This window comes from Apium graveolens, chromosome 8 (genome assembly GCF_009905375.1).
Source record: "Apium graveolens cultivar Ventura chromosome 8, ASM990537v1, whole genome shotgun sequence".
In the NCBI taxonomy this organism is placed as follows: Eukaryota; Viridiplantae; Streptophyta; class Magnoliopsida; order Apiales; family Apiaceae; genus Apium; species Apium graveolens.
The window spans coordinates 11,415,738-11,487,826 of NC_133654.1; the positions used below are offsets into that span (position 1 = coordinate 11,415,738).

At 35.6% G+C, this 72,089-nt stretch overlaps 3 protein-coding genes across 3 annotated transcripts; 1 reads left to right on the top strand and 2 right to left on the bottom strand.

The window, feature by feature from the left end:
• Nucleotides 1-18,041: 18,041 nt before the first annotated feature.
• On the top strand, nucleotides 18,042-20,387 carry LOC141679280 (uncharacterized). The gene is made up of 5 exons (XM_074485783.1): nucleotides 18,042-18,417; nucleotides 18,517-18,637; nucleotides 18,737-18,975; nucleotides 19,067-19,319; nucleotides 19,436-20,387. The coding sequence occupies exons 1-5, from the start codon at nucleotides 18,042-18,044 to the stop codon at nucleotides 20,385-20,387; spliced, it is 1,941 nt and encodes a 646-aa protein (XP_074341884.1).
• A 9,797-nt stretch (nucleotides 20,388-30,184) lies between these two features.
• On the bottom strand, nucleotides 30,185-31,290 carry LOC141677123 (B3 domain-containing protein Os08g0324300-like). Its single transcript, XM_074482884.1, has 5 exons — nucleotides 31,212-31,290; nucleotides 30,845-31,130; nucleotides 30,702-30,772; nucleotides 30,375-30,615; nucleotides 30,185-30,271 (listed from the first exon to the last, which is right to left on the bottom strand). Exons 1-3 carry the CDS (start codon nucleotides 31,272-31,274, stop codon nucleotides 30,750-30,752), a joined length of 372 nt encoding a protein of 123 aa, XP_074338985.1. The 5' UTR covers nucleotides 31,275-31,290; the 3' UTR covers nucleotides 30,185-30,271; nucleotides 30,375-30,615; nucleotides 30,702-30,749.
• A 2,864-nt stretch (nucleotides 31,291-34,154) lies between these two features.
• LOC141677843 (sugar transport protein 14) lies at nucleotides 34,155-37,537 on the bottom strand. Its single transcript, XM_074483917.1, has 4 exons — nucleotides 37,138-37,537; nucleotides 35,681-36,003; nucleotides 34,967-35,593; nucleotides 34,155-34,847 (listed from the first exon to the last, which is right to left on the bottom strand). Exons 1-4 carry the CDS (start codon nucleotides 37,277-37,279, stop codon nucleotides 34,410-34,412), a joined length of 1,530 nt encoding a protein of 509 aa, XP_074340018.1. The 5' UTR covers nucleotides 37,280-37,537; the 3' UTR covers nucleotides 34,155-34,409.
• Between the last annotated feature and the right edge of the window lie 34,552 nt (nucleotides 37,538-72,089).

A 72,089-nucleotide genomic window follows, 5' to 3' on the forward strand; every position in this document is an offset into this window, starting at 1 on the left:
GAATGGGCTTAATACTTGGGTCCTTTCAATTTCTGGGCCCTTTACTGGGCTTTCAAACATTTGGGCCCTTAACCGGGCTTGCTTTTAACGGGCCCTTAACTGGGTTTGATTTTAACGGGCCTTTTTTGGGCTCTTCCTTTTTTTGCATGTATAATATTTTATATATATTTTTTGTTCTGGAATCCTCCAGTATTTGGGCTTTTTGTTCGGCCATTTTTATGGACTTCAAAATCCAAAATCCAGAATATTCTGGAATTCTACAGCATCCTTTATATATATATATATATATATATTGTTTTTTTCAGAATTTTCTAGATTCTTCAGAACTATCGTGTTTTGGGCCCAAATGGGCTTTTGACCGGATATAGCCGGTTAATCTCCTATTTCACCGGCCCATTTAACGGATAGTTGTTACTATATAAGGGGGAGGGGGAAATGAGAAATCACACTTCTCATTTCTCATTTCTCACTTCTCAAACACTCCTCTTCCCTCTTCTCCTCTAGAAGTTTTCCGGTGATCATATAGCCTTCTCCGACCTTCTTCTCCTCCTTCCAAGGTTTCAAGTTATCTTCTATTTTCATCAATGGCAGATAAAAGTTTCGAGAGAGCGGCTAAGATCGCTTCTGCTTCAAAACGAGGTAACGATATCGAAATCCGCCCTCCTAATATGTCCTTATTAGACATGATAAACACTAGGGGGGATGAATACCCATCTAATGCACATCTAGATTCATTTGACTATTGTAACAAATGGTACAATATAGATTTTGATAAGCTTAACATAATTTATAACGTTCGTCCCCCTCTTAGGCTAGTTCCCGCTGAAGGTGGTGACCGCACATGCCATTGGAAGCCCGATACTCTATTCATTTATGCAGATGCCCTTAACGTTGGGCTTAGATTTCCTTTTCATGATTTCATTCTTGTCTTACTAGAAGACTTACAAATTAGTCCTTGTCAGCTTCCCCCTAATGCTTGGAGAAACACTTTATGTTTCATGGTCTTGTGTCTTAGGAGCGGTTTCCCTTTGTCAATAGCTGTTTTTAGGAAAATCTTTCAATGTTATAATAGTTCTCAAAATACCTGTGGTTGGGTCTATATTAGACAAAGGCCCAAATGCAAACACATCTTTAACAGTGCTCCAATCCCTGACAATAACCTACATTGGAGGTGTAGTTTTGTCGGGCTTAGGTGGGAGAATGGAGACTGGGGCACCCTCTTCAGATCCTCCTTCGGGAAGGTCAGCGATGGTAGCCTTAAATCCATTAACCTAACCCCCGAGGAGACTATTATCTATAATGAGCTCACCCAGGATGAAGGTGCCACCCCCAACTGGACTTTATTAGAGGAGTTTTCCCTGATCCATATGGGGCTTTCCTCAGTTACTGCACAGGGTATTTTTCTTCCCTTTTTTTATTTTAACCTTCTTTCATGCATTATTGACACCACTTATTTTTGTTTCTCTTTTATTTTTGCAGCTGCTAAGGAAATCAATGAGAATAACCTGCCTGTTATTGAGGAAACAGCGAGGATGAAAAAGGCTCGGCTCGCAGGGTTGGACACCCGGGGAAAGGCTTTGGAGCCTAGCTTCTTGAGGAAGCATAAGGAGCCTATGGTGGAGGCTTCCTCAGGGGGAACTGAAGTCCCCAGTGCTCCTGTTACTCCCATTTCTGTGGCTACCGGCGCTTTCCAACCTCTTTGGGGATTTCACCGAGGGGACACCGTGGTTGGATCCACGAAGCATGCCTGGGACTGGTCCTACCACGGTGTGACCCCTAAAGACTTCACTGATATCGTGGAGGGTCAAGATTTGGAGAGGATAAAGCTCATGGGTGCTCTGTCTTTGGCCTCAGTATGATTTTTTCTCAAACTCATTTTTCTCATATACTTGTAGCATTCTCTTGCCTTACATTTTTTTATTGTTTTGTTTCAGTCTAATGCTTATTTCCAAGCGATTGTGAGGCAAGCCGAATCGTGGAAGAAGGCCTCAGATAACGCTAATGATGCCCATAGGAGGCAGCAAAGGAAGTACGCTTCGTTAGAGAGGAGGATGAAGCGTAAGGAGGAGGAGCTAGGGGAGGCAAATGCCGAGCTGGTTATACTGAGGGCCGAGAAGGACAGGGCAATTGATTCTTATCTGGACTCGGAGGAGTTTACTCAGTCTATGAGGGTCAGGGATGACACGGTGTTTCCTAGGTTTTTTAGGACTGGCTGGGACACGACCCTTGGGACCGTCAACGAGGCTTGTCCTGACATTAACCCGGCGGACTAAGTGTGTCCCGATGATAAGACTCTACTGCAGAGGTTTTGTACCCGCGTAGTTGTCTCGGATCGTATCCCTCAGGACCCACTTTTTCCTCCTCCTGAGTCATCTTCTAGGGCTTCAGCAGCTGATCACAGCTCTTGTTCCTCCGAGACCGGGACTGCTGAGACATCCAGCGAGAGCGGAGGGGATGATGACATGGATGTCGAGGGCACCTCCGCTCCTTAGAGTTTTACCAGCCCTGCGTGACTTATTTATCTTTATTTTATCCTTGAGACTATCTAGTTTATCGAACTTTGTATCTCTTATTTGAAATTGATTTATTTATCAAACTTTATGCTTTTATTGGAATTCATGCATTTAGTTCATTTGTCATGCCATAGGGATTTTAACCATATTTCGGAAACTTTATAAATTTCATAAACTTTTGGGACTTATCCCTTACACAAGTCTTAATAAACCTCAAACTTGAAAGAGTAAAACTAAAATATGAAATCTTAAACAAGCAAAGCTTCAAGGTGCTTTTCAACCTACTTGTCATTTTGACAAGTGAGAATCGTGCTCATCCAACTTACACATAGTAAATTTTCAGTTCTGTGTGTGCCAGGTTCTGGGGAATTCAAAACCATCCATAGTCTCCAGCTTGTAGGATCCTCTTCCTTGAACACTTTTGATCTTGTACGGCCCTTCCCAATTTGGGACGAGTTTTCCCTTCTGCCCAACATCGGAAGCTTCCACCTTCCTCAGAACCAAGTCTCCTTGCTTGAAAAACCTTTCTTTTACCCTTAAGTTGTAGTAAAAAGAAGCATTTTTTTGATATTCCACTATCTTGGCATGTGCCTCATCCCGTACCTCATCAATTAGATCCAGGGCTAGCCTTTACCCTTCCTCATTTTCTTCAGCGTTGTATGCTTGGATCCTGGGAGACGAGTGTGATATTTCCACAGGAACAACCGCTTCTGCCCCATATGCTAACATGAAAGGAGTTGCTCCAGTAGTGACTCCACAAGTAGTCCGATAAGCCCAAAGTATTGGGAGTATTTCATCCACCCAATTATTCCTGGATTTTTTGATCTTCTTCTTCAGACCATCTAGAATTATACGATTCGCCACTTCCGCTTGCCCATTGGCTTGCGGATGAGCTACGGAGATAAACCGCAACTCAATCTCATTCTCCTCGCAATAGTTCCTAAACTCCTCATTATTGAACTGTGTTCCATTATCGGTAACAAAGATACGGGGAATTCCATACCTGCACATGATATTTTCCCACAGGAATTGTGCAACCTGCTTAGTTGTGATCTTGGCCAAAGGTTTGGCTTCAATCCACTTAGTGAAATAATCTATGGCTACAATCAGGAACTTCCTTTAAGTAGTGGCCATGGGAAAAGGCCCAAGTATATCCTCCCCAAATAGCAAAAGGGATGGGAGAATTGATGGAAGTCAGCATCTCAGGTGGTTGTCGAACAACTGGTGCGTGCTTCTGACAACGTTCACACTTCTTCACATAGTCCTTGGCATCGGCCATCATTTCTGGACAATAAAAGCCTAAACGGGTTATCTTATGAGCCAGTGCTCTGCCCCCCAAGTGTTGCTCATAGATACCTTCGTGTACTTCTTCAAGAGCCAAACGTGCCTCATCAGGCCTGAGACATCTTAAGTAAGGGATCACATAAGATCTTTTATACAAAATCCCATCGATCAAGGAATATCTCAGTGCTCGGACAGCCAATTTTCGTGCTTCAGACACATCGTTTGGTAGCCAACCAGTTTGAACATGGGCCTTAATGGGATCTATCCATGATGTCCCCAGCCCTATAGGAGCTACAAGCTTAACATCGATGCTCCGTATTTTCAAAACGTGGAAATACACACTTCCTGAACTCTTCTCTATCTCTGATGAAGTGAACTTAGACAACGCATCCGTCTTAGCATTTTCCTCCCTTGGAATGTTCTCAACATGGAATTCATCGAACTGAGTTATCACAGCCCTTACTAAGCGGACATATTTAGCCATTGTATCATCTCTTGCCTCAAACTCTCCCTTGACCTGGGATATGACCAACTTCGAGTCCCCACAGACTTTCAAGTTCTTGACCCTCAATGTTCCTGCTAGGCCGAGGCCAGCTATCAGAGCTTCAAATTCAGCTTCATTATTTGTAGTTGGGAAGTCTAGCTTCATAGCGTATTCAATCAAGAACCCATCTGAGCATTGTAAAACTAGCCCTGCTCCGCTTGAATTTCTTTTTAATGCTCCATCAAAATAGAGAACCCAATATTCCTTCTCCTTAACGCCCTTTTCTTTGTCTCATTTATCATCTTCTGTTTCTTGAGGTATAGTATTTTCCTGCCCCCCCCCCCCGACTTCTTGGTTGGGTATGGTACATTCCACCACGAAGTCAGCCAATGCCTGGGCTTTTATTATCGTTCGTGGCTTGTACTTGATGTCGAATTCTCCCAATTTTATTGCCCATTTAATCAGCCTCCCATTAGCTTTGGGACTATTAATGATGTTTCTCAATGGCTGATTTGTTAGCACTTCAATTTTATGAGCCTGAAAGTAAGGACGCAACTTCCTTGAAGCCATCACCAAGGCTAAAGCAAACTTCTCAATAGTTGAATAATTCAACTCAGCTCCATGCAGAATTTTACTAACATAGTATACGGGTTTCTGGACTTTAAGTTCCTCCTTAACCAATATAGCACTCAAGGCATTTTCTGAAACGGCCAAGTATAAGTACAAAGTTTCATTCAGAGCTGGCTTGGCCAACAACGGGGCCTGAACCATATATTTATTTAATCCTTCAAATGCCTCCTGGATTTCCTCAATCCATACAAAATCTTTAACCTTCTTCAGGGATTTAAAGAATGGCAAGCACTTGTCTCCGGATTTGGAGATGAAACATCCTAGAGCTGCAACTCTTCCAGTGAGTTTCTGAACGTCCTTTATGGAACATAGTGGTTCCATATCTAGGATAACCTTTATTTTATCAGGATTGGCCTCGATTCCCCTCTTGGAGACCATCAGACCTAAAAACTTTCCAGACCCCACTCCGAAAGCACACTTTGTAGGATTTAGCATCATTTTATGGTATCTCAGCACTTCAAACGCTTCCCTCAAATGGGTTATGTGATCAGTCCTTATCAAACTCTTGACTAACATGTCGTCAAGATAAACTTCCATAGTTTTGCCAATAAGATCCTTGAAAATTTTATTTACCAACCTTTGATAGGTAGCTCCTGCATTCTTGAGACCAAATGTCATAACAAGATAACAAAATACACCAAAGTCAGTGATGAATGATACCTTAGGGATGTCATCCTTATGCATCTTGATCTGATTGTATCCACTGAATCCATCCATGAAACTCAACATCTTATGAAACTCAACATCTCATGACCAGTGGTTGCATCTATCAATGTATCTATCCTCGGCAACGAGAAACAATCCTTTGGGCATGCATCATTTAGATCAGTGAAGTCCACGTACATTCATCACTTTCCATTAGCTTTCTTTACCATTACGGGATTTTTTAACCATTCTATAAACTGTATTTCTTCAATGAAACCAGCCTCTAAGAGTTTCTCTACTTCTTGCTTAATAGCTTCCTGCCTTTCCGGAGCAAAACTTCTTTTCTTTTATTTCACAGTCTTCCGATTTGGATCTACGTTCAGCTTGTGAGTGATCAATTCTGGGTCTATGCCAGGCATATCAGCTGCTGACCATGCAAATACATCACTATTTTCTTGTAAAAACTTTACCATCTTCCCTCTAAGGGGCTCCTCTAGTGACGCTCCAATGAAAGTTACTTTCTCAGGATCCTTGGGAGCCAAAGGAATTGGAACCAAGTCTTTTGTTGGCTTCCCTCTTTTCTCATCATTCTCACGGATGTCCAGATCTTCAATAGGAAGAACCTGCCCCCCAACTCCATCAGCCCTAAGAGAGGCCACATAACAACTCCTTGCCATCTTTTGATCTCCTCTCTCTTCTCCAATCCCATTCCGGGTGGGAAACTTCACCACTGAATGGTAGGAAGAAGGGACTTCCTTGAAAGCATGTATTCCCGTTCTTCCCATGATTGCATTGTAAGTTGATCCAGCCTTTACCATTACAAAGTCCAACATCTGTGTTGCTTGTCTTGGTTCCTGACCTAGGGTCATTGACAACTTTATTATCCCTTCCACGGGGCACTCCACTCCAGCGAATCCATATATCGGCATATCGGTCGGGGTTAATTGAGAATCATTGTAACCCATCCTTAAAAAGGTATCATGGAGCAAAATGTCCACCGAGGCACCATTATCTACAAGGACCCTCTTCACCGGGATGTTCCCTATTATCGGTGTTATGACCAGCGGATCATCATGAGGAAATTTCACACCATCCAAGTCAGAATCATCAAATGCCATTGTCATTCATGTCCTAGCCCTCTTCGGGGCTTCCCCAACGATATGCATAACTTTTCTAGTATATGCTTTACTTGAGTTTTTGGATGAACCAGCAACAGTTGGTCCTATGAAGTTTCTATTTATCACAGGCCCTCGGGGTCGTGGTCCTCCAAAGATTGCATTTATCACCGACCCCCTAGGCTAGGGATTTCGCCCCTGATCGTCTTGGTCCCTCCTACGATCATCAAAATTCTTTCTTCCGTTGTTATTCCTATCTCCTCCATCTCCAGTGTACTTGCTCAACCTTCCTTTTCGAATGAGGAACTCTATTTCATCCTTCAATTGTCTACACTCATCGGTGTCATGGCCAGCATCCTTGTGAAATCTGTAATATTTGCTCTTATCCAGCTTGGTAGGATCAGCCTTCAGAGGCTTAGGCCAACGAACATCTCTGTCCTTCTCAATTTCCATCAAGATCTGACTTCTAGGAGCATTCAACTTAGCATATTCAGTGAACTTTTATCCTGGTCCTCCCTTCTTCGGGGTTGAATCATTGTTTTGCTCAGTTCTAGGATACTTGTCCTTAACAATATATTCCAGATCAGTTTTTCGCTTCTTGCCACCAGCGGGCTCGTTATTCACTACCGTCTTTCTCATGCTCTCCTCCACTTTGATGTACTTCCCAGCCCTGTCATGGAGCTGTAACTTGCTTTCAGGGGGGCGCTTGGCTAATGACATCTTGAAGAACTTGCCCCTAGTTCCCTGTTACAGTTCTATCATAGCTACCTTGTCATCAAGGTCTGAGACCTTCAAAGCTTCCTTGGTGAAACGATTCAGATAGTCTCTCAAGGACTCTTTTGCTCCCTACACAATGCTCATGAGGGATGCTGAACTTTTCTCATGCACTCTCCTACTGATAAATTGCTTAATAAAATCTTAACTTAGCTCTCTGAAGGACCCAAGGCAAACGGCAATACCATCTTTGAGCCATTCCCGACATGGTTTGAGGAAAGGCCCGACACTTAATAGTGTCATTCACGGGCTGCAACAACAGTGCATTAGAGAATGTCCTGATATGATTAGTGGGGTCTTCAGTGCCATCATAAGCTTTGATGGTGGGCATCTTAAACTTCCTTGAGATATGAGCATTCATTATCTCTTCAGTAAATGGTGGAGTGAGATTGTCAGGAACTCCTAGGGGCAGAAGATCACTTGGATCAACCCTTCTCTGCTGTGGACCATCCAGGTCTATGATTGGAGGAGGATTTCTCCTTCTCGGTGGTAGTGGGGCTCTGGGGGTCAGATGCGCCTCCAGGTCGCGCTTCAGCCTTTGAATCTCAGCCTCGTGAGCCCTGATTCTCTCCTGCACTTCTTGGGGATTCGTCCCTCGGGTGCTCCTAGGACGCTGGTTACCATTATGCATCGGCTCTTTGCCAGCACGCCTCCTTCTTGGGGCCACATCATCATCCGAAGATTCAGAGTCTCTCTCAGTGTAAGGGCCAGAGAATTCTTGATCCTCTGGGATATGAGCCAAACCACGTATATATTGGGGCGTCTGCCCTTGTGCTTCACTTCGGTTAGCATGTCCACTTCCTCCAATCTCGGGGTAAAGGGGCATCCCATAAGGGGGGTTAGTGGTCACAACAATTGAATACTCATACCCAACGGGTCGAGAATTCACAAGTGTATGTAGCTGCTGAAGTTTGGAATTCATCCCTTGAGGAGGAGCCGGGGGAATCGTCCCTTGTGGCTGAGGTTCAGTTACCCCTACCTGGGCTCCTCCTTGGGTGGTGGCATAGGTCGAATGCGGAGGTATCTCCACCGTTGACGAAATGGTTTGGCTCGTCCCAGCTGGTGTTCCTTCAGGGGCGTTGTTTCCTATCCGTGTTCTCGCCATGGTTGTTGTTATGCTTTCCCACAAACGACGCCAAATGTTGTTGATTGAAAACTAGGGTATATTAACTGTTGTACTTATTACTAGGGTTCGTGAGCTTCGAGACTCGATTTGACTGCTCTTGTGTCTCGTGACTCGATCTGCCTTAACAAGATTCCTATGTACCTTGCTGATTGCCAAGGATCAAGTCACAAACGTAGTTCTAATTTGGTGGGGGTGAGACCCCTTATATAGGTGTTGGGAGTCCTTGAATTGGACTAGAGTTGGGAGACTTGGTGGACAAGTCTCTGATTTAGAATGGACTTTGGAGTCCTACGAAGTAGAAAACTGATTCTTTATCCTAAAAGATCTCTTGGAGGCCAATACCCAAGGAATTGTGTCCTTGTTTGGACTTTATCATTAGCTGATTTATCCCTTATTAATTAATTACGAAATTAATTAATATTCAGGGTTTTGGGCCTTTTCTAATGGGCTTAACTGTCAAACCAATTCTGGTATAATTAATACGATATTAATTACGCAATCCGGATTTATTTTACTCCCTATCAACAACATTATCAGAACTTTGAGAACTAAAAAGAGGTTGATATATTATTGTAATAAATAAATAAAAAACAATTTAAGAACTTGACAACATCTTGAAAAAAAAATTAACAGTATTGTATTCTCTCCTTATTCTCCTTATTTGACAATTTTAATTTCCAAATGGTTAAGAAAGAAAATGAAAATAATTCTGACACTTTCCACATTCCACATAAATGAATTCAAATAATTATTTATTGGTTAGAGCGTGGGGTTGCTAAAATTACACAACTTCATTTACTAAACATAGGATGGGTTGCCATTAGGGTTCCAGCATTAATGCTGCTAGTATGATTATTAAATTTAGCATAGTTAAGAAATTAATTTTTATGGTAAACTTAGTTGTACAAAGTTGGCTCGTTTGAAACCTAAAAAACTTTGCCTAAATTTTTATTTAAATTTAGATTGGGGCAACTGAGTTGAAAATGACTTATCCAGAGTATTTATAAGAATTAGTAATAACCTAATTTTTTCAACTTATTTCTTAATTGTTTTACCTTTTTATGATTCTTATTATATTATGTTCATTTTTTAATTTAAAATTTATGTATTACTAACATTATATTACTCCAATTTTTTTTAAAAAAATAATTAATTCAACTGATATTTCATCAACTTATAAGTAAATTTAATTATCAAATATATGCATAACTTCTAATAATTTATGTATATGCGTCTTTATTTATTTTAACTTAAAAGTAATACTTCTGCGTAAAACCTTATGGGGCTTCCACCATCAATTTGGAGAAATATTACGAGTGGTAGATAGTAGAACCTGAGTACTCTTATGCCACGCTGAAGCTGTACCAGCTCATCCAAAATTTTTAAATTATAAGAGAAAACCCCTTATCTAGTGAAAGCGGTTTCTAATATTTAATATTATTATCCTGACATATTCCCGCTTACTCAAAAATTTATTTATTAGTCTATTATACAAAAATAGCCCTTTTCTACTCTGAAATTGGAAGGAAAAGATCCAAAATCGGAAAAAAAAAATGTCGCATTTCCTACTAGCCCTAACTAATAGAAAAATCCTAAGTAAAAAATGTCACTTGATTATTAAGTGCTGGTCCACGTAGCGCGGTCCCCCACGCCTCCGCCTATTCCGATTGACATGTGACTCATCATATTAGCTGCCACATCATCTCTAGCCAAATATGATACTCCATTCGTCCCTAAAAATGTTTCTTATTTGTGTTGAACACGTTTGCCAATACACATTTTTGATTGTTAATATCTTTAATTTCGTATGAATATTAAATATAAAAATTTTATTGTATTAAAGTACTCATAAATACGAATCCAACGAGATTACTCATTACTATATTTGATCTTATAGATTAGACGTAAATTAGTAGTCAATCGCTTAACATAAATAGTATAAAAAGTCAAAACGGAAAACTTAATATGGGGCTGAGGGAGTAGTGAATTGTAAAAATGGTAGGAAATAGAATTACGCTAAATATGATTATGGTAAGAAATGGGAAAAAGTAATATGAAAAAGGTGCATGATAAGAAATAGTAGAAATGTAAAAGGAAATATGACGTCAAAAAGTAAATTACGAACCCCTATCTTTAGGCCTTAATTTTATTTGTTGTTCACAGTAGTTTTTTAATAAAATATTGGGGTTGGTAAATAGTGGAACCCAAATTCTATTTCGATTGAGGGGTTTTCATGAGTCTTTTGAGTGATGATAAGCCATTTATTGATTTTTTTTCTTTAATTTATGTTTTGTTTTTAAATAAATCTATATGGATAGAGTTTTTTTGATAAATAAGCTAAATTTTCATTAAAACATTAAACCACGGTCAGAATAAATCTCCAAACTGTCAAATATAATCTGATTTTGAAACAAAAAAAAACAAGCTAAATAAATAGCTGTTTTGTTTTTAAATCGCTTAACACCTAAAATATTCATATTTTTCGATCTAAAAAGTTGACATCTCGATCAATCCAACTTACACCGGTTGTAAAACTAGTAGCATTACAATTGTTCTTCACATAATTAAGCATCATCTGTAGCCCAACTTATAAAATTATGAACAATTTTTTATTGTGAAAGATAAACTCTTACAATATCCAGCATTGTCCCAGATTTGATGCGAGTTTTACAGATATACCAATATCATAGAAATTCTTTTCTATTCTTCTTAGAAAAATTTGTTTTCTTTTCATAGGAGAATTTTGTGAATTTTGTCGGACGAGCACTCGGGCGAGTACTTATTGAAGGTGAACCGAATCGAATTTGAGCAAATACTTAGCCGAGTACTCGGAATCGGATGCTGAAATCGAGTATTCAAAAAATTGATCAATTATTCAAATTTTGAAGACTTAACTGAGTAAATTTAATTTTCGAGTTTTACAATTCTACAAAAATGTGATGTACGTGTTAAAACAAAATATGATGTAGCGAAAACGATTTTATATTTACATATTAGTCATTCATGGTGACCCCATTTAAATGGCAATTGTCCTCGTTAAGGGTCCGGTATAGTATATCAATTATCAACTACATATTCCGTGTCACAATAATTACTTTACTTCTCACCGATTACTCTTATTAATTGTTTTTGTACATGCATGTTTTATAGCCACAAAATTATTCAATTTCCATTGAAATCGCCTGTCCACCACGTAACACTGTAGATTACCATTCGTATTCTTGCAGTGCAGACTGTGCAGTTGTACTATATTCGATTCATTTGACACGTTTCGAATATGTTTCCTTAATCTAAACTTTTCTATTTATATTAAGCTTATATTTAAATTAGAATTTATCATGCTCTCTACTCTTTTTGTATTACTATATTTAAAGTGATGTGATAAATAAAGTGAAAAAACATAAGCTCTTCTATTTTTAAGTGTTTTCCGAACTATTTTAAATAATGAGGCTGAGATAGAATCGAATCTAAAAAATTAAAAAAAAACATAAGGTGAGTTAGAATCGAATTGAGAATACAATCTACTTGATTCTTATAAAATTAAAAATATTGCATTGAAACTAAATAAGGTTTTTATATTTAATGTCATTTCATCATAAAAATGAAAAACTAAAAAATTTTATATACTGATATTTTTAGATATAATACATGCTCTGTTACCCCATTTCATTGAAAGACATTTAATTAACCCTAGTACTATAGATCTTCGCCTTGTATCTATCGCAAAAGTGTACGGCCCCAATAAAACTATGAAAGATTGTTATCAGAAAAAGTGGTTTTTAGATGAATTTAAATTAAGACTTTAAATTGAAAGTGATCAAAATTTATATAGGGCTAATTTCGATAATGACGGCTATATTGGTGATACAATTTTCTTCGGAGTTTTAATGCTCTTCATGCTGCATGTGTTTGCTCAAACTGATTAAGGTATTTCTGATTTATGCAATATCAATTAGTGAGGACTCAATTTACCCTGAGTCCCGAGTTGCTGATGAGAGAAAAAAGAAAATTTGAAATTTTCATTTATAAGTGTATTTCGAGTTTTTTCGAGAAAGAACGAGAATGATCTAGAGAGAAAATGTCACCCACTTTAACTGTACCCACTTTAACCGTGCTTTCAATTTTTTTATTTAAGAAAAAAACGGAAGAGAAGATAACGGATGAGAAAAGAAACAAAAAAAAAGATGTTCTAAAGTTTTTTTTGTAAATTAGAGAAAATTTTGAAAATATTGATTATAATGAAAATATATTGAAAAGTATCGTGAGGGCATCCAATTATCCCATTTTTGGGAAGAAATTTTTGGTATCTTTGATCTCACAAAACTCGTTAAAATTATACTCCCTCTGTCCCTAAAAACGTTTCCCATTTGTGGTGGATACGTTTGCCAATGCACACTTTTGATTGTTAATATCTTTAATTTCGTATTAGTATTAAATATAAAAATTTCACTATATTAAAGTATTCATCAATACGAATCCAACAATATCACTCATGACTATATTTACTTTTATAAATTAGATTTAAATTAGTAGTCAATCGTTTACCATAAATAGTGTAAAAAATCAAAATGAGAAACGTATTAAGGGACTGGGGGAGTAATAGTTTATGTTCCGATATGTTCTTTTCTCTTCTAATTTAAACTCGTGAACCCAGCGAAATTTGTTTTTAAAACTTTCTTTCCCCTTTGGATGGTTGGGGTAATTGTCTCACAAAATAATATATGTAATTATTTTTATGTCCAAATTTTCTCTTCTGTCCATTAAAAATTTGGAGCAAATTAGAGAAAATTTATAAATTAATTTTACATCTTCCACTCTCTTCTCTTCTCTTCTTCCCTGAAAACTAGCGAGCACCTACCTAACCTGTTTTGCTCGATTGCTATATGGATATGTTCCTGCATCATTAAATCCAAGTATGCTTCATAAAAAAAAATCAATGATTTCATTAACATTGTACCTTCCAGAGATAAGATTTGTGTACATTTTGAATTCTACGTTAAGGGTCTAGTCCGATTCTGATTCCGAGATCAGGGACGTAGGCAGGGGCTGGCCGCCCCCATATAATCCTGAAATTAATATTAAAATTTATGGAAAAAAATTACATATTTATATTTTTAATAGTAAAAAAAATTATTTTTAATTTTCGCCCCTTCAAAAATATATAAATTTAGTACTAAAATTAATGATGTTTACAATAGTTATGAATTTAGATATACGAATTCAAACATATTATGTACATTAAAGTTGTTAAAAATAATATTTATTAATTTATTTAATATATAAAAAATAAAAAATTATATATTAGCTATTCCGAAAAAAATTTCACCACCCCAATCACCGATTTCTGGCTCCGTCCCTGTTGTCCGAGATATGAAAGAGTTCTCTGTTTTGTTAAGGAAAAAAACTTAAGGCAGCTCATTTGGAGGGGCGGAATGATTTTTCATTTTCTGATGCAGTTGCTCTTTTGTTTTTGATGTATAACTACTAGTGACCAGTGAGCAGGCCGAAGTAGCATAGACAGTGTTCTAAAAATTCTCTAAACCCCGATTAATTTCCTACAAAGTATTCGACTGATTCGATATTTGAAATCCGATTAATTCTTACGAATTTTTTTTATTGAAGTATATATAATTATTTATTAAAATTAAAATACTATATTATTTTAATATGAATAAGTATAGAAATTATGATATAATAAATATATATTTGTTAATAAATAACTAATATAATGATAATATATGTTAAATATAATTTAATATTATAATATATCCGTTTTTTACTACGATTAATTCTTCCGATTAATCCCCGATTCCCTTTATTAATATATAAAGCCTGAAGGCTTATTACACCGCCTTTTACTTTAATAGCCTCCTAGCACCTGTGTAATAACAAATTGAACACACCCTTATCTCCTTACTTTCCTTACTAACCTATGTTTCATTCAAAAGTATACACTGCCCTTTAACAAATATAATACCTGTGCTCCCGGTTACCACACTTCAAGTCTCCTCTTTTATCCCATCCCATCTCCTCTCCCGGTTGTTTTTTATTGGTTCCAGGTCAACTACCCGGTTCAGAAGACTATTTCTTCCGGTGATTGAAGACCTTGAAGACTTTAATAGTGTTTTTACATCTCTGTATCTTTTGTCTAATCTAAATTTCAAATTTGAATTCAAAATCAATTTCAATAGTTCAATACTTACTTTTAGTTTTTACCCAGCTTCCGAACCCACCCTTTTCAGATTTTAAGTTTTTCCGATGATTTACTCAGGTATGAGGTCTCCTCTTTAATTCTGTTGTGTTAATTGAATTCTCAGATCTGCTGGTATTGTTTATTGCAAGTGTTTCATGTAATAAATCGGACCATGTTTAATTTTTCAATGATTAAACATACAAGTTATTTAATGTTAGGTTGCATATTAAGTATACCTCCTATGTTATTGATTGCCCAAAATATCATAAATGTGTCTGTATGTCCTCTAATAAATTTGGAAAGTTTTCATTTCATTTCTCTTTTTAGTCTTTGTGTTATTTTTATTTGTTTGTAACCAGATATAGTGAGCTTTTGCTTAAAAGAATCAATACCATGAATTGATTCTGTGTCTTATTTCTATGTCATTTTAACCAGATTTGATGTCCTTTTGCTTCAAAGAATCAAAGAATGGAACAGTTCCGTAATAAGAGACTTAAACCTGGGAATATTGTGCAGGGAGTAGGTTAGTTTTTGCTTCTTACTTGCATACCCTTAATGTGTACATTGTGGGTTTAAATGTTGATCTTATTATATGATACTAAACTATATCTATGTACTCGCCTCTTACTAATTTATTTATTTAAGTTGGTTTTACGACCAATGCGACCTCTCAATCGGCCAATGAAGTGTCGAAGAAAGCACGAAAACCAAATCCTGATTTTTTTCTTTTCCCAACCCAGGGAAACTGTTTTGGAAACTATCAGTCTCAAAATCATATTCCCATTACCCCAAATGGTAATTTCCTTGGCTAAATTATACTATACAAGAAAGTTTGCCCTTCTAATAACATTATTATAAACTTGATTTATTGACAGTTAGAGACTGTGTAAACAATGTGGATACCGTTACCCCATTATCGCCTTTATCAACAAATTTGAAGTTTTTACATAATACCACGTTATCTGAAAATTCTGATATTCCAAAGGACATGACTGTCTTCTTATCACCACACTTTTTACGCAAGCATGCTGAATGTATTAAGCGTAAGTCTTCACATTATTTAACAAAGTCATTTTGTATTATTATTACACGTCAAATATCGTTCAAACAGTTTAAACTTTGTGGTCATATTCCAGGTCAATCTCGGGTTGTTTCAAAGGAGAATGTGCCTGCACAGAGTAAATGGAGTGCCCAACCTGTTTTACCAACTTCCACACTTACCCCATTGTCGCCTTTATCATCATTAGGTGCAAGAAAGTCCGAGAAGTCTGATTTTGTGAATGACACAGCTGTTCTCGGGAAATCGCACTTTGTACGGAAGCATGCTGAATGTATTGAACGTAAGTGTTCACGTTGTTGAACCAACTCATGTTGTATTATTACACGTCAACATGTCTTTCAAACATTTCAAATTTTTTATCATATTGCAGGTAAATCGCATATGGTAGCCAAGGAGAATGTTCCTCCACGAAAGACACATATTGCGGAACCATTTATACCAACTTCCACATTTAGTAAGTTGCTTTATAGGAAATTGTTACCAAATTTATATGACATGTACGTTCAACCGATTGATCTGAGGTAATTGTTTCTAGGTGGAAAAAATTGTGATATGAGTAATGAAAAGAGGATGGATGACGGTTATACAAAACTGAATGTGACCTACAGAAATATGAAAATATCCAAACCTCTGCCTATAATTACTAAAAGAAATCATGGTAATTACTTTCTCCCTCTAAGCACCATATATTAAATATAATATTTTAACATTTGTAGTTTCTAAATGAAATGGCACATTACTAATAGGCGTGAAGAACGTACGAATGCACCCCAGAACCATACCAAGTTTTAGCACGAGTAAAGGCCTGCCTTTTGCATACACAAAAGGTGCACAGAGAATTAAAATATCCCTTAGTACAGATGATAAACGTACCACCGAAGAACTGAGTGTTCATCCTCAAAGTAGTCGGTTAACATTTGTTGACAAAGGGAAAAGGCCTATTCAGTTACAATCAAATGGGATAGGTAAAATAAATTTAATAATTGCATGTTAAAGCATAGTTGATGGAAGTTAAAAAATCATATTCCCGGTGGTGCAGATTTTGATGAAATGTCTGACACAGACAGTGATAATAGTGATGTGTTCTCTGACCTAGGTCATATTTGTAAGAGGTCAAATTTTTTTTTAACATATAAAATGTTAGCATTAATTGTAGTTAATTTTTTAATGCGCAGATGATGTGGAACAGTTCAATTTTGAATCCTATGAACAGATTTCAAATCCACTTAATTGCCACCACGTAAATTAGATTTTAATGAGATGGAGGGTCATGACGATAACTATGATCTCAACATTGACAATGGTATTAAAGTGGATCTATAAAAACCTAAATTGACTTTTCTACATAATAAATGCTGCTATTAAGTAACCTCTACATTAACTTTGTTTCATAGTTCTTCTATGTTACGGGAATGCATAGTGATCAGTCTAATGGCGAATCGGAGGAAGGTATCTATATTGATATAATTTTTCTATATTTATTCAGGAACATCATATGAATCATGACCTTATGTTCTCAAATTGAAATGGTTGCAGAATTGGAGGAAGATGTCAATTGTGCCTCCTATGATGAAATGAAACTTCCTACTGAATGTAAGATGAGCCCATTGTACAAAGCCTAATCTAATTCCCTTTCTTAAATATTTGTCCTGATGTAAAAGGTTATGGATTTTGTTTTACAGCTATAACGGAGTACGCTACACTAGGCCCTCCCAATGTCCGTTGTAGCAAGTGTGAAGTATGGATGTGGAAGGAAGAACGTGTAAACAAAAGTGTTACCCGCGGAATACCTGGTTTTTCCCTGTGTTGTGCAAAAGGTCAAATCAAACTACCCAAAGAGAAACCAACTCCTTCTTTCATTTGGCAGCTGCATAATGATAAAGCATACTCTCAGAGATTTAGCGATGGTATGCGTTTGTATAATTGTATCTTTGCATTTACTTCCACTGGTGGGAAGGTTGACAATTCAATCAATAACGGGGGGGCCCTTACATCTATAGACTAAATGGATACAATCACCATTTATTTGGTTCTTTAATACCCAAACATGGTGAAGATCCCAAATTCTGTCAGTTATATATCTATGACACGGAGAATGAAATTAGTAATCGTCTCAAATGGGTTAATGTTGATGGGGGTGATCCACTTGATGTTGATATAGTTGCTGGATTATCAAAAATGCTAGATGAGACAAACGAGTTAGTCAAATAATTCCACATGGCTCGCGACAGATTTGAGAAATATGGGGTGCAAGATTTAGAAATTAGATTAAAGGTGCGTAGATCTGAAAGTGGTCGTGAGAATCATGTCGGGCCATCTGATGAGGTAGCTGATATAATGGTTGGGGACATGGATGATACTGATGGTTATCGGGATATTGTTATAGATTCTCATGTTAAAGGTTTGGAGAGAATTAGTGACATTCATCCAAAACTTATGGCATTACAATACCCTTTATTGTTTCCTCATGGTTCAGATGGTTTTCACAAGAATATTCCATATGGAAAGGTTGATGAAAAATCTACCAAAAAAAGAGAATATATTACACAGAAAGACTATTATTCTTACAAATTCCAAGTTCGCACCAATGAAGGTAATCTATAATCACATTGCTTTAGTAGAACATTATTTCAGGTGTTTTTCTTTAGACTGTACTCAGATTCCAATGTAACTAATAAAAATTTGTTGTCAGCAATTACTCCCCGTCTTGGTGGTAGACTTTACCAGCAATATGTTGTTGACACATTCTCCACTATTGAGCAAGCCCGTCTATGGTGGTTTCGTACGAACCAAACCACTTTGCGTTCGGAGCTGTATACTAACATTCAAAGGAGTTAGAACGAGGGTACCTCTGATACATCAAACATGGGTTAAGGTTTTATATTGCCTGCTGGATTTGTTGGTTCACGTAGATACATGCAACAAAACTTTCAGGATGCCATAGCCGTTTTTCGCCATATTGGTCACCCTGACATTTTCCTTACCATGACAACAAATCCCTTATGGGATGAAGTCATACAGATGATGAAACTGCTCCCTCATTGCCTACCACAGAATTCACCAGATGTGATGGCACGTGTCTTTAGACTGAAGCTGGACCAGCTGATTGATGATATAAAGAAGAAGAACTATTTTGGAACTTGCCTTGGTGGTATTGCTCAAATTGACATGAATTTATTTACAATAACCTTTGTTATAAGAAATGTGGAATTACTTACCTATCTTTTCTATTTTTTTGACAGTTATGTATGTAGTAGAGTTCCAGAAGCATGGTCTCCCGCATGTGCACATGCTTATATGGCTGGACAGTGCTTCCAAGTTGAACTTGCAAGCAAATGTTGACAAGTTTGTTTCTGCAGAGATTCTGAATCCAGAAACTGACCCGGTGGGGTATGCCGTTGTGAATGCTTTCATGGTAAATGGACCCTGTGGTCAAGAAAATCCTAAATCTCCATGCATGAAGCAATTTAAATGCACTAGACATTTCCCCAAAAAGTAAGAACCTCCTAAGCCTGAAGCTGTTATAAGAAGCAGCTGTATTATTGCATGAAATGGAAATTATAGATTATCGTTTAATTAATATATATGTAAAATATGAAATTTTTTTATAGGTTTTGTAATTCAACTACATTTGACCAGTCAGGCTTTCCAATTTATAGAAGGCGTCAATCAAAAATCACTGTGACCAAAGGGAAGACAAATATGGATAATCAATGGGTGGTACCTTACAACCGTGATTTACTAGTGAAATACCAATGTCATATGAATGTAGAGATTTGTGCACATGCACGTAGCCTGAAATATCTTTTGAAGTATTGCCTGAAAGGGCATGACAGAGCTACTGTTGAAATACGTGGGAAGAAAAGACAATCTAACAACGGAAAGGGTCTTGACATTGGTGAAGATGAAATTCAATCATTTTTTGATGGGAGGTACATTTGTGGATGTGAAGCTGCATACCGCATTTTTGGATTCAATATACATTATAGGTCTTTGGCAGTTCAACGACTTTCTATACACCTGGATGAGAATAAGTATTGTACTTTTCGCTCGAATGAGGCATTACCCAAAGTGGCCGAGAGGGAGAAGGAGAAGCACACACAATTAGGGGCTTTTTTTATCCTTAATGCCACTGATGAGCATGCCATACAATTTCTATACGATGAAATTCCCCAGCATTATGTTTGGAATGATAAGGACCGAATCCGGAATCCACGTAAGCGTGGGAAAAAAATTGGTAGATTGTCTTACACGCATCACAGTGCCGGGGAATTATGGTTTCTAAGACTTCTGCTAACCAAGGTTCGTGGAGCAACATCATATGAGTCATTGCGAACAGTCAAGGGACAAACATATAACACCTTCCAAGAAGCATGCAAGGAGTATGGCCTACTAGATGATGATAATGAATGGCATATGGTATTATTGCAGTGCTCAGAAAGTGGATTTCCTCCTCAGATTAGACAATTGTTCGTTCATGTAATGGTCAACTGCAAGGTGTCAGACCTCGAAGATTTATGGAAGAAGCATTGGACCACTATGGTGGACGACCTTTTGTTGTAGCAGCATCAACTCACAGGGAATCCACATTTGATGCTGAATAAAATGCAACAACAATATTATGCTCTTGCAGGTAATCTCAGGATTATCATAAATGACCCCATTTTTAATTTGAACCACCACCTGCATGATATCCTTATTTTCACCATCATACTTTGCCAGACACTTTTATTCCAAGTTTTATATTTTGTAGATATTTTGGCCAAGCTTTTATATTAAGTAATAGTTAAAATTTAATATAAAACGGATATGTATTGTGTTACTTAGCATCAGTATCATAGTGTTCTAAAGTGTTTTGTAAGTTTATAAGTGTTGTACAAAAATATCTCATCTATTTTAAAGCAACCTATGTTTGTTATGTAATTTTAATTAATTCTACTTTTTTTCATATTCATATTTGTTTATTTTATGTGTAATAATCATGTGTTCAATATTATATTTCCCAATAAATCTTCTTAATGTTTGGGTTCAAAATATGGGATATGTGTTTTTCAATTTTTTTGTGTTATTTAATTTATATCTATTTTTAATTTTTTTTATGTTACATAATTTCATGTTTGTTGTTTAATTGTGTTTGTATTTTATGTTCTTTCATAATTTGGTTTATAATACAGAAATTCATACTTTGTTGAAGAGCATTGGCAAATCACTAAAAGACTTCACTCAGATGCCCCAACCTCCCAATAGTTATTTGGACTGCAATGTTAACAATTTGATTTTTGAGGAAACTAATTACGATAATAATGAAATGGCTAAGGAATTCAACATCCTCTTCTCAAAATGCAACAAAGAGCAGTTGGCTGTTTACCACTCTGTAATGGAATCTGTTGAAAAAAATGAAGGAGGTGTCTTCTTTGTTTATGGCAGTGGTGGTTGTGGGAAAACGTACCTTTGGAGGACCTTGATTTCGAAATTAAGGTCGGAGCGGAAGATTGTCCTGCCGGTTGCGTCATCAGGAATTGCGACTACTCTAATGCCAGCAGGCCGTACTGCCCATTCAAGGTTCAAGATCCCAATTGTTATTGATGAATATTTTCATGTATTCCATATCTCATACATCTGACATTGCTGAACTCATTAAACGGATAAATCTCATTATATGGGATGAGGCTCCAATGCAACATCGTTACGTTTTTTAGTGTCTTGATTGGTCATTAAGGGATATCATGAAAGCTGTAACCCAAACCGATTCCATATGCTATTCGGAGGTATCACAGTGGTCTTAGGCGGTGATTTCAGATAAATTCTTTCAGTTATTCCTAGAGCATCAAGGGGCGAAGTTGTTTCAGCATCAATTACAAGATCAAAGTTGTGGAAAATTGCTACAGTTTTCAAGTTGCTACACAACATGCGATTGAACAAAGGAAGGAACCAGGAAGAAGTACAAGCTCTGTCAAACTTTGCAAAATGGGTTCTGCAGATTGGGGATGGGAAGGTTGGGCCGGCTGCTCATGTGAACCGTGAATACGTTGAAGATGACATAGCTATACCTAAACAATTCTGCCACCTAAACTCAACCAACTCTGTTGATAAAATGATTGAAAGTGCTTTTCCTAATTTCATGGAGAATTATATAGATCCAGATTATTTGAGTAATAGAGCAATATTAACCCCAACCAATCTAACTGTTGGCAAGGTTAATAGTTTTTTTGTTGAAAAACTTCCTGGCGAGATGTCTTCTTACTTCTCTATTGACAAAGCGGAAGATTATCCAGGATCTAAAGATGACCAGTTGCAATCTTTCCCAACAGAATACCTCAACTCAATTAATATCCCTGGATTACCTCTTCACGAATTAAATCTTAAAGTTGGAGTCATCGTAATGTTGATGCGCAACCTCAACCAGACCCTAAGCCTTTGTAACGGCACCCGGATGATGGTTACAAAGTGTCTATCACATTGCGTTGAGTGTGAGGTCATATCTAGACAGCAAAAGGGAACCAAACATTTTATCCCAAGGATGGAGTTAGCACCAACAGAGACAAGGCTTCCTTTCAAGTTGTGTAGGAAGCAGATGCCTCTCCAAGTATGTTATGCAATGACAATAAACAAAGCTCAGGGTCAGTCGCTACAACAAGTTGCCTTATATCTACCTAATGGAGTGTTTACTCATGGTATGTTGTATGTGGCCGTATCTCGTGTAACTTCCCCCACAGGGTCTGAAGCTCTTTATTAATGATGAAGATGGTAAGAGCACCTACATTACGCATAATGTTGTTTATAAAGAGATTTTCTACAATTTACCAGTAATATAGTTCCAAACCGTGTAAAATTTAATCCGCCTATGACACTTATTGATTGCCAATGTTCAACATTATGATCAATAGAAATGAAAATGTAAATCATATATTTGGTATTTATTTTGAACAATTTCGTGTAAATTCTAGTGAAAGACTATGCATTGTATAAATTTTCACTTTTCTGCTTTCATCTTTAAATAAAACTTCCAAGTTTCTGTTTTCAAGCAATGTTGAATTCTTAAAATCTAACAAATATTATTTTCTGATTAACATTTGAAAGTACTTTTTCAAATAATGAATTATAAAAGTAAGTGCTTTGTCAAACAATGAATTATACCAGGCTTGAAAGAGTAGTATGTAATTTCCAGTAAACCACAAAATTAATATAAAAATTATAGAGAGGTACAATAATACAACATTTCCTTAATAAGTGTGCCAATCTCCTCAGATATACTTTAACTTTCATATTTGTGAAAGGAAGGAAGCAAATTACAGACCTCAAGTCCGGCTGAAGGTATGATTGATTTTGCACAGTATACAACTTTCAAACATTTAATTAAACACAAACACTGCATAGTTTTATAATACAAGAGTCATTATATTTACAGGTACGAGAAATGGCCTTTTACAAATATGATAGCTTACACCTTCTTGATGAATGTAAAGAGGAGTGGAGAGTACGGCTTAGAGCACAATCAATTTGGAAGGGAATCAACCGAGCAACCGGCGAGGTTAAAGGTTACAATATAATATTCTGCGATGACTATGTAAGTACAAAATCTGAAATTTTTCTGCAAGATAAAATTTCTCTACACTTTTGTGAAACAACCAAATATTACGTAGCATAATTATCCTTGAATTTTAGAGTTGTAGGATTCATGCCTTTCTTGCACCGACAATATTTCTTAAATTCGAAGCAATTTTGGAAGAAGGTCAAATATACCGAGTGGAGTTTTTCAAAGTAAAAACATACAATGGTGATGAGACTAACAGGGCCATACGTAACCAAAGGCATATTTACTTTACAAATGAAAAAAAAATGGAGAAAGATACGGAAGGGGGCCTACATATTCCAAATGCAAGCTTTGATTTCATTAACCTAGAAAAATGTCAGGAACTGAAGACAGACAACAGATTCCTAGCAGGACCATTTCCAATTAATGTACTGCATAGGTAGGAAGTTGGAAACAAGGTAGGACATATTTAATGTTTCAATGTATATCAATGCAGATGTTATTGGTGTAGTAGAGGATGTACATCCCAGAGCTTCTTATAACAAAGATTGGGTAGAAAAGTCCCATGTGGCCCTTACAATTACTGATGGCAGGTATGTCATTCTTTTAAGTGGCAGTTGACATTTAAATTTATATACACGAATGAAGTTAATTCAATAATTTCACCTTATTGAAAATATTTGTAGGACCAGTATCAATGTCACTTTCTTCAATGAATTTGGTGACTACTTTCTACAATAATATGAAAAAATCCAAGACAGGCATGTGATACTTATTATAGCATGTGGACGAGTTAGTGAATTGAAAAGTAAGCCTACCAATAATTTAAGAATTCAATGCTATAACCAACATAATTTTCACTTATATATTTTTGTGTTGTAGATGTACTTTATATAACAAACTTCCCCGCAACTAGAATATACCTAAATGTTAATCACGCTGTTGTTAACGAAATGAAACTCAGGTATTTCTCAATTCTCATTACGTTTACAATAAAAGTTATCAATTTTTGTTCAATGTAAATTATTGCAATAACAATTACCTTCTAGACATGGGAAACATAGATGATGATGAAGAACCATCAGCTTTACCAAGTATGATATTGACGGAGTTAGGAAAGTTGAATGAGACTTTTATTTCGGTAAGATATCTAGACATTTTACCTAAGAAAGGGTGATACAGTCCACTAACCCATTTCTTCAACAGAAAAAGGTTTCCTGTCAAGTAACTGTGAGGAAATTTGATGAGAAAATAAGTTGGTACACTCCTTTCTGCATCTAATGTGATCAAAACCTCAAGCTCATTGAGGAGGTTTATAGTTGTTGTGGACGAACTTGGACTTACTCGGACATAAGGTCTTTCGATAATTATATTTCAATTTTCTGTTGAAGTTTGATTGATTTACTTCTTTAAAATTTCTAACTTTCTATGGATTGGCCAAACAGGTTTCGTTTGTATGCTCTCTGCAGTGATGACAGTGGTTGTGTCCCGATTGTCTGGACAGATGATGAAATTACTAAATTGGTTGGAAAAACTGTTTATGAAGTTGATGCAGAGCATCCAGAGGTAACAGGCATTTCCTCCAAGCCATAATCATTTCATCCGTCACATACAATATTTTTCCTTGAAAGTTGGTCAAGTCTAATAACCAGTATGAACAATACAGGTAACTGGTATCAAAGTAATCCCAGATTTGTTGAGAAGTTTGGAGAAGAAAACTTACAAAATTACTATTGATGTCAATGAAAAAAATGTTAAAGAAGGTTCCAAGGTTTTCAATGCTTCTCACATTTCAGAACCCTTGGAGATTTCGGACTATCATACTCCTACTCCGAGGAAACCAGATCCTGTGGAACAAACACACATGGCAAATGTGAGTTTTAAATTATCTCAATTTAAGTGAAGAATGAAATGTAATATGTTTTTGTAAATCGTACGTAAGGTACAACCGTCAGAATCTCCAAAGAAGGTTATAACCACACCAACTGTACCTTCAACCAAGCAAACATCGTCTACGATAGAACTAATCAGCCCACAAACTCTACATTCCAGTAATCGGACAAGACCAAGGTTTCAAGTCGATCCGTTGCATTTCAATCCTGGACCAAGTGAGAAGGCACCAAAATTCAAGAATGTTAAAATTGAAAAGGTACATAATGTCTTATGTGAAATTAAGGAATAAACCACAGATTTCACGATACCTTATATTGGCTTTTACTGATCACAAAAACTTGCAGCTTTAAGGAGTCAAGCTGTCAAACGAGAAGAGCCAACTTCAGAGGGGAAGACTGTTGGAATTAATAGTTAGCTCAAATTTTTGTGATTGCAACAAATGGATGTTGGATCATCACTATTAGATGTACTAATGTAACCTATCCAGACTATTAAACTATGTACCTCATTCCAAGTGACATCTATTTTGTGAAAATTCTGAATTCAGTAACGCTCAGAGAAAAAAAAACACAAGTTTGCAAAATTAATTTGCATTTACTAATTACCAAAAATAAAAATAGGTGAAAAGGACATACTCTACATGTAACATATGACTGATTCCTCCAACCAATATCGTCAAGTTAGATATTTTTGAAGATATAAGGACTATATAAAAACTAAAATATTTACATCAATAACCAACTACCAATCCTAACACATTAAATTCATGTACCTACCAAATGGTAAATGATAAAGACCGAGTTTGCTGCATACTTCACCAACACACAGCAGCAAAAAGAATTTTGAAACACCAATATATACAATGTCAGGGACCGATGTTGAATCATTAAGAATTCTTCACAAGGGAAGAAATGACTGGAAAATTAGAGTACGGGTCATAAGAGAATGGCGAGGAGTAACTGCAACAGGAATTGTCTTCAAAACTTGCAACTATATACTACTAGATAACAAGGTATTTTGGTTGTTACATTTATACAGTATAAAAGTTCAGGGTAGGATTAACAAGTCATATGGATTAACATTTTCTATATCACAGAATTGCCGAGTTGAGGTTTTGGTACCAACTGCTTTGGTCGACAGAATCTCAAGACTTATTGTTGAAGGGAAGGTGTACATCATTAAGAATTTCCATGTGAAAGAGTATACCGATGGCGACAAGTACCGACCTGTGTAAATGGATAAGCAAATTATTTTCACAGCTGATACTAAAGTGAAAGAAGTTGATGAGAAATTATTTTTATACCCAAAAATAGTTTCGATTTGTTCGATTATGCAGACCTAAAACCAATGACAAGGAAACTTCTTTATCTTACAGGTTATTTCTAATCAAATCTATAAACTACGACTTGCATTTGTACTATTTACATAATTTATACTATTTCCTTTAATCAGATGTCATGGGTGTTTTGGAGAAAATTCCGACTATTAGCAGAGTCTCAAACAAACAAGTTAAAATTAAGTTCAAGATAACTGATGGGAGGTAATTCTATGAACTTCATGTATATACATATATATTAGTGGCTGTTGCAGTATAAGTAAAAATCATTATGTAGGAAAAAAATCAATGTTACTTTCTGGAAAACATTTGCCGAAGAATTTGAGAAAGCAGTTCATGAGCCTTTGGAAGAACCAATCATTTTAATAATTGCAAGTGGGAGAATCAGTAGTTGGAATGGTAATGATAATAGCAATACACTCAGCAAAATGATAAAATAGAACTCTAACTTTTAACACTACCATGTCACAGATGAACTTGATATTTGCAACTACTCCTCAACTAGATTCTACCTCAACTATGATCATCATAGTGTTGCCAGACTACGCAAACAGTAAGTCATTATTTTAAAATTAAATTTACAAATTGGATTAAACCTCACATTATGCTACCATATGAAACAGGCTACGAGATCCTAACTTCTGCACCCAACAATTTGCGAGAATGAAGAAACCATTGAGGATTTGTACCATTGAGGAGATCAAAAAACTTTCTACAGATTACGTAAATGAAGAGGTTGTGTGTAAAGCAGCATTGAAGTTAGTGGAAAGCACAACAAATTGGAAGATATATATATGCAACTCCTGCTACTGTGAAACTAACCTCGATAACAATGAACAATTCTGCAAGAAATGTCAAAAGATGGTGCCACACACTTTGAAATGGTTTTGTACTTGACTCAAGTTTAGTGTGCACATAATTACCTCTCTTAAAATAATTGGAACAATTTATTATTTGTCTTGGATTTTTGCAGGTTCAGCGTTTGTACGGTAGTCCAAGACCCAACCGGTGGACTACAAATCATCTTAAAAGACCGAGAAATTAGAATCCTAATTGGCAAGCTTGTGGAAGATGTTGATACTCAGGTAGGCATTTCTAACATAACTGGAATCACCATTACCTGTATAAAATTCTTTAAACTAACTTTTTATTTTGCAGGATAATTCGTTTCCCAAAGAATTGAAACAACTTCAAGGAAAGGACTACACATTCAAGATAATGATCCAGCCTGAGAACATTGACAATACTAATCTGGATTATGTTTGTACTGGAATTATAGCTGGATGGGATTATGAGGAGGTAGTAGAGCATCCAAGGGAAATAATGCAAACAACACACAGTGTAGCTACTCAGGTGAAATTATGGAAAATTTTGGAACTAAAAATTAATTTATTCACTGTGAGACATAATGAAGATTTTTATTGGTAAAACAGGAATCTGGCTCTTCATACCACATTGATGAAATCTCTCAACTAAACTACATGGGAAATTGAAACTCGACGGACAAAGAAAGTTAGAAATGCTATAGTGAATTATATTTATGCAAGCAAGAACACAATTCCTTTCATACATCTTAAGAAAAATGTATGAAACAATCTCATTTCTGGGCAGATTCACATGTGACAATATGATGATTCTTGAAGAATTATTTTCCATCCACCGTTTTTGTTGTTAAAGAGATCTAGACTCTTGAAGATTGAAAACGTAATTTTGATTATTTATTTAATTAGCTGTAGATGTAGTCTACATAATATGGCTACCTATTTTTCCATCAAACTCTTAACGGAATGGATATTAAGTATGTGTTATCCTAGATATGTAAACTTTTGAGAAACACCTATTTTCCACAGATTATGCTTAATGTACATACGTTCACAAAATGCATAAACAGATGTTCATAATGACGATGAACAACTAAAGAACTGCAACTCTGTGAATGAAAGTATGACAGAGAAGTAAGACAACTGCTTCGAACTATAAAATATTATTTAAAATAAATTGAGGCTTATGTCATATAATTAGACGTACATGAAAATAATGAGAGTATATAGGAAGCACTGGCAAAACAATTACGACACCACAGTTATATGTACAACTACTATTATTAGTTGCAAACGTAACCTGTGTTTTGCTTGTCGAACAACCAAACACATTTCAAAATAGATTAACCATGTAAAAAAGTATTCGCAGTACTGTATTTTAAACTACAGACTTAAACCGCGGTCTATATTCAAAATAAAGTTCCTGAATTAAATAAGGAAAAAGGGCCAAAAAATTGATATTAGTGTTGTTGCGCTGATGTAGGATTATTTCTTCAATTTTTAAAACTTCAATTTACAAAAAGATAAGAAGATAATATCTTTTTAATTGCTCAAATGTAATTTATTCAAATTTGAGCATATGATAGTATCCTATTACAAAAAATGTTAGGAGATATACATGGCCAAAAATATGATATTTAAATTATCAGAATCTGTTAGTCTCAACTTTTCATGGTCCACAAGACATTAAATTATACACTTTTACGGGTGAAGCAAATTCAAACTTTCAAAAGGAAAAAAGCAAAAATTGTGTAAAGGAAAAGTATTGGAAGGGTTAACAGTGGACACTATGCATACAAAATCACTCTAAATTCACACATACCTCAAAGTGTGACCTAACAGTCCCCTGTTCCTCCTCCTGCAACAACTTCTTGACAATGGGGTTTGTCTCATTCCTCTCTACTCTCCATCAGATTCAAATTTTTGATTCCCCTTCAGGCCGTGCTTATATGATCTCCCATGTTTCAGCTTTAAGTTTATGACTATAATTTTTATTAAATCTGCCAAAGTTGAGGTGCATGTTTACTTTTGTGGTTAAAAATTATTCTAAGGCATGGATTATATGTGTCCGTTTTAGTATCATATTGCAATTTCATTACGTGTTTTGAAAATTTAAATTTGTTGGCCTATAAACAGGTTACTCATCATGGCCAATCGGCACTATGGATGTGCAATGTAAAAAAATTATAAGAGAATAAAGCATTAATAAACAAAGTGTTATATGACCAGAGTTTTAATATTCGGATAAACTTTAATTCCTTACGATTAACGGAATAAAACATTAAACACAAAACGGACTTCCATAAGTTGAACATAATTGAAACTGTTTAAGATAGACCATCAAAACAAGGCAATAATAGGGTCTAATCAACAACTAAAGTTACATAATTTCCTTACTAAAGGAATTACTTAGGATTCATTATTGAACGCATTCTTCAAAACTACTACATTGAAATTGCAAATACTTGCATCTCGCCAATGGAATATACATGTATCACCAACCTCAAGTTGCAAATCTTCCCTAAAGATGTGCCATCCGTTATTAATTGTAGTTCTCTTCCGGTCGCTTCTCCGACGGATTTCAAGCACCCAAACACGAGTGCCCACATATATACTTATAAAATCAGTCTTCATCCAGCACTTGCAAAGTTTTTTAAATTCTACTGGGATATCCTGAAACAAATATAAAAACAAGGTATATTCAATTATACATTCAACAGTCGAAGATACAAATCAATATCCTACATAAACCTATTCACTGGATGTATATAACTTACCACACCATGTTCATGGTGTAAAAGCTGAAATGGCTGAATAACAAAATGAAAAGCAGGGGCTCCACTTAAATCAGGTAATACAGCAACTGAAATGTCAAAATCAAAGTAAAATAAACTACCAAATGATTTACTTATTCAGCCGACTAAAGCAATAGTACAATTCAGGGAAATAAACAGTTAAGTTATTACCAGGCGCATCGTTAACTGGAGACAAGGGATTCTCGATATGTGAAGTAAAAACTAACATGTGGAAGTCATTCAAATCAACAACACGTAACATATTGCATAGACTCTTCAAACCACTCAAATGACTTAAGCTATTTTCACTTCGACGGTATTCCCCAACAATCTCATAACCACTGCTAACAATAACATCAATTCTTCTAGAAATAACCGCACCAACATGATCATCAAACTCAGTCGGTACATACTGACAAAATAAATATATTTTATGTTACTTATTTCACTTCTGCTATAGAATAAATTACAACTAATTGGCACAGAATAGTTACTTACAACCGAATCAATGACTGGACCACCCCATCCAAGATTCCTCACAAAGGATCAACCGCCATCATAAATAGAAACTATGAATAATGACAAAACAATTAGTTCAAACAAAACTGAATAACAACATTTAAACTACATACATGACATACCTAGATTTGGGAGCTGCTTCTGCAGTTCATGCACTCTATGTGGGTACTGGATCTCAGAGCCATACATGTCAACTATGACAACTTTCATGTCAAAATTACCCACATATTCGAACAACAAAGTGTTACCCGAAATTATGCCGAAGTCATGGTAAAATTCACGAAACCCCTTAAACTTCTCATTTACTTTGTCAAAATCAACCCATATTTCATATCCATTACGAACAATAATCTTAAGAGTTGCCGGAATACGACCATCATATTTCAAACAAAATGCATGAGGGACACGCTGACATTCAAAATTAATGAAAAATCTGAGATAAAAAATTACAACAAAATTATTCAACAATATAAAAAATAGTATACTTACAATTTCATTTGATGAGCATTCGGATAATCGCACACGGCGCCCAAATTTGGGGGTCAAATCCATATTTTAATAACTTCCCTAATTGAAACAAAGGAGTAAGGTAAATACCCTAAATTCAAGTCAATTAAATAAAAGATGTAGGGAATTGACATTCATAAGAATCGGGGCATCATAGTTGTTTAAAAATATATGCTTTTGGAAGAAGACATGTAAACTTACCGATCTTCAGTAGTAACGGCTGTGAGTAAGATAGGGATGGGGGTATTTGACAAACTAAAGAACCACTTAATCTGCGTAAAAGGAGGAAAACTGATATAATAAAAAAAAGTTAATGGAGTTACACGGTTTTTAATGTTACAAACCTAATAACTTTCACCCACTTCCACAAGTCAAACTTTATAAACCAACTATAAAGTGACAAGTATCACTTTTCACAACTACTTCTAGACAAGAAATTTATTTCACTGCTGTATTGATAAACACAATTTATATAAAAAAAATAACCACAAATTATAATAAAAATTATATCCTGTTATAAAAAAATATTATTTGAAGACAAACATCAAAAGCCAAATAATAAAATTACTGTACTATTCTAGAGTCAAATCTATAAGACAAATCTTTAAATTACTGATTATTATACGCAAACCTTTATTTATGTAAATCGTCAGCTTCTATATTATATTATTGCAAAAAATCCAATACTTGCAATATATCGTTATTTCTAAAGCGAAATTCTACATCCACCATGCGTAGCGGGCAAGGCATCCTAGTTTTAATTAATCCTAAATCAGTAGCTCGAACGATCTTCCCCGATTACCGATTTTTACGAGACTGAGCATTGATAATAGAAATCTTTGTCATGAAATCTTGTAGTAACTTTTGATTGTTTAACTTACAACGATGTTTAGTTGCTACAGGCTCAGTACCTTAAAATTCATCACTACTGGCACAATGTGTCCAAGTTTTTAAAACTATTCCCAAACAAGAGAATGCTGCAGCAACTTATAATTGAACAATCCAACATATACATTCACAGGTTTAGTATGTCCAGGTTCGATTTTCGTGAGACTAGGCGGAAGTAAAGAAATTTAGAAGTTACAACTTAGCTGATGATGACCCGCGACAAATATTTCACATATAACTTCTTAATGCTTCTGAGTTGACAATAACCTCTTTCAATTTGCAACAAGGTCCCTCGTCCCTGCAGTGTTCTTAATCGCAAATTTGCAGAATTTAGTAAGTAAGATGTAGTAATTACAAAGCGTATCTGATCCAAGCACCTTAACCAGTGATTAAGCACAATGCAGTACCAATCATGACAATCACGAGAAAGAGGAAGCATTGCCTAATCATGGGAAGCAGAACAAAAGTGACTTGCCATGCAGTCCTGTTTTAGAAAAGATATTTTGCTGCAATGTTGTCAGAGTAATTCTTCAAAATAGATGCATGTAATTTGTTCCCTGACGTTCATAAGTTACTATATATGATAGGTGAAGCTCCTAACGGTGATGTAAAGGGTGGAATGAGCCACAATATTACAAAATTCGGCATAGCGACACTCAGTGGCAGATTCGGAACTCGACCTCTGTGGGGGCACTAATGATTGGCTCTATTTAGTGGGCACGTGTCCCTATTGGCCCCTACGTGAATCCGCCCTTGGCGACACTGGAAAATATTTGTGGTCATTTTATCCAAAGTAGAGGCAATCACAGACTTATAGTGTCAAATGTATGTTAAGAGATCTCCCAGTTCCGAACTATGTATAAAGTTACTTCCATTTGTTATAAGGGAAAAATTATAAACTGAAGTACAACAGTTACAAACGAGTATAAAGTCCACAACCAGTAACAATCTCTGGCTGGATAACATAGCCTCTGAAACTGAACACTGACTGTCATTTTCTATCTACACATTTACTGTAATATATTTGAGGTGCCAAATTTTCACACAAACTCTTGAAAAAGTAACAAACTATGTGAAGTTTTGCCTAGTTTTGAAAAAATACAGAGTAAAAAATTATTTGAAGTATGGTCCATTCCATAGTCTCGAAACAACAACAAAATTTCAACCTTAGATTTATATTATAGAAAGTTTGTTCATTGTTGGAAGAGTTGTAGGACAACTAGGTGTTAGTATAACTACAGGTGCAAATGGAAAGATGTAGAATGCAAAGATATTACTTTAAAGATAAGGTTCTAAACTCGATTAAAGCCTTGGCCTCTTTACATAACTAACTCGAGTACTAAACTCTAATATCACTTTAAAACCAACTGTTTAAAAAAGAAATGCTATGCTATGCTCTAATATCATACTTTTGTATTAAATAATTGATAATGTTTGAAACGCTATGCTCTTTAATCTAATGTTTGATAATTTGCTTTTGAAATGTAACACTTTCCAGCTATGAAATTATTAAACAGCTCCTGAATGGCTTGAAAATAGGAGACTCTTGATTTTTTAGAAGCCATGTATAGTTTCCTGATAGAATCTTTGAAATATTCTTGCGAGACCTTCGTATCTCAGAGCTTCCATGTTCTGACAGAAGAAAATAGAAGTACAAACTATATAGGGTGAAAGAGGAATTCAATTCCTTTTCTGTAGTAGTAATCACAATTACAAAAGTCGTCCTAGATATCCTCTCATAGTGTCGAAACCTATGACCCCTGTTTAGCAGAGATTGATCAAGCGTGTTCCAGAGGTTACACTAGAGGAAGCAAGCCATATATGCAAAAAGGGAAGGAAAGAAGACATTAGGAAAGGTTGAGGATCCTGTATCTCCATTGAAACATATTTCAGCTCCTCCGCTTGCAATCTTCAAGTATTAACAATAATCGACAGGTAGATATATAGTTATTTTCTGGGAAGAGAAGTAGAAGTCTGTCATCCTAGTACAACATATTTCCCAGTGTTTAGCTCGATTTTCTCTCAACGTAATCTTACTATCATGCAATGATCTATGTTTGACATTACATAATTGTACAGTCAATTACAAGTCATTTTTCTGGAGTAAAATGGTCTAGTTACCATTCCTACCTATTGTGATTGTAAACATAGGATCTGGATGCAAGTCTTTGTAGACAGTTTCAATCAAGCTATTTCTTATTTGCAAATGAAAACATATACAAGTGGTTTCTGGTAAAGAAATAAGTTGAAAGATATTTATAACTTGAATATTAAAAAAGATGTTCTCTACAATCAAACTCCTGTAATTCCACCTTTTTCTGCTGGAGGGCAGTATCTTTTCCAAAACCAGTGCTCCTGCCATAGGAAATGAATTTCCTCTATCGGAACTTGCTTTGTTTCTGGCAAGAGAAAATATATAAAGATGCTCATTATAAGAACCATTCCCGCAAACAGCAGGAATATCCCGTATCTGAGATGACAAAGAGATACTAGGAAACACTGCGCGACAAGAGCTGTGAAGAACATGTTGCAACACACCACTATACTTTGCCCGGCTGACCTTGTCTCCAGAGGGAAGATCTCGCTGGGAACCAACCATCCCAGGGGTCCCCATGAACGCCCATATGCAAGTACAAAAATACAAATGAAAATAACAAGTGCAGCACTAACTCCTTTTGAAAGAGGCTCGCCTTTACCAAATTTTAGAGCCAGAATAATCCCTATAATCACCTGCAACAGACCAGATATCAGGTAAACGATAATATATGAGTGTGCTTGTCTGTAATCAGTAGAACTTAAAAAACAGCTCAACTATATTGTATACGTAAATTTTGTTTGCACTTGATTACCATGGAGATGAACATTTCAACACCAGCTTCTAGGAAGAATTTTCGTCTGCCAAACTTGTCAACTGAATGCATTGAAATCAGGGCAGCCAGAACAAGTGCTCCATTGGTTATAGTTGATGAATATAAAGATGCATTATTTCCAAAGCCCAGACTTTGGAATAAGACAGGGGCATAAAAAAGTATCGAGTTCATGCCAGTGAGCTGTTGAAATGAGGGGATGCAAATTCCAAGAACCAACTGAGGACGGTTCTTTCTCTGAAGGAGATTGCGGAATGGCTTCTCAACAGCTTGTGCTGCTTTGCTTGCATCAAGAAGATCAGAAAATTCAGCATCAACATTCTTGGTACCTCTAACTCTCTCCAACACCTCTCTTGCTTCTTTTAGCCTCCCTTGTTCTACAAGACTATTTGGTGTCTCAGGAAGAGCAAGGCCACCGAAAAACATAATTAAGGCTGGAACTACAGCTAATCCAAGAGACAATCTCCATCCCCAAGGATGGATCTTCTCGACTCCATAGTTTACAAAGTTAGCTATGAGGATCCCGACACAAGTCGTGAGTTGAAACAACTGATTAAATCTACCTCTGACTTTAGGAGGTGACATTTCTGATAGGTATAGCGGAACTGCCTACAAAAAAAAAACAAGTACAATCAGAACAACAACTATTTCATATCTTTTTTTTCCGTGTTATGCAGAAGTTATTAGTAAGCCTACTTGATTGCCAAATCCAATGCCTACACCGAGAAGGCATCTTCCAATGATGAGCATGGCAATGTTTTGCGCTGCTGCATTAAGGATAGCTCCTAGAAAGAAACTTACGGCTCCACAAAGAATGGAAATTCTCCTACCTCTGTTCCTAGTTACATGTGAAGCCCCAAACGTGGATAGTAGTGCAGCATAGTATAAAGAGGATGTAAAAAGAGTAAGAATCTGATCATCATATTTGCAGTAGTCCGTCTCCTTTAGATGTGCCTGTTTTCTCGCATAAGTTTTATGAAAGAATTCCTTTAGGAAATCATCCATGGATGTCACCCCACCTGAAAACCAACATTTACAGATAAATTACTTTTTACAGGTTCAAACTATTTTCCAAAAGCTTGCAGGCAGGATAATTATTTCTATCATGTACAGACTGGACTGTACTAAGAGTATCAAGATCTTTCTTTCTGTAGAATGGTAAAAACATATGCTTGATACATTGCACTCCTATTATATCATTCTTTGGATGAAACATAAACATGAGAATGTCCTAAACAAATTCCCTTATTCCATGACATGTTTAACCGGAATTCGGAATATAATCCAACACCTATTGGTACAACGATATTCAACTTTGACATATGTAGTTAGGCAAATGACACAAAGGAAGTTGTACATGTTTGCATACTCTTATTCTTTTCAAGGGTTTTAATCCCTGACAACAATCATGTGTTAAATAAAACTTATCTAACACACTACTTCACAACCCTTAGATCTTTATTTCAAGTGCCCAGATTAAAAGATTTTTTTTACCTTCCGAAAGGACTTTTTCCTTTCCGCGGATATTTATAGCGAAAAGGAAAAAGTCCTTTCCGCAGATATTTATAGCGGAAGGTAAAAAATAAATTCAATCCGGCCGTTGAAATATAGATCCGATGCTCCTGAAATAGTGTGTTATTTAAACTGTCCCTAACAATCAGGGACCAGGACCCTCTTTTCAATTGTTATTTTTCATTTTCAATCTTCAATTTTCAGATGGTAATTAATTTTTATTCAATTGAAATTTTCCTAGGCCAGATTTTTGTCACAGCTCCAGTTATGACAGACCAGCAACAATTTGTTCATCTATTAAAATTTGTCATTTTCTTTAAATTTTTATACTCTCTGCTGAAGGACAGTCTGAATGTAAGGAAAAAACAGAGAGAGTGACCAGAGAGAGAGAAAGGGTATGACTTTTTCTCCATAAAAAAGGACTTTTAAGCAGAAAAATACAATTTGGCTTGTTCATATTGGTTGAATTTGAACACACATCAGCTAAGAATCAAACAAAAACTCAAAGAAAAACAATGCATTTTCATGATAATTACAAAGTCATTACATCTACACTGTCACTCATAGAACAGAAATAAAGGGATTTCAAGAAATAAAAAATAAAGATCAAAATGTTAAAAAAGCAGAGGATAAATAATTACCAGAAACACCAAGATCATAACCAAATAAAGATCCTCCCATAGCAGCAACAATACATGTGAATATTAAATACCATGTAACCTTATGTTCATAGAGCTCAGCCCTGGCCCCTCCTGCACTATCTACAAATCCTCCCCCTGCCATCTCTCTCTCTCTGTCTCTCTGACTCTCTCTCTCTTTGTCTCTCTGACTCTCTCTCTCTCTCTCTCTTTCTCTCTTTCTCTCTCTCTCTGGATCAGAAGAGAATATACATTACTAACAAACTAGGAGAGATTAGAGGGTGGGACAAGAAAGATGTTAATGACAATAAACATGAATAAAATCACATGTATATATAGAGTATGTACACTTTTATGGTCTAAAAATGTAATGTAAGGAGTGTGAGTAGTTGATACAGTTTGGATAGATAGATATAAATGGATTGACTTGACTCCATCTCATGCGGAGTTTAAGCTACGTCAGTTTGCAATGTTTGGTCAATGAAAAGATTATATCTTACTACTACACCAACTAATCACAGACGATATTATTTTTAATTTTATTATCATTTGATTATTTTAGTGTCTATTTAATTTTATTTTTTGTCTTGTTATTTCAACTTGTGTTTCTCGGCTACTTGGTTAATGTATTTTACTACTCCCTCTCCCTCTGTCCCTACAAATGTTTCCTATTTATGTTGTACACGTTTGTCAATGCACATTTTTAATTGATAATATTTTTAATTTCGTATTGGTACTATATATAGTATTAAAGTACTCATAAATACGAATTCAACAATATCACTCATGATTATATTTGATCTTATAGATTAGACGTAAATTAATAGTCAATTATTTATCATAAATAGTGTCAGAAATCAAAATAGGAAATATATTAGGGGACGGAGGGACTACTTTTTTATGGCTAAACTAGCTGTCTACAAAACTGACATATATTATTGTAATGCTTTTTTTCAATCTATTACATTGATCTTTGTCCGTATAACAGTTAATTTGAACAGTACAATATTATAAAAGATTAAGCTGTACATGTTCCCAAAGAACAACTTTCAACACTAATCCAATTTGTTGTTTGATAGAGTTTAACGTACCATTATAAAAAAAGAGTTAATTGTACTTTATAACCCCATCTTTCATTTAAAATCAAAACAGTATACCTACTTAGCAAAATACAGTTTGCAAACCCTGAACTTTCAATATCAACTATAACATGCATCAATTGAAATTGAGATGTTAATATTAATAACTAAAATTTCAAATTAATTAAAATATATATTTTAATATATTTTTACATCAAAAAAATATAGTTATTTTCTATTAGTAATAATCTAAATTAATCATAATGCTAAATATTTAAAATATATTTATTAAGCAAAATATATGTTTATATATATAATCATAAAGTTTCTAAATATATCTATAGTTTAAAATTTTAAAATTATACTGAGTAATAAAATAATTGACATTAATATTAATTTTATAATTTGAAATTCTAAATTTTAGTTTAATTTAAAAAAAATATTATTTAAATATTTTGCTGAATTTCAATTTTAGCCTGTGGTTGACAAATTTTTCAATAAAGAAAACGTAAACAACAATAATTATGTAAGCATGAGAATGATTTGTCCCATATTTTAATTCCGGACAATGCTAATAATCTTTTCTCAGTCACATTAATTAAAAATTAATGTTATAATACGCCCATTAAATTTTACGTCTACGCTTATGCTATATCTATCTTATTGCATTTGCTCCTCTATCAATGGGGGATAACAACAATAATCCGGTTTATGGTTTGACTTTTTATGCACATCTCAAATGTGTTTAATATGTATAGCTAAAATAATTATTTTTAATTTTTTTTTGAATTAGAATATATATATTAAATTTTAATTTAGAAAAATAAATTTTAAAAAATGTTAATTCTAATTATATTTTTAACCTCCTAGAAATGCGTGAAAAAGTTAAACGCGTGTATATAATGGTGCAGAGGGAGTATATTATACACTAAGATTTATTAGAGCAAGTCCAACAGCTCCCTTATATGAGGTTTTAAATTCAATTATAAGGATTTTGACAAAAAATGGTGCTCCAACAGTGTTTTAGTGCTTCTTTAAATCACTAAGGCAATAAAAAATTCATCTATCTTTCTTCTTTTTACTTTTCTCTCTCCCTTTCTTTCACTTTTTGTCAATATATTTTCAAATTTATTAATATAATATTAATAAGGAATGAAGATAAAGATCATTGTTGAGTTCAATTTCAAAATCATGTCTTAAATCACTAAGAGTTAATATTTTATAATATTTATAAGTAACCCAGTAGAGCACTACTGCAATTGCTCTTATCTTTCTTCTTTTAACTACTGCTCCCAATTATGTGCTGTCATGAAATTTGTTAGTTTTACAATTATGGACAAAATATATCTTTTTATTAAAAAAGGATAAGTAAGATTCTACTTTTGTCTGATCCACTTGGTTTATATGCTACATATATTCAATTTAATTCCTATTTCTTATATATTTAAAATACAAAAATGTGTCCCAAATATCTTTATGATACGAATTAAATGGAACATTATAAGTCAAGATGGGCCTAATATATATTATTATATAAAAAATAAAAGTCAATGAAAATTAATTAAAATCGGGTGTCCATCTCATGTATTTTGCATTTTGAATTTTCAAAGAATATAATATATACTCCCTCTCCCCCTCAATTCTTTATATTGGGGGACGGGGGCTCGACACGCATTTTAATATTTTTATTAAATATAGTTACATAAATTTTTTTAATTTTTTTTTAAATAAAAATATAATATACTTTATAATTATCTTAAAATACGTGTCAAGCATTTTGAAAAAAACTGTAAAAAATTGAGAATGACGGAGCTATATCTGTGAGTCATTAACCAATAAATGGAGAGTGGCGTGAGAATTCTAACAACTTCAGTGACAGAAAGTTAAAATAGACACAACGGATCAGATCAAATGTTAAGCATTTTGATAAAGACAAGATAACAACCGCCCGTGAGAATCATTGTAAAAAATTGCCTTAATAATTATATAGAGTGTAACCTCGAAGATGATACTCTTTCCGTCCCTAAAAATGTTTTCTATTTGTATTGAACACGTTTGTCAATGTACAATTGATTGTTAATATTTTTAATTTCGTATTAATATTAAACATAAAAATGTCATTGTATTAAAGTACTCATAAATACGAATTTAAGAAGATCACTCATGATTATATTTAATCTTATAGATTATACGTAAATTAATAATCAATCGCTTAGCATTAATAATGTCAGAAATCAAAATTGTAAACGTATAACTAGACGAAGGGAGTATAAGCAATGACAGTAAACAAATTATAATTAAAAAGAAATTACCATTACAAATTTTTAATATCAGGTTAGTCCGATGATGAGAATCAAATTAGCTAAGCTACAAAGTCAACTGCAGAATACTAGTACACGTGTCATGTTTTTATTCGCAATGTTTATAATAATACACACGAAATTCATTATACTATAAAAATATAATCAATAGTTAATTACCACATTATCATTTGGAAATCTGGTATTTCAAAAATAAAATGATGAATTTCAAATGATCTTGCATGCCATTACTTTAGGACACAAATAAGTTATGTACACTGAAACGACACACAAGCTCACTTTGTCATGCTCTAGTACTTGTGTGAAGAAATAGGTATACAAATAAATTTTATCAAGTAAACTTCGTTGCAACAAATATAAGCATAACCTATGAACATACATGTTTTAAAAATTATCGATTTTAACGATTAATTATCCGATTAATCATTTTAATATGTTCTGACGATTTGATTCTATAATCTGATTAATCACTGCACTTTTTCTTAAATTTATATATTTAGTTTAATAAATTAATTATTTTTATAATTTATTAAATACATCCGATTAATCGATCCGATTAATCACCGATTATTGCCGATTTTTACTTTTTAAAACAACGTGAACATATATTTTTACCTTCAATTTTAATTACTTATCCAATAAACTATCCGGTTAAGATGCAACACTGTTTTGGTTAAGTGGCATATTCAGAAAGTGTGCCCCAAAAACTGCTTAAATTAGTGCACCATCTTTATGTTTCTTTCAAATGGCCCTAGTCATCATAATTTCCCACCAGTTGCTTGAAATCGGAAACAAGTTTACCATAATTAAGTTTATCACGTAAAAAGGGTCTAAAATAATCGATATTAACTTTCGGCCTTCAAGCTTCAATGCATTCGAGATGAATTACCTTTTTTTTTGTTTTGACAAGATATACTAAAATTCGGGAAGAGATTTACTTTATGTGCCTCTCTTTTTAAAAGTTCCGTTCGAAAAGGACCCGGGAAATAAACGATATTTAGAATTGTCAAGTCTACTAAAAGGTTATGTTATTATGGGCTTAAAAGCCTAAAAGATGTTTTGTAAAGTACTTGATAGGAAGCTCATTTTAGGGCTTCTCGTAAATACTGGGTTGTTGTCTCATTTGTAAAAGGTTAGAATAATTAAATATGAAAAAGATCCTCCTTTGCGAATTGAGTTAAAATTATTTAATTAACAACATATTTATTTAGATAAAATTTAATTTTCTAGTCATTAATTTTAACTGAAAATGATCGTCGAAGAACTACATGGTGAAGAGATAGTCAGTTGAAGATTCCCTCTATTACGAGGGGAAAACGCGACCAAGGGACATCGAGATTGCAACCTAAGTTCTTATTCCCTCAGCCTAAAGAATTTTTATTTGACTGATCTAAAAAATCGCTGCTCCGAAGCATACCAGCGGGAATTGGAAGCCTAAGGTGGACAAGCGTACGAAGGTTTCTACGACGAAGGGCAAGTAAGTGCTGTCAAGCGACATTCGGCTACATCTTGACAAAGTTTTGAGGTTAAAAAGAGAAACGAGAAGCGAAATTAGAAGATTATGAGTGCTCGAATGAGGAGTTGAAGCTCCTCGTGAAGGAGACGAGGCCTTTATTAAAAAAATTAAAGCGGCATGTTGGATATATTTGAGATGTCATGTCTAATATGTTTCATGTTTAGTTTTCAGATCTTCACAAACAAGAAATATCAGTTCTTACTGGAATCAGTACTTACTGGAAGTCAGGACTTAATGTCATATCAGGACTTAAGGTCATATCAAAACTTAAGTACGGGAGGACTTACAGTTAAGGATGGAAGCTGATTAACAGTAGAAGATCGAGACTAATACAGAAGAAGATATGCAAGGAAAGAGTTAGAGGACTAGAAGAATTATATAAGATATCTGATTGATATATTTTAGGAGACAGAATTATATTCCATACCAATTAGAAGTTATCTTGTAACTGTGTACTATATAAACACAGACATAGGTTTACACTATATGTGTTATCATTATCGAGAAGATCATACATTGTAACCTAGCAGCTCTCGTGATATTTGTTCATCACTGAGAGAGAACAATTCCATTGTAACAGAGTTTATTATATCGAATACATCTGTTTTCTGTTACTTGTATTCTAAATGGATTTGATTGTATTAAACACTGTATTCAACCCCCTTTTACAGTGTTGTGTGACCTAACAAGTGGTATCAGAACCTATCTGTTAACACACATACAGTAAAGATCCAAAACAATCATGTCTGAAGAAGCAGAAAATCCAACCAAGCCCGCCAAAACTGAAGAAACTCCAAAGGTTCAAATCCACAGTCGATATGAGACTATTAGGGTTCACATGCTGAGACCTTCTGAGTATCCCATATGGAAAGTGAAGATGGCTATGTTTCTGGAAGCTACAGATCCAGAATACCTTGACAGAATTAATAAACGACCTCATAAGCCAACCAAGCTCTCTGTTGTAGTTGCAGATCAGCCAGCAAAGACCGTACCAAAGGAGAAAAGTGAGTATACAGCTGAAGATATCTCATCTATTGCCAAGGATGCAAAGGTAAGGCATTTGCTGCATAGTGCCATTGATAATGTCATGTCAAACAGGGTAATTCACTGCAAGACTGCAAAGGAGATATGGGATGTCTTGGAGACAAGATGCCAGGGAACTGATGCAATCAAGAAGAACAGGAAGACTATACTCACTCAAGAGTATGAGCACTTTGAATCAAAACCGGATGAGTCATTAACTGGTTTATATGATAGATTTGTCAAACTCTTGAATGATCTGTCACTGGTGGATAAGGAATATGATCTTGAAGATTCAAATCTTAAATTCCTTTTAGCTCTTCCTGAAAGTTGGGATTTGAAGTCAACTACTATAAGAGACAACTATGCTCTTGATGAAACTACTCTTGATAAAATTTATGGTATGCTCAAGACTCATGAACTTGAGATGGATCAAAGAAGCAAGAGATATGGGAGAAAGTCAAGGACAGTTGCTCTTAAGGCTGAGGAGGAATCCCCCAAAGTGGATGTCTCAAAGAAAGGCAAAGGAAAGGCTCTCATCATAAAGTCTGATTCAGAATCATCAAGTACAGATGATGATGATTCAGAAACTGAAAGTCTACCTGAAGTAGATGCTGATGAAGAGATGATGAAATTGTGTGCTCTTATGGTGAAGGGTATCACAAAGATAGCCTACAGGAAATTTAGAAGAGGAAAGAAGTTTTTCAGGAAAAGTGGAAGTTCTGATAAGAAGGGATTCAGAAAATCTGAAGGCAAAGTAGGAAAGTGAAAGGCATATATCATAGCCTATTTGTTTATTCGAGGATTTAACTCAGCTCAAATAAGGATGTAACAAGTAAATAGTAGTTTTATCGTCAAAGAGATCTCACTAAGTAACATATGTCAAAGGATTAAGTAACATTGTTCATCTACAGTCTTGAGGACTTAATTCACGGGAAGAAGCTCAAGAAATTGATCAAGCCTCAGTGATATAAATCAAGATTGTGGATTTAATCAAGTGACAGAGATCTCGTCAGGGTATCAAATATTTACAGGGATTTAATCTGAAGAAAATCAAGTTATTAAAGTCAAGACATGAAGAAACGTCACGGAAGTTAGTCACTCATGAACCAGACAGTACATCGAGTGTCAACATTGAAGTGTGGAATTGATTCATAATTATCAGAAGATTTTCTGAAGAATGGTTGTTGTTCAAGAGTAGTATTAATTCTCTATTAATTAATTAAGTCGTATAATTTAATTAAGAAAATAAATTATATCTGCAAAGATTAATTTATTGATTAATTGGATTAATTGATTAATTAATTCTGAATTAGTATTATGCATTTTAAGAATTGATTTTGAATTTAAATTCAATATTAATTCAGCAAGACAATCTTTTGTACTAGTATGACAATCGGTATGACAATCAATAGTCATACCGAAAGTCATGCCAGTTCATTTAATTGTCTTACTAGAAGTCCTACCAGCTGTTGGGATTGTCTTGCTAGTTCATTCATTTGTCATACCGAAAGTTCTACCAGCTGTTGGGATTGTCTTGCTAGCTCAACGGATTGTCTTGCCAATTCAGTGAATTTCTGTTGAATGAATATAAAAAAAAACTCAGACAGAAGCTCAAAAATAACAGAACAACAACCTGAAGAAAAAAAACAGCAGAAGCATTTCATCTCTCTCTACTGCATTCAGAGCCTATTAATTTCTAGTCATTAATGTTAAATTCAAACCACTAGAAATCATTATCTTGTTGTTGTGTAACTATCTAGCGGATCAAAATCCCTAGAACTTAATCTCAAATTGCTTTTAGCATTTGATCTTTTTATTTCAAAAATAGAAAAAGTCCATGTCGAATTTATTCTAGATTTGGAATAATTTATTTGAGATTAATCCCTTGTAAATGATACCGTTGTTGTAACATCTTTCAAGTTTAATAATAGTTTTATTTAACTTGAATTTTGTTTCACTTTTTTATTCCGCATTTTATTCGATTAAACGGTATAGTTTGTATTCAACCCCCCCCCCCCTTCTACAAATATATTAAGACCTAACAATTGGTATCAGAGCCTTCTGATTAACGAACAAATCAAGATCCTAGACTTTTGTGATTCTTCCACTCCTTGAATTTTTATTTACTCAAAAATTCATAATGACTACACAAAAAGTTGGAACCGTTAAAATTCCACTGTTCGATAAAGAAAATTATATTATGTGGAAGAAGAAGATGCTCTTGTTTTTACAAGTTGCAAATCCCAAATATCTGGACGTGTTAAAGAAGGGTCCAAAAATTCCGATGGTTATTGAACCAGAGGTTATAGAAGATGATGTTGTAATTACCAAAGCTAGAACCTATGTAAAGGATCCTGAGGATTTTTCTCCTTCTGAAAAAGAAGAAGCCTCCTTGGATGCTAGCCTTCAATTAATTTTAGTTGATTCCCTTGATGAATAGACATGTGATGAACTGTAAAAATTCCAAACACATCTGGGAAACTATTGAGGTGATTAATGAAGGCACAGAGGAAGTTCGGGAGAACAAGTTAGAGATCCTAACCTTGGAGTATGAACATTTTAAATCCAATCCAGGAAAAGGAATTACTGAAGTGTTTGAGAGGTACAATGCATTGATCAACTACCTGAACATAAATGGAAAATATTATTCAATCAGGGAGGTCAACAAAAAGTTTCTTTTAACACTGCCAACTCATCTTGAACATAGAATCACTGCCATAAGAGAAGCGAGAGATCTGAATGAGATTTCTTTGGAAAGGCTCTATGGTGTGCTAAAAACCTATGAGTTGGAGCAGATTCAGCAGAAGGAAGTCTATGGGAAAGGAAGAGTGGTCAGCAAGTCTACTGCTCTAGTAGCTGAAGAACAACAACAACAACAACAATCTCAACAGTCAGAGAGAATGGTACATTCTTCCAAGGCTGAAGAAAATGTGATAGTAGCAGAATTTAATCCTCCTACTACAAATCAATCAGGAGATGATTTTTACTCCTTGGAAGAACTGGAGCAATTGGAAGATGAGTCAATGGCCCTGATTGTCAAGAGATTCTCCAATGTCAGATTCAAGAGGAATCCCAAATTCAAGTACAAGTCCAACTACAACAGATTCCAGAAAGGTGGATCTTCATCCTCTAACACCAGCAGTGGTGTATACAAAACATGGATGGTTGATCGAAGCACCATTCGATGCTTTAACTACAATGAGTTGGGACACTTTGCCACAGAATGCAGGAAGCCAAAACAATTTAGGAAGAACTCTTATGATTCTAATCAGAAGAGTAAATCTGAAAGGGCTTACCTGGAAAAGGGAAGAAGCTGGGATGATACTGACAGTGAAGATGAAGAAGTTGGGAATCTTGCTCTTATGGCTAGTGATGCAAACACCTCGTCGTCAAGAAAAGAGGTAAAATTTACTGATGCTGAATTAGTCTATCATCTAGGAGGCTCCTTAGATTGTGCTCGTCGTGATAATGAAATGTTAACTCAACAAATCAAAGACCTTGAGAAAGAGGTCAATGAATTAATACTTGTGCACATTAATCAAGATAAATTAAAAGAACAAGTATCTTTTCTAGAAAATAGAGTTGACTGTTATAGACAGCTCGAAACTATTCTCAAAGACAAGATCATCGGACTTGATACTAAGGTCAAAGCTTACTTTAATTCTTGCTCTAAGGCTAAAGAGTTCTACAATAAGCAAGCTATTAATCAAACATCTGGAGTAGGTTATGATTACAATGTTGCTATTGGAGAATTAGGCATAAACTCCCCTCCTCATGTTTGTGCTAAAGGTAGGGAAGTACCACATGTGCTTAAGGGTGTTGATAAACCCCTCTATAAAAAATCAGTTGTTGAACCATTTGATGAGACCTCCTTTATTATTCAAGAAGAAATACGTGCTGAAGATCTTGCTAATGAGAAGGTTGTTTCCAAGTCAAGTGTGTCGAAAGTTCCAGTCAAAGTTGTGAAAGCAACTAAAACAAACTCAGACACACCTGAGTTGGATAACAAAAATGCCATGCCTACCATGCATAATTTGCCCGTTGCTAATTCCTCTCATAAAGTATGTGGTGTTTCTAATTGCATGTCTTGTGCTTTTAATTTGATGGTTGCTTATTTTAATGGTAAGCACGTTTCTAGTGATAAGACTACTCCTCGTCGGCATGTGAATAATAAGAAGCATAATAGGTCTAAGACTGCTAGTCCTCCTAAAGCTAGAAAGGAGACATTTGTGCCTAAGCCTAAACAGAAATTTGTCAAGGTTGTTTACAAGGTCAAATGTCCAGTCGTTGAGAAAGTTGAGAACATAAAAGTTAAGAATGTTGTTTTTCCTGATAAAGGTTAATTCTACAAGTATGCCGGACCCAACCAAGTTTGGGTTCCGAAGAAGGTCTAATCCATTTATATTGCAGGGCATTAAACATGTGGAACCGATAGTGTGGATTCTTGACAACGGATCGTCAAGACATATGACCGGAGATAGAGCCCTGCTATCAAATGTGGTTGAGAAAGCTGGCCCAGTGGTTACCTTTGGAGATAACATCAAAGGTCTAACTGAGGGATATGGCTGTTTGCAAGCTGGTAATTTTATCATTGAAAATGTGTATGTTGTGCAAGGACTTGAACACAATCTGCTTAGTATTAGTCAGTTCTGTGACAACGGCTACAATGTTTTATTCGATAAGCTGAAGTGTTAGATTCTGCACAAGAAAAGTGAAAAACCCTCCTTGATGGGAATCCGGAAAGGAAATCTGTTCGTAGCTGACATGAACTCTAGAAGCAATTCTGAAGTCAATTGTTTCTATGCAAAGGCATCTTCAGATGAGAGTTGGCTATGGCACACGAGACTTTCCCATCTCAATTTCAAATCAATGAATTCTCTTGTCAAGAGAGAACTGGTCAGAGGTCTGCCTCAGCTGGAATTCTCCCCAGAAGGACTGTGTGAGGCTTGCCAGAAAGGAAAGTCAAAGAAAGCAAGTCACAAAGGCACTGACACATCCTCCATAACTGGTGTTCTTCAATTATTGCACATGGATTTGTTTGGACCAATTAATGTTCTTTCGATGTTAAAGAAGTGTTACTGTCTTGTGATAGTTGATGACTATTCCAAGTGTACGTGGGTTTTAATTTCTTCACTCTAAGGATGAAACACCACAAGTTGTGATTGATCATATCAAGTTGATCGAGTTAGATTCTAATGTCCCTGTTAGAGCAATAAGGTCAGATAATGGAACAGAATTCAAGAATTCACTTCTCAATGGATTCTGTACAGACAAAGGGATTACCAGACAATTTTCAGCTCCTAGAACCCCTCAGCAAAATGGAGTGGAAGAAAGGAAGAATCGTAAATTGATTGAAGCTGCAAGAACTATGTTAAGTGAATCAGGTCTTCCAATGTACTTTTGGGCTGAAGCTGTCAATACTGCATGTTATACTCAGAATCGAACTCTAATCAACAAAGACTTCATGAAAACTCCTTATGAAATTATGAATGAACAGAAACCTTCTATCAAATACTTTCATGTATTTGGTGCCAGATGCTTCATGCTCAAGGATGGAGATGATTGTCGTGGTAAATTCGAGGCAAAGGCATATGAGGGTATTTTTGTTGGATATGGAAGAAGATCATACAGGGTGTATATCATTGATCAACACAAAGTAACTGAAAGTGTCAATGTTACATTTGATGACACTAAACTCCCTAGTATCCAAACTGAAGATCCTTCTGAGAAACTGAAGTTTGATGATATGTCAGATTCAGAATCAGAACATGATCAAGAACCTGAGGGTGTTGCTGGTGAAGAACCTGTTAATCATGATGATACTCAAGGTAATGGTGATGGAAACATTGGCAACAATGGAGATACCACTGCTACTGACGAAGAATCATCAAGTCAACCTGGAAACAACTCAGGGGGAGATGCTGAAGGATCAACTAGTAGGACACAACATCCCAATGAATTTCAAGGCGAATCATCAACATCAAATCTTCCAAGACAGACTGTCTGGAATAAAGCTCATCCTTTTGAATTGATTATTGGTGATCCAGATGTTGGAGTCAGAACTAGACGTGCTACTCAAAATGAATGTCTGTTCTCAGGATTTCTTTCTGAGATGGAACCTAAGAAAATTGAAGAAGCACTGACTGATCCAGATTGGGTGATTGCTATGCAAGATGAACTCAATCAGTTTGAACATCAACAAGTCTGGAAACTGGTACCTAGACCTACACACAAGAAAGCTGTTGGTACTCGGTGGGTATTCAGGAATAAACTAGATGAAGATGGTGTGGTTACAAGAAACAAAGCAAGACTGGTAGCTAAAGGGTATTCTCAAGCTGAAGGCATTGATTATGATAAAACCTATGCTCCAGTGGCTAGACTAGAGGCCATCAGGATATTTCTGGCATTCGCAGCATTCTCGAACTTTAAAGTTTATCAAATGGATGTCAAGAGTGTCTTTCTGAATGGAAAGCTGGATGAAGAGGTGTATGTAGAGCAACCTCCTGGTTGAGAAGATCCAGATCATTTGGATTTTGTCTACTTTCTTTTCAAGGCTATCTATGGTCTCAAACAGTCTCCGAGAAAATGGTATGACACTCTCTCTGAATTTCTTATTGAAAATAGCTTTATTAGAGGTGTCATAGACGAAACTCTCTTTTCTAAAAAGCATAAGAATGATACTATATTAGTCCAAGTCTATGTGGATGATATAATATTTGGGTCTACTAATGATAATCTCTGTAAGAGATTTGCTAAGTTAATGCACAACAAATTTGAAATGAGCATGATGGGAGAGCTGGAGTTCTTTCTTGGATTACAAATAAATCAAAGGTTAGATGGAACTTTAATTTGTCAATCCAAGTATCTCAAGGAACTCCTTAAAAAGTACAATCTAGAGGATTCTGCATCAGCAAAACTCCGTCAACTACAGCTGTCAAGCTTGGACCATGTGAAAACTCCATTAAGGTAGATGTCACAAGCTACAGAGGTATGATTGGCTCGTTACTCCATCTTACTGCAAGTAGACCAGATATTATGTATGCTACATGCTTATGTGCAAGGTTCCAAGCGGATCCTAGAGATATTCATCTCGTTGCTGTTAAACGAATCTTGAGATATATTAAGGGAACACCAAATCTAGGTATTTGGTACCCTAAAGAATCTGGTTTTAACCTTGTTGGATATATAAATTCAGATTACGCAGGAAGTGTTGTTGATAGGAAAAGCGCCTCAGGGAGTTGTCAATTCCTAGGTAGCAGACTAGTCTCATGGTACAACAAGAAACAACAAACAGTTTCTAATTCAACGGCCGAGGCTGAATATATTACTGCGCGAAGCTGCTGTGCTCAGATCTTATGGATTAGGAATCAGCTACGGGACTATGGCTCTGTATTGAACAAAATCCCTATTCTATGTGACAATACAAGTGCAATAACCATCATCAACAACCCTATGCAGCACACAAGGACCAAGCACATTGACATCAGGTATCATTTTATTAGAGAGCACGTCATGAATGGTACTGTTGAATTATTTTTTGTTCCAACAGAAGAACAAATAGCAGATATTTTCACTAAACCACTTGATGAATCCACATTTACCAGATTAGTTGGTAAATTGGGTATGTTGAATAGCTTTAGTGATTAAACTAGTTAATATCTAAGATCTGTTCTTGAATGAATTTACAAATAAATTTTTCATGAATGAAAAATTCATTTGCAAATTTATTTTATCATATTTACCATATTTCTTGCTTAATTCTATGTAATTGTTATTATCTTATCTTATTTATTTATTCAACTTGTTAAATTTAATATTTCGGAATATTTTATTTTCTCTAAAAATATTTTTCTATGAATTTTATTTGCTAAAATTCAACAGAAATCTGTTTTTGGAATAAAATATAATTATTTCTGGATATTTTAATTTTGTAAATATATTCTGTACGTGTAAATTCTGTTTATATGTGTTTTATAACTGCAATGACAATCGGCAAGACTTTTGAAATTGTCTTGCTGAAAGTCATTCCAGTTTATATGTGTTTAATTTATATTTTCAGTATAGTTTTATACTGGCAAGACAATTGGTATGACTATCAATAGTCTTGCCAGTAATAAAATTTATATTATATATATTTGTTTTTATTTTGTACTAGAATGACAATCGGTATGAATATCGATTGTCTTTCTAGTTTATTCGGTTAAATTCATGTATTTTATACTGGTATGACAATCGGTATGACTATCAGATTGTCATACCAGTTATTTTTATTTTCTTTAAGAAAATCCAACCGTTTGCCTGGTATGACAATCGGTATGACAATCCCAGATTGTCATACCAGTTGTAGTACTTAGGCTATTCTGTGAATAGTTTTAAAATCATTTTCAACGGCTTCCTCATTTTCTTCCTTCTTCTAACCGCTGTTTGTTTTCTCTCTCTCACTTCGATTATCCCACAGCCACCAATATTCCTCTTGCTCGAGTTTTTACTCAGCACACTTAACTGTTATATATACATATTCGTGTGTATACATACAGTGAGGAAGTGCTGCCAATTTTTTTTTTACTATTTCACTTCGTTTTTTCTTTCTCAAATCAGTTTTTTTTGGGTATTTCAATTTGGTTTTGTGTCTTGTGAGATTGCAAATCTGATTTTGTAAGTTAAGAACATTAACGAGATACATTTCTTTCTAAATTTTTTCGATATAATTGATTTAATTCGAATTTTTTTTTAATTCGAATTTTCTTAATATTATTCTTAAAATTCTGAAAGTGTGTGTTTTATTATATTTTTAATGGCTCTCAATTTCCAAATTGTCTCGCATAATCATGTTGGTTATTTTAATCCAGAAAAGTGTGATGTGGAAAAATTTAAGCCGTGGGTTAGATTTTTAAATGACCATTCGATTGTTAGCTCTGCTATTAAATCAAATGTGCTATTAAATGTCGATCTGCTTAGACTGATTTGCACAACCTCTACTGTGGCCGATGATTCTAAATCTTTTTCATTCACCGTGACAAACACACAGTATTTAGTTGATGAAACAGTCATCAATCGAGCGTTAAATTTTCCAATAAACAATTTCTGTAATTTACCCTCTGAAAATGAGATTTCAAATTTTTTCCATGCCATACACTATCAGGGGGTGATTAATTTAACCAAGCTGTCTAAATCCAATTTGGTTTCTGAATGGGATATTTTCTTCGATACACTTTCCAAAGTGTTTGCCAACTGCACTAAATCCAACTTTCACAAAATCACTTCCATTCTGCAGTATATTGGTCTTGCGGTTATTTTTAATCAAAGGATCAATTTGGCAAACTACTTTTACCCATTCTTCTGAGACGTCTCACTACAGCTTTGCGTGATCATTCTATGAATCATAGGGTTTCGTGCTACTACGCTCAGTTTCTTATGCTTATAGCAGAACAACTTCTCACACCTGAGCATAAGGCTCTTTTTGCTAACTCATCAGTAGCTGAACCCCCTCCGGCAAGCAAAAAGATCTACACACGCCAAGACACAACCTTCAAATTCATGCGAGTTCCAGTACTGGTATCTGCTTTCATGGCCACTTTCATTCCTTTACCAATTTTCAATCTTCCCGGTCATGAACATCAAGCTCAACCTCCAGTGGTTCAAGCCACCCAGGCACAAACATCTGATGTTCTTCCACTGCAGGTAATAATTCCTCACTCTCAAACTATTCCTACTTCTGTTGAAAGACCCCCAGTGGTTGATAGGGCTGACCATGAAGTTGTAGAACCGCAGCTTCAATCCCAGGTCATAGAGCCAAACACAGAGTCACAACCTATCTCAAACTCTCCCCCACTGTCTAAAATGTTACCGAGAAGGTTAGTAGGAAGTAGTGTGTTTCTGGATATGAATGAACCCTCAGCTCTGCCTCCTCCCAAGAAAAGAAGAACACTTACTGAGGCATCTGAAAGCCCATCCTTGTCCTCCCAACAGGACATGGACTTTGGAATGGCCAATGAACAGTTACTAGAGACATTCTCTCAACAGGATAAATCTATTGAAATTCGCCATAGGGCCATGAAATCTTGTACTGAGTCAAGCACACTTCCATTACTCACAATGGAAGCATACAGACCAATAGATGATACTCAGGACACAGAGAGAGGAGTGCACATTGAGTTGGTTATAGTGCCTGCCATAGTTACGGCAGAAGAGCAGTCACATGCTTCTGAGGGAAAATCTGACTCTCAGCCACCTCTAATAGAGTCCTTTTCTCCCCTCCCAGATCTAACACATCTGGCTCCCTCACGGGATTCTCCACTCGCAGATTTATCTGGAGAAAGTGGAGGGCAACTCGGTCAATCTATCCCTAAAGCAATTCAGACATCTATTTCACATGAAAAGATAGGTTTGACTGAGGATCGGGACTCGCGAATTCCCATTGCACCACCACTGACCTCTCTTGAAGAGGCTAGGGTGATTTCAATTGCAGGTACAGAAGACCAGCTACAGGATGGCTCCTCACGAGCACTTATATTGAGAGAAACACAAGCACGTGAGTTGAGTAAACCAAACAGGAGAGATATTCAGGTGAGCGCACACACGGACACAAACACTGAAAATCTGTTAGCTCAAATTGCTGCTCTGAAAGAACAACTTGCTAAAAGTCAGGTTGAGGCTCAAACATTCAAAGCACAAATGGTTGAACGGTCTTCTTCTTCCACCTCTGTCAACAATCAGCTGGCATTCATTAGAAATGATATCTCAGATTTCAAGACCACTGTGATACCAAAGCTTAATTCCATTCAGGAATCTCCAACTTTATCAGCCGACGATATTGTAAACTTCAGCTCTCTCGATACTAGAATGAATTCTCTTGAAGACCTGGTTGAAATGAATCATTCACTGGACTCTTCCAGATTCGTGAAGATAGAAAAGGGCATGGAACATCTCAATGAAGGGATGAAGCACTTGTATTTCATGATAAAAAATTCTCACTGCCCTAATGAAGAATAAAGGACTTTCTTTGAAGGGCCGTCTGGTGGAGGCTCAGGCTCTGGAGGTAATGGAGGTCATGGAGGGTCTAAAGAAAAATCTTTAGAGGATTCCTCAACTAAGGGGGAGAAGCAAGGGAGAAGTGGAAAGGGTAAAGAAAAAGATTCTTCTACTGGAGACACAAGGAAGGCTGATGATGTCATACTATAGTGGAGAACAAGATGACTTCGATATTTTTGATGTTCCCACTAAACCAGTCTTGGAAGATAAAGCTGGTTTCTTTGAAGCTGAGGAGGAAAGTAATTTTGAAGTATGGGAAGAGGAAGCTCAAGTGGATCCTGTTTTTGAGAAAGAGTTTCAGCAGCAGCAGTCAGAGTTGAAGAGAAAAGAAGCTGAACTTAAAAAGATATCTCAGATCATTGATATGAGGAAAGACATCCAACGAAAAGAAACTCTTGAAAAGCAACATTTTCATGAAATTAAAGCTAAAGAAAGAAGAAGAGATGTCAAACTGAAGATTGGTAAAAAATTGGATTAAGCAAGAAGAGTTATTGATATACCTCAACCGAGTACAAACAATGATAGGGAGTTTCTTCATCTTCTCAACAGGCTGGAAATTTCTAATCCAAACAATGACGTGTACATGAGTGCTATCAAGACTAAAATCTCAAGGATCACAGCTGCTTTTGACAGATCTCTAAATGAAATGAGCATATTTGTATATTGTCAGAGTGAAGGATCTTTCAAGGTATCACTTCATCTGTTTGAGAATCGTTCTTTATCAGAGATTTGGGTTCTTCTCAACAAAGTCAAAAGAAGCTCAGAATTGAATGAAGTCCTTCGTGAAAGGCTAAAAGAGTTTACTAATAGGGCTAGTCCTCAAGTGGTCAACTTGCCCTTTCAAGTAAGATTCTTTAAGTCGGACTGTCTTCAAATCTGCCAGCTCGATTCACAATCTCTTAAAGACTATTCTGCTAAGCATCTTGTCTGGATGGAACATCACTTAAGAACTGCTGGATACTCATCTGAGTTGAAAATTAAAGCTGATGATCTGATTCAAGCTTATTGTGAAAAGAACATTAAAAGGTATAATCAGTTTAAGAATAAGCTGAAGTGAGTTGGAGTTCAACCAGTTAGACCAGCCATCTTCACTTCAGAAAAGGATCGTGTCTTTAACAAGGAGCTGCTTCAAGATTTGGAAGAAGGTGAATTCGGAAGGGAAGACAACTGAATTCAATTAGCTCAACTTAATGTAATATGCTTAGAGCTTTATGAATCAAGATAGACAAATGTAGTCATATGTTCAGTCTAGAGGAACATCTATCTTGTATTCACTTGTAAATTTCTTTTGGAATCTGGAAAATGTTAAATATAATCCAGAACTTTTCTGCTATTTACTTTGCATTATTGTTTATATCTTTTTCTTATTTGTTAGTTGAGTTATCCTCTAGGTATTTGTTGTTATTGTCTAACAAACAAATAGAGGGAGATTGAAAGGCATATGTCATAGCATATTTGTTTATTCGAGGATTTAACTCAACTCAAATAATGATGTAACAAGTAAATAGTGGTTCTATCTTCAAAGAGATCTCACTAAGTAACATGTGTCAAAGGATTAAGTAACATTGTTCATCTACAGAGTTGAGGACTAAATTCAGTGGAAGAAGCTCAAGAAATTGATCAAGCCTCAGTGATATAAATCAAGATTATGGATTTAATCAAGTGACAAAGATCTCGTCAGGGTATCAAATATTTACAGGGATATAATCTGAAGAAAATCAAGTTATTAAAGTCAAGACATGAAGAAACGTCACGGAAGTTAGTCACTCATGAACCAGACAGTACATCGAGTGTCAACATTGAAGTGTGGAATTGATTCATAATTATCAGAAGATTTTCAGAAGAATGGTTGTTGTTCAAAAGTAGTATTAATTCTCTATTAATTAATTAAGTCATATAATTTAATTAAGAAAATAAATTATATCTGCAAAGATTAATTTATTGATTAATTAAATTAATTAATTCTGAATTAGTATTATGTATTTTAAGAATTGATTTTGAATTTGTTAGGTCACACACACACTGTAGAGGGGGTGAATACAGTGTATAGTACACTCAAATCGAACTTTAAGAACTTAAGTAACAGAAAACAAACTTTATTGAAATAATAAACTCTGTTACAGTATGGAACTGTTACCTCTCAGTGATGAACAAATATCATGAGAGCTGCAAGGGTTACAATGAATAATCTTTTCTAATAACGATAACACTTATAGTGTAAACCCTATGTCTGTGTTTATATACTACACAGTTACAAGATAATCGCTAATTGATATGGAATATAATTATGCTTCCTAAAATATATCAATCAGATATCTTTTCTTCCAAGTATTCCATTCTTCACGGAATTCCTTCTTCATGCATATCTCTTCTTATGTTTATCTCGATCTTCTTTCCTTTAATCAGCTACTGTCCTTATCTGATTGTCCTTCAGCACTTAAGTTCTGATATCTATCTTCTGATGATTATCTCCTGATAATATAAGTACTGATATCCTTAAGTCCTGACTTTCAGTATAAGTACTGATCAACAGTTAAGTACTGATTTATCCTGTTCACGTAAGATTCTGAAAGCTAAACATAAAACATATTAGCCATGACATTATCAAATATATCTAACAATCTCCCCCAACTTGTAAATTAACAAAATATACAAGTTTAACAGATATTTGATGATGTCAAAAACATTAAGTACAAATGCATGAGAAATAGACTAGATAACTACAACTTACAGTCCTTAAAGTTTTTACCAATTTCAACTTCTGATAACAACTTCAATCTGTATAAATATCAGAATTTAAGCAGTTGTAGATCTTCGACTTGGCTTCTTGATTTTCTGATCTCTCTGATGTCAGGAGTTGTTCTGAGATAGTTCTTCAACAAATATTTCTCAGCATATCTTAGTTCATCAATCATTCTCCTTTTAACATCTTTAAGCTCTGCAGTATCTTCACCAGTTTGAAAGATTGCAGCTCTGAGATCATTAATCTTTGCTTTTCTCAACTCCTGATCTAGTCTTATGACATAAGCTTTGTCAGACTCAAGATTGAATTCAAGTCCCTTAATACCAAGATACGTTCTGATCTGTGCAGTATTAGGCTTCATATCAACAATATCACCATTGTGATCTCTGTACTTTGGAACATATATGCTGTCAGACTTAACAGAATAAAGCCTTTTCTGTCTCTGAATCTGTTCTTTTAAGTAGTTTGCAGCAGTCTCTGTTATTCTGTCATCCACTTGAAGTAAGAAAAGTACATGCTCCAATTCTTTAAAATACTTCAAAGGAATGGCATTTTGTCTTATATGATAAACCCTACCATCTGTCATGAAATACAACATGATGTATTCTTTCAAGTAGGTATGGTAAACCATCTGTACAGATTCCAGTTGATTCAATCTCTCAGGAGTTACTCCAATACCTGGTTCACTCAAGGAAGTTGGATCATTGGTAGTATTGTGTACTCTTCTTTCATCAGCACTTCCCAATCCAGTTTTATCTCTAGCTTCCTTTCCAGTAACTACTCTTGCTTCAAAACCACTTGCAGTAGTCTTCAAAGATTGAGTCTGTTTTGCTTTAGTTAATCCTGGTAGGAGTGTCTTTGATCTATTTTCTGATATCAAGTTAACTTGAGCTCTGTCAGAGGTTACTTGCTTCTTCTGAATATCAGAACTTACAATTTCTTGACTTTGAACAACTTGAGCCATGTCAGAGGTTGTTTTAAGAACTTTTCTTGAAGTCAGAGCAAGATCATCTTTTTCATCAGCAATTTCTTCTTCCTCAGGAGGTACATAACCCTTGATAGGTTCACCAACCTTTTCTTTACCCTTGGATCTTGGATCTATCTGTGGTTGTGATCTAGCCAATGTTGCTTCAGTATATGTCCTTTCTTTGATCACAATGCCTTTAAGTTTTGGAAGTGACTTTTTACCAGAAGCTTCAGATTTAGATGTGACTTTCTCTGATTTAAGTCTGGCTTCTTCTTCCTTTAAACTTTCCAAGTCCATTCCTGGATTTTCTTGAAGAAATAACTGTCTTGACATTTCCTCATCAAGATCTAGAAGTTCATCAGAACTTATCCTTTTACCAGCAGCAGAACTTATTCTTTTCCCAGTATCAGAACTTGTTCTGTGACTAGCTTGTCTTGATGTAAACCTTCTACCTTGACTATGACCGCTACCCATTCCAGAGTTTCCTTGGTCATCTTTTCCATCATCCTTTCCTTGCAGTGTCTTGTTGGTTTTGCATTTGGACTTAATTACCTTCTCCCCCTTTTTGGTATCAGCAGGTAGTAAAAGAGAGATAAGTAGTTCCACTGAGGTCTGGATTTTAGTAAGTTGCGATTGCTGAGAAGCTTGATTTGTCAGAATTTGATCAATCTGAGCTTGTTGTTTCTCTTGAGTTTTCTCAATATAAGCAATCCTGTCAATGGTAGGTTGAAAGAACTTTTTCTTATCAATTTTCCAAACTTGTTCCTGTTTGATAAAGTTCTCCTGAATCTTGTGTAGCTCTGCATGAGTAGTTGAATGAAGACCTTGTAGATGTTTAGTACTCAATACAGTGACTCTAAGCTGGGTTTTAAAATCATCAGAATTTAAAATTTCATCAGCTTTAGTCAAGTGCTCAGCAAGATGTAAAGCATTTAGAACACATGAAACTGAGTGCCATTCCTTAGTCCACTCCTGACCTGCAGGAGTTTCACTCCAAGGCACTGGTGCATCCCTGATAACAAACTCCTTTACCAGTTCAGACTTAGGAAGAGTCGGTGGTGGAGTATGTCCTGAAGGACCTGCTTCATCAGCATCGACAGTTGGAGCAGCTTCACCAGTATTTCCAACATTTGCAGCATCAGAACTTAAAGAATCAGTATCTTCTGATAAGACAACAGTGTGAGTAGCAATAGAGGCTTTAGCATCCTCTAATTGCTGATCTGATACTAAGTTCTGATCAACAGCCATATCCTGATGCTCACCTAAAATCTGATCATCAGCATCTTGATGCAGAGAAGGTGTTGTTGATAACTCTGGAGTTTGAACAGCATCAGTAACAGGTGTTGTGGAAGGATTATTTGCTGTTGGAGCTTCTATGAAAAGTATTTCAGGCATAACCAGGTTCTGAATATCAATTTCAGCACTTGTGCCTGGATCAACAAGAGACACAGATGGTGAGTTAGCCTTGTCAGATACAGCTTCCTGAGATGGAGTTGATGGAGAAGAAGTGACTGGAGCAAATTCCTTGTCTTGTGAGATCAAAGATTCCTGATCCCCTTCCTTAGCTGCTTCCTCCTCATCATCTGAAACTGGCCTTTGTGCCCTCTGTTTCTTGTACTTCCTTGTTGATTTGGATTCCTTGGGAGTTTCAGGAACTATCATTCGTCTAAGCCTCTTGAGAAGCCTAGAACCCCCAATTTCAGAATTCTTCTGAGAAGTTGCTTTCTCAGCTTCATTTACCACAGGTTCTGAAGAAGGAATCTGATCCTCAGAATCTGATTCATCTCTCAAAGTAATTCTCCTCCTCTTTTGAGGTGTTTGAGGAACAGTCTTTGTTCTCTTTGGCTTAGAGGATGTAGGCTTCACAGTAGGTGCTGAAGAAGAAGGTTGAGCAGTCTGTGAAGTGGAGAGATAGGATTTGAGATAAGTTTTAAGGGTAGGTTGAGTAGAATGAGTGGTAGGTGCTGAGGATGATGGTTTTTGGGTGTTTGTGGTTGGTTGGAAATCAAAGTAAACAGATCTATAAGTATCAGGATCAGCATTTACTAGGATCTGTTTTACAGACTGAGGAATCTGTAATGGTCTAACCACTTTTTTCTTTGTATCAGCATTTACCAAATCATTAAAGTATCGTTTTGCAACTCTAAAAGGTGGGGTTGAGGAACTGACTAATTGAGGTTCATCAGTACAAAAAGTATATAGAAGTTGACATAATCTAGCAAAATAGACAATATTTCTATTCTCTGTCATCCTATCCCCAATAAAACCAATTATTCCAGTTGCAAAATCAAAATGAGTTTGATGAATAATGGCATACCCTATGTGCTGACTCAGAATTGGGATAGCATCAAAATTCGAACATTTGTTCCCAAAAGCTTTGGTGATGCAGTCAAAGAAGAAACTCCATTCTCTTTTGATATTAGCCCTTTTTAACTGCCCAAGCTTTGCCAAAATCTTTTCATATCCCAAATCAGCCATTAACTCCTGAAGTGCTGATTCCTCTGGAGTTAAAAAAGTACAATTTTCTGGGAGATGTAGAGCTTTGCGTATTGTACCAGGAGTGACTACATAAGATGAATCACCCACTTCAAAAACAATACTGGGAGTGCCATGTTTACCACCATCATCAAAGTGCCCAGTCCGCCAAAACGTCAGAACTTGTTGACTCGAAAAGACTTCAGGCTGTGTTAATGCGTACCCAATCTCACTGTGTGCAAGAAGATCTTGCACAAAATGCAATTCAGATGGAGCTTCAGCATGATCAAGAATTGCAGCATAGTTGTTTGGAACAAACTTTGCTCCATCAATGATTAAATCCTTTGGTGCCATGTGAAAAAATATTGAAATTCAAGTATGCCTGTTAGGTGTTTGAGATAATGTCTGTATGAAAAACCAATGTGAGAAAGAAGGAGAAAGAGAGTAAAAGTAAGGAGAGAGATAAAGTATAAAGAAAATAAAAGATTAAAGAAATCTTCTCTCTGTTGTACTTATACTCTGAACAAAAAATGTTACCGTTGGACACCTGTCAGACATGCAGTAATAACGGTCAGTTACTGGGCTCGAGAAAACAGGAATCATTACTTACCCAGTTGCCTAGTTTCAAGGAAAAACCGTTCCATTAATCAAGAGAAACAGTTTTAATTCAAAATTTAAACCATTAGTACTGATTGAATTATTTTTCACTACATCATTGATATTCTGAAAATACAGCACATGAAAATGACCAAGATAAATTAGATATGTAAGGGCTGAAAATGAATCAGAACTTAATATAACACAAAATATATATGGTCATCAGAACATCAATCAGGATTTATCAACACAAGATGAAATAACTCAGAGACAAAATCTTGAAGTAAAAACAACCTTCATTAATATATCAAGACAATACATTTATGAAATGGAAATTACATCAATACTTATACAAGATTTTCCCTAAGCTTCTAATCCTAACATCAACAGCTTTAGTCCTAGCAAAGAAGCCTGAAAAAGCCGAGGATGAAGAAGAACAGGAAGAAGACAAGATTAAGTCATCTTCCTCTTCCTATCTTCGACGAACAAGATGGCGAGTCGGATGATTCTCTCTTGCTGACGGATAGCTTCCCGCCTTTCCTCCTCCAATCGCTCCAGATGGCGATGGTAATCCATATAGAAGAATAGAAGGTGAGTTAGCACCTCCTGTGGGACAGAATCCCAGATCTCCTCAGGAATGGCTGTTACATGTCACTCCTGCTGCCACTCGGCACAACTTAGCTCCATATTGAAGGTTTGGTAGTTCAAAAACATGTTGTATCGAACCATTGTGTTTTTGACAGAAAAAGGAGGATAAGTGTGTGAGAAGAATGTGATGGAAAGACTGATGTGAAGTGGTTGCTTATATAGGCAAGAGAATGCCAAGAGACGCAAAGATATTTAATGCTGACAGGTAGAATTAATTCTACCTCGTCTCCCTAGACTTTGAAAAAGAATAACAGTCATTGGAAAGAGGAATCATGGTCTAGACCGCACAAGACACAAGAAACAGTGGACTGTTCAAGTATGAATACCATTAATCCTAATCATAGTGACTATTAATCTTCCACTTCAACATATTCTAGTTCGAACTGAGACTGTTATCAAATTTTATTCACAGATAAGCCAAGTAAAGGATTAGACTGAGAAATCAGAACTTAGTCCTATACCAGAACTTAACAGTCATCAGAACATAATTTCTTAACTCGAAAAAGGAATGCCCATCTTAGTAAATACTCATACAAGTTCTGAGTTATGGACGTCAGAACTTAATCATCAGAACGTGTAACTTAGAACTTGTCCTCAGAATTTGTGCAATAATGACACTATGACTGTTTATCTAAAATAACATAGACCACCACAGAAATTTTCATCATTCAGATGGAGTGATTAGTGTGTGCATTAAGCTAAAAACAGACAAAGAGTAAAGTCTGATTCACTTCAGTACATCTTAGAAATAAGGCATAACTAAAATTTTGCTAAAGATCTGTCATTGTCCTGAAACCTACTGATGAATGAGTTCATGCTTGAGTCCATCTCAACTGTTTTGTGCTAATTTTATGCATCTTTTGCAATTCTATTTTACAGTGGCTTCTCAGTGTAAGTGAGTCACGACTGTTTATCAGAATTTATGCTATTTTCAGAGTATTTCTCCAGTAATCATAGAGTGTGAAAAGTCACCAAGAAAATATTTTGCTTTTCTAATGCATATTTACTTAATACCAGCAATGCACTTGGGTCGTCCCTTCCACATTTTTACTTTAGATCTCAAAGGAGTACCTGATTTTATTTTTTGATCTTTTTGCTTTTTCTTTTGATAAGTGAGGTTTATCAGCACTTAGTACATTCAGCAGTTTTACTAGTATCAGAACTTAACAGATGAGTAGCATTATTCTAATTTGTGACTTAGTAATAAGATATACAAAGTAAACTTAACTAAGCTCAATTATCAGAATTTGCTAGTGTCATAAGATTTCCACCGAAATAATTACTTCTTACATGGAATCATTTGTTTATTAAAGACTATTAGGTCAGTTATCTAGCACAGTTATCCTCATAGGATTGAATAGGTACTAGAACAAACATATCACTTATCAGAGTTTAGAAACATATATCAGACAACAGTCAGTACTTAAAGACATTTATCAATTAAGCACAGAATATACAATGAGATTAATTCTGTAAATACTGAGCATAAAGTCTGATAATATGGAACAAGTCTAAGCAGATTTAGAGAAAGAACCTGAAACCATTCCAAGTTCATTTACCAATCTTGTAAAAGTAGCTTCACATAATGGTTTTGTGAAGATATCTGCCAATTGTTGATCTGTGGGAACAAAATGCAATTCCACTGTACCTTCATCCACATGTTCCTTGATGAAGTGGTACCTGATGCTGATGTGCTTTGTCATTGAGTGTTGAACTGGATTACCTGTCATAGCAATAGTACTTTGATTATCACAGTAAATAGGGATTTTGAAATATGTTAACCCATAATCCAGTAACTGATTCTTCATCCAAAGAATCTGTGCACAACAGCTTCCTGCAGCAATATACTCTGCTTCTGTAGTTGATGTGGAAATTGACTTTTGTTTCTTGCTGTACCAAGAAACCAATCTGCCTCCAAGAAATTGGCAGCTTCCACTTGTGCTTTTCCTGTCAATTTTGCAACCTGCAAAATCTGCATCTGAGTAACCTATTAGTTTAAAATCTGATTCTCTAGGATACCATAATCCCAGAGCAGCTGTTCCTTTAAGATACTTAAAGATTCTTTTTACAGCTGTTAAGTGAGGTTCTCTTGGATCTGCTTGAAATCTTGCACAAAGACAGGTAGCATACATGATATCAGGTCTACTAGCAGTTAGATAGAGTAGAGAGCCAATCATACCTCTGTAGTAAGTAATATCTACTGATTTACCGGTATCCTTATCCAGTTTTGTCGCAGTGGCCATTGGAGTGGATGCACTTGAACAATCTTGCATTCCAAATTTCTTTAGCAAGTTTCTGGTGTACTTGGTTTGACAAATAAAAGTGCCTTCCTCATTCTGCTTGACTTGAAAGCCCAGAAAATAGCTAAGTTCCCCCATCATACTCATCTGATATCTTGACTGCATTAGTTTGACAAACTTCTTGCAAAGTTTGTCATTTGTAGATCCAAAAATGATATCATCAACATAAATCTGGACCAGAAGTAAGTCATTTCCATGGTTGAGGTAGAACAGTGTTTTGTCTATTGTCCCTCTGTTGAATCCACTTTCCAGAAGAAACTGAGCTAAAGTCTCATACCATACTCTAGGAGCTTGCTTAAGTCCATAAAGTGCTTTATCAAGCCTGTAGACATAATCTGGATGTTTGGTATCTACAAAACCTGGAGGTTGTTCAACATATACCTCTTCCTCCAATTCTCCATTGAGAAAAGCACTTTTCACATCCATTTGAAAGACAGTAAACTTTTTGTGAGCAGCATAAGCCAAAAATATCCTTATGGCTTCTAACCTAGCAACTGGTGCAAATGTTTCATCATAATCAATTCCCTCCTGTTGAGAATATCCTTTTGCAACCAACCTTGCCTTATTCCTTGTAATTATGCCATCACTATCAGTTTTGTTTCTGAATACCCACTTTGTACCAACAACAGATCTATTCTTTGGTCTTGGCACTAGGGTCCAGACTTTGTTTCTTTCAAATTCATTCAACTCTTCCTGCATTGCTTGCACCCAATCAGCATCTTGAAGAGCTTCTTCCACTTTCTTTGGCTCAGTCTGAGAGAGAAAAGAATTGTAAAGACACTCATTTGAAGTACCTGTTCTAGTTCTGACACCTGCATCAGGATTTCCAATTATCAAATCAGGTGTATGTGATTTTGTCCACTTCCTTGCAGATGGAAGGTTTTCTCTAGAACTAGATGCTCCCCCATGATCCATGCTATATTCATTTTCATTTTCTAATGCTCCCCCTGAAACTATGCTCTCTGAGTTGGATTCTTCAGTATTTAGATTTTCAGCACTATCAGAACTTGGCTTATCAGAACTTGACGAATCAGAACTTGAAGAGCCAGATGCATGTTCTGATGTTTCTTGAGATGTGGTAGGATCTTGAGTATGCTCCCCCTGCATAGGTGCATCTTCCTTTAACGTAGTCACCACAGTTTCAATAACATCAGAGTTTAATCCATCAGAGTTTGCAGTATCAGGACTTAGACTGTCAGGATTTTCAGTATCAGAATATGAGTCTTCATTTTCAAATCTCAGCTGATCATGGTCAATGAAATTTTTAAGACCAGTGATCTTCTTGTCATCAAAAGAGACATTGATAGATTCCATGACCACTTTTGTTCTCAAATTATACTCTGAAGGCTTTTGTGGAAAGTGGATATCCAACAAAGATTCCTTCATCAGCTTTTAGATCAAACTTTGATAGCTGTTCAGGATGAGTCTTGAGAACAAAACACTTACATCCAAATACATGAAAATATTTCAGATTTGGCTTCTTTTTCTTCACCATCTCATATGGTGTTTTTCCATGCTTGTTAATGAGTGTTGCATTTTGAGTAAAATAAGCAGTCTGCACAGCTTCAACCCAGAAATAGGTTGGAAGCTTTGCTTCTTCAAGCATTGTACGTGCAGCTTCAATGAGAGTTCTATTCTTCCTTTCAACAACTCCATTTTGCTGTGGAGTTCCAGGAGCAGAAAATTCCTGCTTTATTCCATGGCTTTTGCAGAACTCTTCCATTATCAAATTCTTGAACTCAGTGCCATTATCACTCCTTAAAATTTTCACAGAATCTTTGACCATTTTATCCAGCTGTTTGACATGATCAATCAAGATAGATGCAGTTTCACTTTTTGTGTGCAAGAAAGACACCCATGTGTATCTGGTGAACTCATCCACTATGACCAACGCATACTTCTTCTTTGCAATAGACATGACATTTACTGGACCAAATAGATCAACATGTATAAGATGATAAGGCTCAAGAATTGATGATTCAGTCTTGCTCTTGAATGAAGATTTTCATTGTTTGGCTTTCTGACATGAATCACAAAGACCATCAGGAGCAAATACTGTGTTTGGCAATCCTCTCACAAGATCTTTCTTGACCAGTTCATTTATATTGTTGAAATTTAAATGAGAGAGTTTCTTATGCCAATTCCAGCTTTCTTCAATTGATGCTCTACTTAACAGACAGATTGCAGAACCATCAGTACTTGTTGAAAGCTTAGCTTCATAAATGTTACCACGTCTGTATCCTTTCAGAACAACTTTGCCTTTAGATTTACTCACAATTTCACAGTGTTCTTCAAAGAAATCAACATGATAACCTCTGTCACAGATTTGACTTATACTCAGTAGGTTGTGTTTAAGTCCTGAGACCAGAGCTACTTGTTTAATTATGACATTTCCAAGATTGATATTGCCATATCCCAATGTTTTTCCAATGTTGCCATCTCCATAAGAAACACTTGGGCCAGCTTTCTCCACAAAGTCTGATAGCAGGACCTTATTTCCAGTCATATGTCCTGAACATCCACTGTCCAGAACTAGAATATTTTTCCTGTTGCCCTGCAATCACAAAGACCACTAATTATTAGTTTTAAGGACCCAGACTTGCTTGGATCCTTTGGCCTTATTAAGGTTGTTAACATGTGCAGCGGATTTAGCATCAGAGTTTATGTTAACATTTTTCTTATCAGAACTTACACTATCAGACTTTGAATCAGAATTTACACTAGAAGGAACAATGGAAACTTTCTTCAAAGAAGGTTTTATTTGATAATAATCATAGTACAAACTATGATATTCCTTACAAGTATAAATGGAATGCCATAAACTACCACAATGAAAACAAGGATTTTGTGGTTTGTATCTAACAGACTGACTCTTAACTCCTGATTTTGAAGGTAAGGAGTTAATATTCTTATTCTTCCTGCAAAAAGAAGCCAGATGGTTAGAACTTCCATAGTTATGACATGTTTTCCTAGGAGCATCAGGAACAGGTTTATAATCATTGCTTTTATTCACACCTTCCTTTCCATTCCTATTTTTCCTAGGTGATTTTACCTTGTTTGCATTCTTGACATCTTTCAGCTTATGCTTAAGCTGCTTCTTTGTCATTAAGCCTATGTTCACTTCAGCTGTCTTTTCCTGTTTTAGTTTGTCAGAAGTTAATTCCTCTTTAACTTCTGATTTCTCATTTTCAGACTTTACAGTTACAAACTTAACAGGTTTAAACTTTGGCTTTTGCTTAACAACAGGCTTAATTTCTTCAGTTCCTTTATCATTCTTATCTTCTCCATAACCTAAGCCCTCTTTCCAGTTTCCACTACTTAGCAAATTTTGAGTTGTTTTGCCAGAGTTAGTCCAAGTCCTGATAATCTCTCTTTCCTTTTCTAACTCAGTTTTAAGAGATTCATTTAATTTTAGCACTTCATTCCTAACATAAAAAGCATCATCTCTATCCTTCTGAGTTTGATGGAACATGACTAACTCTTTTTCTAAGAAATCATTCCTTTTCTTAAATGCAAGATTTTCAGAAGTTAATCTTTCACATGTTAAAGTTTGATCTCTATAGCTAACAAACATGGTTTTAAGATATCTTCTCAACTCATTAATATCATCAGTATGAAAAGCATAAGTAGTCTGAGGTACCTTTGTTTCAGCAGCTTCAGAACTGCTCTCAGCACTTTCTTTATCAGCATTTGCCATCAAAGCATAGTTCTCCTCACTTTCAGAGTCTGAGGTGTCTGTCCAGCTTTTCTGCTTTGTGACAAGAGCCTTGCCTTTATCACCCTTTACCTTCTTGCAGTCAGGAGATATGTGGCCTTTCTCACCACAGTTATAGCATTTAACATTGGTGTAATCTCCTCTGTCAGACTTTCCTCCTCTGCCTTCAGATCTTCTGAAATTCTTCTTATCAGAACTTATGCTTTTCCTGGAAAACTTCTTTCCCTTCCTGAATTTCCTGTATGCAATCTTTGTGATTCCTTTCACCATAAGAGCACACAGCTTCATCATCTCCTCATCAGCATCAGTCTCAGGCAAGCTTTCAGAATCTGAGTCATCATCACTCTCAGAACTTGATGACTCAGTATCAGACTTTATGAAAAGAGCTTTACCCTTGTCTTTCTTTGAGGAAGCTGCTTTGGGGAATTCTTCTTCAGCCTTAAGAGCAACTGTCTTTGACTTTCCTCCTTTCCTCTTGCTTCTTTGTTCCATCTCCAGCTCATGAGTCTTGAGCATTCCATAGATTTCGTCAAGAGTTGTTTCATCAAGATTGTAGTTGTCTCTTATTGTCGTTGCCTTCAAATCCCAGCATTCAGGAAGAGCTAACAGGAACTTAAGGTTTGAATCTTCAAGATCATACTCTTTATCAACCAATGAGAAATCATTCAAAAGTTTGACAAATCTATCATATAAATCATTCAATGACTCATTAGTCTTTGAGTCAAAGTGTTCATACTCTTGAGTGAGTATTGTCTTCCTGTTCTTCTTAATTGTGTCAGTTCCCTGACACCTTGTTTCCAGAGCATCCCATATCTTCTTAGCAGTCTTGCAGTTGATTACCCTGTTTGACATTACATTATCAATGGCACTATGCAGTAAGTGTCGTACCTTAGCATCCTTAGCAATTGATGCTATGTCCTCAGCAGTATAATCACTCTTCTCCTTTGGTACGGTCTTTGCTGCTTCACCTGCAACTGCAACAGCGAGTTTGGTTGGTTTGTGAGGACCTTCCTTGATTCTATCAAGGTATTCTGGATCTGTTGCTTCCAGGAACATGGTCATCCTTACCTTCTATATGGGATATTCAGATGGTCTCAGTATGGGGACTCTGATGGTCTCATACTGACTCTGAATTTGTGTCTTTGGTGGTTCCTCAGTTGTGGTAGGCTTAGTTGGAGTTTCTGTGTCCGACATGATTGTGTTTGGATCTTTAACTGTATGTATGTTAACAGATAGGCTCTGATACCAATTGTTAGGTCACACACACACTGTAGAGGGGGTGAATACAGTGTATAGTACACTCAAATCGAACTTTAAGAACTTAAGTAACAGAAAACAAACTTTATTGAAACAATAAACTCTGTTACAGTATGGAACTGTTACCTCTCAGTGATGAACAAATATCACGAGAGCTGCAAGGGTTACAATGAATAATCTTTTCTAATAACGATAACACTTATAGTGTAAACCCTATGTCTGTGTTTATATACTACACAGTTACAAGATAATCGCTAATTGATATGGAATATAATTCTGCTTCCTAAAATATATCAATCAGATATCTTTTCTTCCAAGTATTCCATTCTTCACGGAATTCCTTCTTCATGCATATCTCTTCTTATGTTTATCTCGATCTTCTTTCCTTTAATCAGCTACTGTCCTTATCTGATTGTCCTTCAGCACTTAAGTTCTGATATCTATCTTCTGATGATTATCTCCTGATAATATAAGTACTGATATCCTTAAGTCCTGACTTCCAGTATAAGTACTGATCAACAGTTAAGTACTGATTTATCCTGTTCACGTAAGATTCTGAAAGCTAAACATAAAACATATTAGCCATGACATTATCAAATATATCTAACAGAATTTAAATTCAATATTAATTCAGTAAGACAATCTTTTGTACTAGTATGACAATCGGTATGATGATCAATAGTCATACCGAAAGTCATGCTAGTTCATTTAATTGTCTTACTGGAAGTCCTACCAGCTGTTGGGATTGTCTTGCTAGTTCATTCATTTGTCATACCGAAAGTTCTACCAGCTGTTGGGATTGTCTTGCTAGCTCAACGGATTATCTTGCCAATTCAGTGAATTTCTGTTGAATGAATATAAAAGAAAAACTCAGACAAAAGCTCAAAAATAACAGAACAACAACCTGAAGAAAAAAAACAGCAGAAGCATTTCATCTCTCTCAACTGCATTCAGAGCCTATTAATTTGTAGTCATTAATGTTAAATTCAAACCACTAGAAACCATTATCTTGTTGTTGTGTAACTATCTAGCGGATCAAAATCCCTAGAACTTAATCTCAAATTGCTTTTAGCATTTGATCTTTTTATTTCAAAAATAGAAAAAGTTCATGTCGAATTTATTCTAGATTTGGAATAATTTATTTGAGATCAATCCCTTGTAAATGATACCGTTGTTGTAACACCTTTCAAGTTTAATAATAGTTTTATTTAACTTAAATTTTATTTCACTTTTTTATTCCGCATTTTATTCGATTAAACGGTATAGTTTGTATTGAACCCCCCTTCTACAAACATATTGGGACCTAACAGAAAGTCTGACAGATGAGAATACTCGAATGTCAAATGCTACAACTGTGGTGAGAAAGGCCACATATCTCCTAACTGCAAGAGAGGAAAGAGTGACAAAGGCAAGGCTCTTGTCACAAAGAAGAAAAGCTGGACAGACACTTCAGATTCTGAAGATGAGGAGAACTATGCCTTGATGGCAAATGCTGATAGCAGTTCTGATGCTGATGAATTGAAGGTACCTCAAATAACTTATGCTTTTCATACTGATGATATTACTGAGTTGAGATTATATATTAAAACCATGTTTATTAGCTATAGAGATCAAACTTTAACATGTAAAAGATTAACTTCTGAAAATCTTATTTTTAAAAAGAGGAATGATTATTTAGAAAAAGAGTTAGTCATGTTCCATCAAACTCAGAAAGAAAGAGATGATGCCTTTTATGTTAGAGATGAAGTGTTAAAAATTAATAAATATCTAAAAACTGAGTTAGAAAAGGAAAGAGAGATTATCAGGACTTGGACTAACTCTGGCAGAATAACTCAGAATTTGCTAAGTAGTGGAAACTGGAAAGAGGGCTTAGGTTATGGAGATGACAAAAGTGAAAAAGGAACTGAACAAATTGAGCCAATTGTTGTCAAAAAAACTGTTAAGACAAAGGTAAATCATGTTAAGTTTGTAGCTAAAAATGTAAAGTCTGATTCTGAAAAGATGAAAGATATTGAGACAGAAGTTGAGACAGAGTCAACTTCTGACAAATTAAAACAGGATAAACCAGCTGAAGTTAACATAGGCTTAATGATGAAGAAGCAGCTTAAACATAAGCTGAAAGAGATTTGCAGTGTGAACAATGTAAAAGCAGCTAGGAAAAATAGGAATGGAAAGGAAGGTGTGAATAAAAGTAATAATTATATGCCTGTTCCTAATGCTCCTAGAAAGAAATGTTATAACTGTGGAAACTCTAACCATCTTGCTTCTTTTTGCAGGAAGAATAAGAATATAAACTCTTTACCTCCTAAATCAGGAGTTAAGAGTCAGTCTGTTAGGTTTAAGCCACAAAATCCTTGTTTTCATTGTGGTAGTATATGGCATTCCATTTACACTTGTAAGGAATATCATAGTTTGTACTATGATTATTATCAGATAAAACCTTCTTTGAAGAAAGTTACTTTAATTCTTTCTAGTGTAAAGTATGATGCAAAGTCTGATACTGTAAAATCTGACAAGAAAAATGTTAGCATAAACTCTGATGTTAAATCCGCTGAAAATGCTAACAAACTTAATAAGGCCAAAGGATCCAAGCAAGTCTGGGTCCTTAAAACTAACCATTAGTGGTCTTTGTGATTGCAGGGCAACATGAAGAACATCCTAGTTCTGGACAGTGGATGTTCAGGACATATGACTGGAAATAAAGCCCTGCTATCAGACTTTGTGGAGAAAGCTGGCCCAGGAGTATCTTATGGAGATGGCAACATGGGAAAAACTCTGGAATATGGCAAGATCAATCTTGGGAATGTCATCATTGAATCAGTAGCTCTTGTCTCAGGACTTAAACACAATCTATTGAGTATAAGTCAAATCTGTGACAGAGGTTATCATGTGGATTTCTTCGAAGAACACTGTGAAATTATAAGCAATTCTACAGGCAAAGTGGTTCTGAAAGGTTACAGGCATGGTAACATTTATGAAGCCAGACTTTCAACAAGTACTGATGGTTCTGCAATCTGTCTGTTGAGTAGAGCATCAATTGAGGAAAGCTGGAATTGGCACAAGAAACTCTCTCATTTAAATTTTAACAATATAAATGAGCTTGTAAAAAAAGATCTTTTGAGAGGACTGCCAAAGTCAGTTTTTGCTCCTGATGGCCTTTGTGATTCATGTCAAAAGGCAAAACAAAGAAAATCTTCTTTCAAGAGCAGAACTGAGTCATCAATTCTTGAGCCTTATCACCTACTGCATGTTGATCTATTTGGTCCAGTCAATGTCATGTCTA

Bases quoted from the DNA above. Each gene is read 5' to 3' on its own strand.
- LOC141679280 (XM_074485783.1), top strand. From the start codon at position 18,042: ATGGCTCGCGACAGATTTGAGAAATATGGGGTGCAAGATTTAGAAATT. The intron at 18,638-18,736 runs GTATACTAACAT...TGGTTCACGTAG, and splicing joins ACCACTTTGCGTTCGGAGCT to ATACATGCAACAAAACTTTC. The intron at 18,976-19,066 runs GTATTGCTCAAA...TTTTTTTGACAG, and splicing joins TTTTGGAACTTGCCTTGGTG to TTATGTATGTAGTAGAGTTC.
- LOC141677123 (XM_074482884.1), bottom strand. From the start codon at position 31,274: ATGGATTTGACCCCCAAATTTGGGCGCCGTGTGCGATTATCCGAATGC. The intron at 31,131-31,211 runs GTAAGTATACTA...TTTGAATGTCAG, and splicing joins AATGCTCATCAAATGAAATT to CGTGTCCCTCATGCATTTTG. The intron at 30,773-30,844 runs GTATGTCATGTA...CATTATTCATAG, and splicing joins GAAGCAGCTCCCAAATCTAG to TTTCTATTTATGATGGCGGT.
- LOC141677843 (XM_074483917.1), bottom strand. From the start codon at position 37,279: ATGGCAGGGGGAGGATTTGTAGATAGTGCAGGAGGGGCCAGGGCTGAG. The intron at 35,594-35,680 runs GTAGGCTTACTA...TTTTTTTTGTAG, and splicing joins GCATTGGATTTGGCAATCAA to GCAGTTCCGCTATACCTATC. The intron at 34,848-34,966 runs GTAATCAAGTGC...GGTCTGTTGCAG, and splicing joins TTGAAATGTTCATCTCCATG to GTGATTATAGGGATTATTCT.